Here is a 72,089-nt window from a genome sequence, read left to right as displayed (position 1 = left end):
ATTAATTAATTAAGGTTAATCTACTTAGATTATTTTATTGTTAGGATATTCTAGTACTTAGTTTTGGTTCACATCCTATATTTGTAGGATTTGAACTCAAGGCTAGTTTTCTGACTTGAAGACGTCTATGATATTTTACGGAGAGATGAGTAGTTCTTGCTTTAACTTCTTTAGTTTTTTTTAATCTTAGTGCATGATTATTTATTGTCGTTTATTGATTAGACAACAGTTAGTATTTGCCTTAACTCTATTTATATTATTTCTTGAGTTTGATACTTATGTTACTTGACCTTAGAGATGATTCATTTTACATCTATACAGTCTCATTGTTCTTCATGCTTGATTTTGTTATATATGTATGATATTGTCATACCATAGTGTAGGATGTTGGATATCCTGCTAAACCCTTCGTAGATGATTTGAATTGTACTTACCGTTAGGACGATTATACCGTAGAATAGGATATTGAGTATCCTACTAGACCCTTGTTATTATTTAGACCTATGCCTATACGCTAGTGGGTTAGACAAAGGTGTGACTACATAGTGTTATATCGAATGCGATTATATATTTTTTTTTCTTGTCGTTATGTTGTTATATCCTAACGATCATTATCTCCCATTCGTGGTTGAGAGTCTTTAGTGATCGTTGATATATACTCTGTCTGCCCACGAGACCATCTGTGGTAGAGAGTTCTCCTACAGACAGTGACTAGTTGCATACCTTGACTGCCCACGGGACCATCTGTGATAGAGCGTTCTCCTGCAGTTAGTGATAGGAGAGCTAGATAGATACCTCATTCTGTTCGCCCATGGGACCATCCGTGGTAGAGCGTTCTCTCGTGGATAGTGACCAGCCATAAGTTTTGATGTTGTCAAAGGTTCAAGTTAAGTCTTGTTGTGATATAACAAGTTGACTGAGTGTGCAGGCTGTTTACTCAAACCGGAAAGACCTAGTTGGAGGCTAGGCAGGAGAAATCTTAGCAGATTGTGGAACCCAGGTGCAAGTCCAAGTAGGTCGAGGAGACCCGAAGCTTGGCAGTACGATCGAGAGGTCTGGAGGACCGAAGATCAAGGAGAAAGTCCTGGCGGGCCGATCAAAGCTAAGTGAAAAGTTCAAATTAAATCTAGAGGGTCTAAGTTTGGCAGGTAGGTTGAGGTAAACAACTGGAGGACCGACAGTGAGGTCGGGTTCTTGTAGGGAACAACCTTAGGTCGCTGATCCAACTGAAGAAACCGGGAAGATTTCCAAGTTGAGATCGAGACAGTTCTACTGTCTTTTATATTACTCATGCATTATTATTATTGTTGTGCTAACATCTGTTTTGCAGGTTTATTGCCTAACACTGTTTTGTAGGTTCGATTGGATCGGTCGACCGAACCGCTGGATCGGTCGACCGAACAAGGCAAAATCAATACAGTATTCAGATCAGGTCAGAACAGATCAGAGTCCGATCAAACATTGATCTGTCGACCGAACAGTATGATCGATCGACCGAACCATGATGACTCAGCACCAGTTCATCAACACCGATCAGCAGCAAAGGAAAAGAAGCAGATTGGTCGACCGAACATAGGGATCTGTCGACCGAACCAATCAACATTAATGGTGCATTAATTGTTGATCTCGACAAATCACGACGAACAGGGAAGGAAGATGTTCGATCGACCGAAAGTTGGATCAGTCGACCGAACCCTTTATGACAGTAAATGAAAAAGATTGAGCCAGCGTCAGACTCCAGCCGGGAAAGAAGAGAGCGGGTTCAGTCGACCGAACAGTGGGATCGGTCGACCGAACGTCCAGTACACCTATAAAAGGAGACTCAAAGTCTGCGGCAAAAGAATACTTCTGATCATCTCAAAAGCTCTTCTTCGCGTACGGATTGTGCTACACATCTTCATCAGCTCAACAAGTCACTCTGTTCGGAAGTACCGACCAAGCTACAGCCTACGCATACTGTTGTCGGTATAATTTTTTGTATTGCGCTTAAAATTAAATAAGATAGTAGGGTTGTTACTATCTTATACTTCTTGTATCTGTACGATCTGCTTCTTTCTGAAGGTTTCGGAAAGAAGGGTTATAGTGATTGTCCATCGGTGTGGTCAAGGGCCGCGGGCCTTCGAGTAGGAGTCGAGCTAGGCTCCGAATAAAGTAAATGAACCTGTCTCCCTTTTTACTTTCCGCTGCACGATTCTGATTTAAAAGAAAAAGAAAAGTTTTAAAGAAAGCGATATTCACCCCCCCCTCTATCGCACTCATTCAATCTATCACTACCGATTTATTGGTTATAACTGGTGAAACAGGTTAGTGATAAGTTACGTTGTTGGTTATAGTTTGGGTCTAGGCGCTCGAACCAGTCCAGGTGCCCGGACCAATCTAGGTGCCCAGACCAGTCTAGGAATCCATAGTTGGATCAACTTTCACAGATAAAGCTTCATCGAGTTGTAGCCATGTTAGCGGTCCATGTACTCGGGGGTGGTTCAGGCGTCGGAGGTGGATAATCCAACGACCAAGTAGGATCGGATAGACCTCAGTTCAAGCGGTCGGGGGTGGTCGAGGTGCGCGGAAAGAGCTATAAAAGAAGCATCAACCAATAGCATCAAAACAACAATTGCTTCGACTTTGTACTCATACGTTGCTCCGAGAATCTCTCTACAACACCGAAAAGTTGCTCCGATAACCAACGCTCATGCTATTACTTTACTTGTTGTCAGTATATTTTACTTATTTATTTTGTACTTAAAATTTGTATAACCATTCAAGCTTATAGTGGTTGCCCAACGAAAATACTCACCTAGTGCAAACTTTGGAGTAGGAGTCGTCGAAGACTCCGAACTAAGTAAAACCAACTTGTGTTAGCGTTTAATTTTCTCTTTCAACTTTTCGTTGTGTTCTCTCAAGTTTTCAAAAAATGTGAAAAAGTACTCACACTATCCATCCCCTCTAGTACTTTATGATCATACAAAATTTTACCACCAAATTATAACTTCAGAAAGAATAAAGATGAATTCACTAAGAATAGAATTGAAAGAACACCTCCGCCATTGAGATTAACAAGCGAACAAATTTGATTCAGAGTATTTAACTTTTCATTTGTTATTGAAGAGTCATATGGTACAACATATGAATATGAAAGTACACATAAATGAACTAAACAGAGTATATTTTGAGATTTACCATATTGTTTTAGTCATTTGATTTATCCTAATCTCGATGTAGTATATATTGAGAAGAATATTTTGATAAATACAATGATGGATATAAATAAAAAAACTAAAAAAAAAATCTGAATGCAAGAAAAGATATGTACATGTAATTCCTTTGTAAAAGACCTATTCTTGATGTTGATGAAAGTAATAGGGGACCAAAGCCAAAGACAATTTATACATTGAATAAGGATCAAGGACGTGTTATTTATGAATGGTTGAAATCATTGAAATTTCTAGATGGTTATGTCTCTAATCTTGGAAGATGTGTTAATATGAAGGAATACAAATTGATTGGTTTGAAAAGTCATGAATGTCATATAATCATGCAAAGACTCATTCTTATTTCTTTTAAGGAACTCTTATCAAATTTTGTATGGGGTGTCATTATGAATTAAGCATTTCCTACATGATATTTGTTCAACAGTTTTGAGATATTCACACATAAAGATGTTAGAAAGGGACATTCCATTCATTTTGTGTTATCTGGAAAAGATATTTCCACCCTTATTTTTTTATTCTATGAAACATCTTTTGATTTACTTTCCATACGAGGCCAAAGTTGGAGGACCTATCTATTTTTTATGGATGTATCTATTTGAAAGGTAAAATTTTTATCTTCTATACTTCGACAATTTGAATGTATTAAAATTTACTAATTTATTATATATTAATATCTAATAAAATTTATTTTATTACCATCAAATTTCTATATTATTCGAAGAAAAAAGTGAAAAATAATGCATGAGTTGAAGCCTCTATTGTTAATGCATACATTGTAGTTGAAATAATAACTTTTGCATCATATTATTTTGAGCCTGATATTCAGAGCAAAAGGTGAAGAGTGAAAAGAAATGATGAGAGTCCTATTGATCCCAATATGAACTCATTCTTAATTTTTAACTACCTTATTCAACCAAGCTGTGGATCATGTAAGTAGAGATACTTAATTGGTTAAGAATGATAAGCAACTAGGTATATATTCTACTAAATTGTCTAGAAGTATCGTCATATTATGAGTTAGTATATATATATATATATATATATTATTTTTTATATTTCTTATATCGTAAATTTGTTGTGTTATAATTTTTTATGGTAGGATTTTACAAAACTTATATTCTGGACTGTCAACATAAGATTTTGAGTAGGATCGAAAAACACAATAGAAAGGGGGGGGGGGGGGGGGGGGTGAATATCACTCGTTTAAAAATCTTCTTTTATTTTGAAACACAAACAGAGAGATGCACAACGAAAATAATAAAGTACACATAACTCAGTCAGTTTTACATGGTTCATAGCCTAGCCGACTACTACTCCAAGGTCTGTGATCTTTGACCGCTTTGATGGGCAATCCGCTATATGATATAAAACCAAAACCGTATAATAAATGAAGATGGATAGTAACTCACTACTATCACTTTAAATAAATAGAAGTAATAAAATGATTACCGACAACAATTTAATGAAATTGAGTGTAGGTTGTCATAGAGTTTTGGCGTATCAACACTTGCACCGACGGAGCAGAGTAGTTGAGAGAGATTGATCAGAGTTGAGTGTAGAAAATTGATGTTGAATCTCCAACCTCGGGGCTTCTTTTATAGATTTTTATTCAACCAACCAAACCATTTTTTGGTCGACCGACTTTCCTATTTTCCCAGCTTCCCATCTAGGTTCACCATCTTCCTAGCTCGTATCTGTCATGAAATCAACTTTTATCAGTCAATTGAATAATTGTTTGGTCGACTAAACCTTGACAACTTCCTTTGCTATTTGATTTGATCCAATCTGATCCTCATATGCAAAATGTGTTCGGTCGATTGACTTCCTGATCATTCGATCGAAATCCGTAATTTCCTTTGTCGTGTGATCCGATCTTATTTGATCTATGGTTACCAAACTAAGTTTGGTCAACTGAATCCTTTATCGGTCAACCGAACCAACATTGCCATCTTCGACTGAATTTGAATTCAATCTGATATCTTATATGTGGATTGGTTGACTGAACCATAATGTTTGGTGGCGGTCGACCGAACCTTTTATTTACTTGAATTGTGTTTTTTGCAAAACAAGATTAGCACAATATAATAATAATAATAATAATAATAATAATAATTCTATAAAATAGAGTTAGGATTAGATAAATATGCATGCATTAATATGACAGTTAGGACTATCTAATCTCGACTTAGACACCTTGTTGGTTTTTTTAATCGGATCAACGTCTATGATTTTTAGCAATCAAAACATGCCTTCATTGCACTCTTCTTAGAAGCTTACCTTAAGTTACCTGCCAAACATATGGTCTTTAGACCTATTTGGACTTCATCTTTTGCTCAGTATCTGATCTACCCACCAGGACTTTCCTTACTTGATATCTGGTCCAACTGACCCATCAAGTGTACTGCTAGATCGGCTCATCTGGTCTTCTGCTGAGTGTCTGGTCCTTCTGATCCACTAAGACTCCTTGCCTAGTGTTTGGTCATCCTAACTCACTAGGGCATCCTAATGCCTAATATCTGATCTTTCAAACCCATTAGGGCTTTCCATGTTAGGGACCCGCATACTTAGTTTACCCATTAAATACATAATGTCTAACTTTGAACCCTTTGTCAAACATCAAAATATATGTTCGATTATTGGTGTTGTCTGTACCAATAATCTCTTCCTTTTTGATATTTAGTAACATAGTTTAAAGTTAGATTTCACAACATAATTTAACATGCTTTGACTTAAATATAAAGAAGTTAATTAATAATTTACTCTTAAGCAAATAATAAGTGATTACTCCATGCTTAGTTCATGCTTAAGAGTTCAGTTTGTGTATCATTAACTTAAGTTTATATCAAAGTTCACTTTAACCTCTCTCCCCCTTGATATACATCAAAAAGAAAATACTGAAGTTCCTTATCAGGACAGTGCGATAGTTGAGGCATGGGGTGTTATCATATGAGATTTTTGGATCAAAACTCGGCGTGTCCGAGTATGTCCTCCCCCATGTCTTGGCCACTTGCACTAATGATTAGTAACCACTCGTGATTTATCTCCTTCGTATTAGCCTAGGGACGGATTGGTGGAGACACTAGAGATACTAGGACTAACGAATCACCTTTTCCAAAAAAAATACTGAAAAAGAGAGCTATAACTTCCAAAAGATGATTATAAACGAGCATATAAAAGACATAGTGATGATGCATAACCAATGTATGTCAAAATACAGCATAATCATGTCAAACTACAAGGCAACCTAATAATCAGGCATACAGTGGCATAGAGTGAAAAAGTTCCTAGTACAAAACACAACACAATCAAGCCTAGATAAATGAGGATCTATGATCAATGGAGGAGGCAGTGTCGGCTAACCATGCTCGGCAGAGAGAAGATCGTCGGTGGGAGGTTATGGACGCTGGAAAAGATGGAGAGGGAGGTGGCGCTTGGCTGTCTACGACCCAGAGAGCGATGGCTGCCGGAGGTGTCGATCTTCCCGATGTACAAGGGAAGGGGAGGGTGGCTGTCGGTGTCACCTGCATGAGGTGGACTGAACGAAGGCGTACTATAGGGGCGGCGCTTGGCCGCTAGATGCGGTGTGTGATATGTGGTGACAAAGGTTGCATCGGCATCGAAAGTGGCATGAGGAGGAAGGAAAGGGGTGGCTGACCTTAGAGGCGGTCGGAGCCGGTCAGAGTTGGAGGCGGTCAGAGCCAAAGGTGATGCTCCAGGGATATGTTCCCATCAGAGGTGCTGGTGAGAGAGTGTGAAAGAGGGGTGACACGATAGTGTCGGAGATCACGAGGGGCGGCGACGACGTTGCCGGCATGAACGAATCTGAGGGAAAACAGGAGAGGCTCCATCAGTCTCTCCTCAGCGTCCGACGGTGGCGGCGTCCCATGGGAGAAAAGAGGGAGAAGCAACATGAGTGAAATCCTGACAGCATGAGGCCGGCAACACGGCGACGTCGACAACCTCAGCAACGTTGGCATGGAGGAGGGAGACGCGTGGTTCCTGTGGCGGAGGAAGCCAAAACTGAAGAAAGAACCCCCTCCTTTCTATTGATGAACATTGCTCTTCTAAAAACCAAAACCCTCAACATGTGAAATACCAAAATGCCCCTACCTCCTCTTTATTCCTTCTGACCCCATGTAATACATCCATATCACAAGCCTCCCCTTCAAGTCTAGTCGAAGGAGGCGCGAGTCCAACTGACTGGACAATCTATTACAACGGCTGAATCACTCTCGAGTAAGTAAGATCGCTAGGTTCATCATGTCATGTCAAACCCATATCTATGATGATGCCGACCGAGCAACGGAAGTGGTGTCGAGCAAGTGACAGTAGCGATGCCAATCAAACGGCGATAGCGATGATGAGTGAGCGATAAAAAGGGTACTGAACGAGTGTCGAATAAGTCAAGTACCGATAAAGAAACGAGCGAGACAAGTACTGACCGAATGGAGAGCACTTGGCAGAGTGGCAAGAAAAACAAGTGCCGACCGACGGTGAAAAATAGTGCTGAGTAGAAGCCAAGTAGGCGATCAAGTGAATGTCGAGTGATGTCGAGCGGGCGAATGTCGAGCAGGCAATCTGGCAAATGCCAAGAAAGAGAACGAATAGATGTGGAACCTGAGAATTAAGTGGGAGCATAGTCCGTGAAATCGAAGGCGAAAGGGAACGAAACCTGTGGGTTGAGCGGGTATAGAACACGAGAATTGAGCGAGAGCATAGCCCATGAAATCAAAGGCAAGCGGGAACGAAACCTGTCAGCCAACCGAGCATGGAGCCCGAGAACCGAGCGAAATCATAGCCCGTGAAATTGAAGGTAGACGAAAATGAAACCTGTGAGTTGAACGACCATGGAACCCGAGAACCAAGTGAGAGAGTAGCCCGTGAAATCAAAAGTGGAAGGGAACGAAACCCGTGAGTCGAGCGACCATGAAACCCGAGAACCGAGCAGGAGGGTAGCCCATGAAATCGAAGGCAAACGGGAACGAAACCCGTGAGATGAGCCCATGGGATACTCTGGTCTGAGACTAGTGATAATGCTCCGGTCCAAGATCGATAGCAATACTCCGGTCCGATATTGATAGAGATACTTTTATCTTAGACCAGTGGAGATAGCTCAACCTCGAATGGGGGAGGTGGAGGCTTCGATAAGTTGATTCGAGACTAGTAGATACTGCTCGACCCCGAACGAAGGAGATAGACTCTTTAATAAGCTGGTCCAAGACCAGTGGAGGTTGTTCGACCCCTAACGGGGGAGATGGAGGCTTCAATAAGCTAGTCTGAGACCAATGGAGACTGCTCGACCCAGAATGAGGGGATGGAGGCATCAATAAGCTGGTCCTAGACCAGTGGAGACTGCTCGACCCCGAACGAGAGAGATGGAGTCATCAATAAGCTGGTCCAAAACCAGTGGAGACTGCTCGACTTTGAACGGGGGAGATGGAGGTATCAATAAGCTGGTTTGAGACCAGTGGAGACTGCTCAACCCCGAATGAGGGAGATAGAGTCATCAATAAGCTGGTCCAAGACTAGTGGAGACTGCTCGACCCTGAATGGGGGAGATAGAGGCATCAATAAGCTGGTCCGAGACCAGTGGAGACTGCTCGACCCCGAACAGGGGAGAATGAGGCTTCAAAAAGCTGGCCTAAGACTAGTGAAGACTGCTCGACCCTGAACAGGGAAGATGGAGGCATCAATAAGTTGGTTTGAGGCTAGTGAAGATTGCTCGACCCCGAACGGGGGAGATGGAGGCTTCAATAAGCTGGTCTGAGACCAGTGGAGACTATTCGACCTCGAATGGGGGAGATGGAGTCTTCAATAAGATGGTCTGAGACCAATGGAGACTACTTGACCCTGAACGGGAGAGATGGAGGCTTTAATAAGTTGGTCCGAGACCAGTGGTGACTACTCGACCTCGAACTAGGGAGATGGAATCTTTAATAAGCTGGTTCGAGAACAGTGGAGACTGCTCGACCCTGAATTGGGGAGATGGAGGCTTCAATAAGCTGGCTTGAGACCAGTGGAGACTGCTCGACCCCGAATGGGGAAGATAGAGGCATCAATAAGCTGGTCTGAGACCAGTGGAAATTGCTCGACCCCGAACGAGGGAGATGGAGGCTTCAATAAGTTGGTTCGAGACCAGTGGAGACTGCTCTGTTGGGTGCTACTTGGAATTCTGTTCTGTTTCTCTTGTTCAAAAATTTGTACAAGAATAAAACTTTTCCTAGCAGCCCATGTGCTCTATAGAAGTTAAACTTAGATTGCAAACGAAACTTAATATTTTTAATCCAAGTTGTTCTTCAGAAGTTAAACTTGGATTGGAAATGGAACTTAACATTTTTACTCCAAGTTCAACCCATGTGTTCTTCAGAAGTTAAACCATATTACAGAAGTTGATTAAATATCTATTTCAAAGATTGGCTTCCAAGTTAAACATAGCGAGACACTCGGCCTTCTTAGGTATGAGATCATCCACCACTTTCTAGACAAATCCTTTCAAAGAAATTGAATATTTAAACTTCTTACAGTAACCTTAGGTTTAACTATAGAGACCACAATAGAAACACAAAATTGATAGCCTCTTGTATTGGTATTTCAGGATCCATACAAAGAACACAAACTAATTATGCAGCGAAAACAAATAATTAGTTATACCTTTCTTTGCAGCTAAAGATCTCTTGATCTTCTGTTGTATTTCTCTCCTCCTCTTGGACGTCGTGTGGGCGATGATCTATCAAGATGAAATCCACCCGAACCTTCTTCTTTGCCTACAAGTTTCGGCCACCCAAGGAATGCCAAAATAGGAAACTTCTTTCTCTTCTTCTTCCCCTCTAAGCAAACCGGCCATAAGAAGATGGAGCTTGATGTGCCGCCGACCTTAAGAGAAAAAAACAAAGGGAGAAGCAAAAGAAAGAAGGGCCGACCACCAAGGAAAAGAGAAGAGGTAAAGCTTAGGTTTCGGCCCTAAGGGAACAAGAGAAATATGGAGATGTATTATATGTTATTCGGTATTCCCATAAGGCACCCTCTACCTCTCTTTTATAATCCTTGGTCATGGCAAAAAGGAAAATTTTAATAATAATTAAAATCTCCATCTTTTAAATTTCCTATTGTGATGGCTACAAAAGGAAAGTTTAAATTAAATTTCTCTTCTAAATCATGATTACAAAAAAGGAAAGTTCTATCAAAATTAAAATCTCTCTTTTAAAACCAATATAGATGGCAACAAAAAAGGAAAGATTTTAAAATTTAAAACTATCTTTTAAAACCATGTGGATGACTTCAAAAAAGGAAAGATTTTAAAATTAAAATCTCTCTTTTAATCCTTTGTAGATTGCTATAAAAGGAAAGATTTTAAAAAAAAATAAAATCTCTCTTTTTATTTTTTTAGTGGCCGACCCCTTTTGGTCACCAAGCAAGGCTTGGCCGGCCACATCTTGGACACCAAGATGGGGTTGGCTGGCCCCTTGCTTGGGCACTAAGCAAGGATGTGGTCAACCCCTAGCTTGGGTAAGAAGATGGGCTTTGGGTGGATAAAAATGACTTTTAATAAGAGGCTACAATAGGGACCTAGAGGAGGAATTGGTTTTGGCTTCCTGATGGACTTGAGCTTCCTGTGTTCAACCCGAACACCCAACTCAAGTTCATCAATAATAACTCATACCACTAAAGAGTCATTATTGAACTACCGCACCAATCCCATATTACATTATGGGCTCATTCTTATTATGAGTGCATTAGTATCCCTGTGTTTAAGATAACAAATGTCCATTAATTAAATGTGTTACTGACAACTTAATAATATCTAGCTCCAAGAGTAGTATCATTCAACTTCATTATCATGTCGGACTAACTCCACCTACAGGGTTTACATGATAATCCTTATGAGCTCCTCAAGGGGACACCATCAACCTAGATAACTAGGACACAGTTTCCTTCTATAATCAACAACACACCATATATATAAATAATATTATTTTCTAACTTATCGGGTCTATTGATTTAACGAATAAATCTCACCCATTGATAAATTAAAGAAATAAATACTAAGTATATGTGTTTGTTATTATATCGGGATTAAGAGTACGCACATCCATAATAACAGAGGTTCTGTTCTTTTATGCAGTTAGTATAAAAAGAAACAACCTCAAATGGTCCTGCTCAATACACACATAGTGTACTAGTGTAATTTTATAGTCAAGATAAACTAATACCAAATTACACTACAACCATTCCAATGATTTATCCCAATCCATCTTGGTTGTGAGCTACTATTTATAATTTATAAGGAACTGATGACATGATCTTCTGTGTGACTCCACACATCATGTTATCTACAATATAAATTAAATGGACAACTGCATTTAACTAAATGCAGACATTTGAATGTGATTCTTATTACAAAATAAATGTTCATACAAAAAGCTAGGCTTTTAGTATATATCCTGACATGCTCGACTCTGAACGAGAGAGATGAAGGCTTCAATAAGCTAGTCCGAAACCAGTGGAGACTACTCAACCTCGAACGAGGGAGATAGAGGCTTCAATAAGATGGTCCAAGACCAGTGGAGACTGCCCAACCCTTAATGGGGGAGATGGAGGCTTCAATAAGATGGTCCGAGACTAGTGGAGACTTCTTGACGTCGAATGAGGGAGATAGAGGCATCAATAAGCAGGTCCGAGACTAGTGGAGACTACTCGACCCTGAATGAGAGAGATAGAGGCTTCAATAAGTTGGTTTGAGACAAATAGAAGTTGCTCAACCCTGAACGATGGAGGTGGAGGCTTCGATAATCTGGTATGAGATCAGTGGAGACTGCTCGACCCTGAACGGGGGAGATGGAGTCTTCAATAAGCTAGTCCGAGACTAGTGGAGACTGCTTGATCCTGAATGGGGGAGATGGAGGCATCAATAAGCTGGTCTGAGACCATTCGAGACTGTTCAACCCCGAACGGGGGAGGTGGAGGCTTCGATAAGCTGATCCGAGACTAGTAGAGACTACTCGACCCCAAACTGTTAGAATTTTAGGGATGTCCTAAGGCAATCACCTTATGATTTTTTTTCTATTTATTTGATAAGTATAAATTCACTATTTGAGTGCATATTATATGTTTGATTGTCTTAAACTTATTTACTAAATATCCATAATATAATTCATAGCATGAGAGAATTTGTGATTGGATCGCAACTAGTGATTATCTCTACATGTGCAATTAAGAATATATTGAAATTTCCCTAGTCGTCGAATTGATGCATTCGGATATCATCAATTCTGTAAGACTAGCACGAGTTATACTCCTTGGTTCGGCCAAGCAGCTATTTTCTCACTGGCTGGAGACATTGGGATGTCGAGAGTTAAATGTGGATGCTAGTTATGATAACTAGTTCATTGGAGTAACTCGCTGTAAGACTTCATATGATTCTCTACATATATATAGATATGTCTGTGAAGTTTTTACTATAACACAAGTACAAGTTTCCTTCGACTTGAGGTATACAAGTCATCTTGGTCATGGAGACTTATACTTTGATTACTTAAGCAAGCATCTCATTGAGGTGTGGACCCGAGATAATTGGGTATAAGTTGAAGTGCCCGAAGGTGTTTGGATAGCCCACAGAGGATTCACCGCTCCTTGTGAGGAGATGTATACCCTATGGTCATTCGTTAGGATTATTACTCAAAGGCTTTAGCCAAAGCATCACATATTAAGAGTGTGAGACTCTTGTACACATGTATGAGTAATTTGAATCCATAGAACGAGGAAGTATTACTTGGGCTAGGTGTGACGTAGTTAGCCTAGTGGGGACAAGACACATATACCATGCCCTGAACCAAGTGGATATAAGACGAGTGAAAGGAACGAGACACGACTCACTATAGCTACTGAAGGGTTTAGAATTAATTCTAAGATCAACTATAATTTTTTGACTAATTGGGGGATCATGATGTACTACTAGGTGTCACTCATGATCGTTCTATAATTAAGTAGTTAATTATGGAAGACCAAGATAAATCGGGAACCTATTGGGTCACACGCACTAACGAGTCTCTAAAAGACATAAAACAAGTTAAAGAATAGGATTCTTAGATCAAGAGATAAATATTTGGTTGGACCATACATAAGACAAATATGGAAATATTTGTCGTAATGGAAGTGCTAATGGACCACATCTCTTATGGAAGAGTTGGAACATATTTAGTTTAATCATGAATTAGTCATGAACTAACTTGGTTTAGTTGTGAACCAAACCAAGGGATTAATGGGCTAATTTTTTGTTATGGGATAATGGGTTAGATTTCGGCTTTCTATTCCAACTCATTAATGAGAGCTATATATTGATATAGTTGAGAGAAAATTATACACATGAGATCATTAATTGGCTTGTAAGGTTTTTAGAAAACCTTAACCCAATTTCTCTTCTCCTGTCCCTCTCCCTTCTCTCTTTACCGCCGCCAACAAGGGGAAGGTCTTCCCCTTGTTGTCGTGACCACCACAAGGAAGAAATCTCTTTCTTATGTGCTTCTCTTCCTCTTCCTCTTGATCTCTCTTCTTCGCTCGTGGCTAGTAACTTCCGAAGGAGAGGCTTGTACTCAAGGAGTTGTCTTGAGGAGCTCAGCGTGAATACAAATAGAGCTGAGGTTCGACAACGTCGCTACGGTTGATGCCCTTCTCATTACAAGTCATCCGTAAGGTACACCTAGCGTAAATTTACTTTCCATAAAAAAATTTAATTATACGATCATGTTTGACATGTTATATCCTTGTATGCGTGTAGTGCGTGCGATATAATAATTTAAGAATTATTATTGTTTTATTTTCCTCTACGTATGTTTACGAAACATGTTTTAGTAAACACCGCATCGAGCATATCCCAACAATGGTATTATAGCCTGATCGTGCTTCGACATGATCATAAAATTATTTTATGGTTCGTAATTTGTGTTGTAATTAATTTTGAAATTTTTCTAGAATTATTAAGATTTTTATATGTTTGGAAAGTTTCCTAAATTATTAGGAAATTCTATTTTTGGAAAGTTTCTGATATAATTTCAGAAAATTAAATTTAAAAATATTATGTTAATTTAGAAATTATCATTTCGGGAATTTTCTAAAATTTTAAGAAATATTCTATTTTAAAAAATTTCCTAATTTGTTATGTAATATCGAATATAGAAAGATTCTTAATTTTTTAAAAAAAAAATTAGATCTGAGATATTTTAAATTAAATTATAGAATTAATCTTTTCTGGAATTTTTAGATTAATTAAAATATTCTATTTTTTTGGAAAATTTCCTAAATTGTTAGGAAATACCAAATTTAGAAAGACTTAAAAAATCATAAAAAATCCAGATTTGAGATATTCTAAATTAAATTATAGAATTAATATTTTTTGGAATTTTTAGATTTATTAAAATATTCTATTTTTAGAAAGTTTTCTAAATTGTTAGGAAATACCAAATTTAGAAAGATTTAAAAAATCACAAAAAATCCATATTTGAATTATTCTGTAATAAATTAAGAAATATTAATTATTTATTTTCTAAATAGTTTGAAAATTAATTTAGAAATTTATTTCCTAAATAATTAAAGATTCTTGATTGATAGAAAGATTCTATATTAGATATGTTAATTAAATTTGAAAATTAATTTCCTAATTTGATTAGATAAATCTTGATTTATTAAAATTAGATTTATAACATATTTTTATTTTCAAAATAAAATTATAACATATGTAAATTTATGTCATGAACATACCATATTGTATGCCATGTAGATTCATTAATTATGACATGATTAGATTTTGTCATGCGTATGATGTGATTAGATCTTATCATATGTATAATGTGTCATGCTATGTCATGTGTGTGATGTGTCATGTAATCATTTATGCCATGTGTGAGGCGTGCTATATCATCATTTATGTCATGCGTGTAATGTCATGTAGATAGACTTTTGCATGATGTAGATGAGACCTAAATTCTTTACTCAATATTAAAACCTACACTTTTCATTAATATGGTAAGAACCAAAGTTTAAATTCTTGTTTGAGTTGTTGGAGAAAGTCAAGCTCAACTTGAAATTAAATATGTTCAAACCATAGAGATACAATCTCATGATTAACAGGTTGGTTTTAAACTTAAAGCGTTGATTTGTTGTGCCAAAACCATGATCAATGTGGATAGAGGTGAAGTTGGGTGATGTACATTTGATGTATACTTGTTAATGTGTTAACAACCTGATGTTTATGAGAAGATCAATTAGTTGCTAGCATAATGTGATAGCTGCATATAAGTGATATGTAATCAGTAAATATTTTATCTACCACTATAGCTAAGAATGACTTGTTAGTCAAGGTCAAGGTTATTCTTATTTATGGTGGATATCAACCTACTTGGAGAAAACCTACCATCTCCCAAATTCAAAATAAGGGTATTTGGATTTAATAAATAAGCGGGCTTTTATGTAAATTGTTTACATAAATAAAATCATGTCTCTTATACATTCTCATTTTTGTATTTCTAAGTTAATCATTTAATTATGACTTATGTTAATCTGTGTTTGATTTTAGACTCGAACTAACTGATTGGGCCGAACTTCTTGCACTGGTTCCAAAATTTGAGAATTATTCTTAAAGATGAGAAGCTAGCTTATGTCCTTGATTAACCTCTTCCCACGAGCCTTGATGCCGATGCAACTGCGTACCAACTGTTGGCCCTTCAGAAACATAAGGATGATTCTGTACTTGCTAGTTGCATCAAGCTAGCTGCTATGACTCCTGCATTACATAAACAGCATGAGCATTTGGATGCTTATGATATTGTCTATCATCTTCGTGAGATATTTGATGAGCATGCTAGATCCAAAAGGTTCGAGGTCTCCAAGCTTCTCTTTTGCTCAAAAGATGCAGGAGGGTTCGTCTGCAATATAATACGTATTAAAGATGAATGGCTTCATAGAGTGTTTAGCATCACTCGATTTTATAATGGATCATGAGTTAAGTATTAACTTAATTCTACATAGTTTACTGAAAAGTCATTCACAATTTGTGATGAACTATCGGATGAACAATTTAGAATCGACCATCCCCGAGATGATAAATATGCTCAAGATTGTGGAGCCTTCTGTTAAGGATGAATAGAAAACTGTGATGTTAGTAGACTCCTCCAAGAAAGATTCTAAGAGGAAGCTAAAACATCAGGCTAAAGGGAAGAGCAAAAAGGCCAAGACAGTAGAACCGGCACAAAAGGGCTCATGCCATCATTGCGGCAAGATGGGACACTGGCGAAGAAATTGCAAGATCTATCTTAAGTCCGTGAAGAAGATTAAGGCATCCGATGCCCCATCTTCTTCAAGTATTTTTGTTATTTATTGTCATACTATTTCCTCAGACACTTGGATATTAGATACTGGGTGTGACTCACATATATGTAATGACATATAGGGGCTAAGAAATAGCAAAAGACTCATCAAGGGAGAAACAAGTCTGCGAGTTAGGAATGGAGCAAAGGTTGCTGTAGTTGCCATCGAAACATACTTGTTAAAGCTTTCTAGTGGACTTATCTTAGAACTGGATAATTGTTATTTTGTTCCGTCATTAATAAAGAATAGTTATAACACCAAATATTTTGTTTGCTTTATGGAAGCTTCTTAGCCCACGACTTGTTAAATTTGTTAGACTTAAGAAATTTACTAAACTTCCTTACCATAACTGTAGCTTCATCTTCGTTGAGTGATGTGTCGAAATCATGTTAGTCCTTCTTGGCTTGCAAGGCTAGGTTTTGACTTGACCTTATTTCTTTTGAAACTCCTGCACATCAAGACTCATGTAATTTGAAAGTTGAGAATAACTCCTTTAGGGCACTAATTACCTCCAAGTCCTTAGAGATGTAGTATACATCTACTAAGAATGATCATTCTTCTGTTCTCGGAAAGGCATTGAATGCGTATTGGATTGAGTCTCGATTCTTACTAACTCTTTGAGGTTGTTGAGTTGGGTGATTAGTTCTTTGATCTTCGCATGAAGTTGTCACCTTCTTTCCCTTGTTCATCCGGAGGTTTGTTAGCTGTTTCTGGAGGATGTCCCATCTTGCTAGCTTGGCCTCCGAGATACTTTCATGGAGTTCCAGTAATTTCTCCCAGAGATCTTTAGCGGAGTTATAGGCGTTGATTCGATTGACTTCTTGTGGTGACAATACAGCTATCAGATGGAATTCTGCTTTGTCATTGGCCACAAAGTCAGTCTACTGCTTTTTGTTCCACGTTCCTCTTTGTGTTCTCCATTTTCATCCTTGGATATTTTAAAACCATTTTTTAACATTAAAAAAATATCAAAATTAGTTTTAAAATATACCTCCATTTTGCACTTCTAGAGCGCAAATTCTTCTTCGAACTTCGATGGATGGATGTTTGAACTGGCCATAATCTTATTGCTTCAGTCGGCGGCTAGTCCTTCTGAGACGGTTAGACTCTGATATAAATTGTAGGTCTCGGTATGACTGACAAGAGGAGGTGAATTGCCCTAAAATTATAAAAATACCCTTCTCGTTCTTTTGACTTTAATTAGACAAATACTTAACAAATAAAAATAAAAATGTGTAAAAAGAAATTTGAGGCTACCGAAATTTACTTGGTTTGTAATCGGGAAGGTTGCTAATCCAAGGTAATGTTAGGACTAGCAAAGTCTTCTTCTTTGAGCTAGGTCAGAGGTGGAGAAGCCTCGTACAACTTTTGAAAGCAAAAATATAAAAGACAAAATTAAAATTGAAGTACAGTAAGTGTTGTTCTTAAACTAAGAGGACCAGGGCTCCCCCAGCTATACGCCTTATTTGCTCGCAACGACTACTCAACGGAGCGATGATAACAATTCATCCTTGTCCATGAACCTGGACCAATCCGAGCGCTTAAAGTGCTGCTAACATGGACCTGGAAGTGATCCGCAGCAACGAGGTGCCTATTTGGCACCAAGTTCATCCGGGCGCTCGCAACCTCTTCGGGCGCTCGGAGTTCGGGCACTTGGACTTGGTCCAGGCACCTGGACAAGTCAACTTAGAGTTGACTTTGCCCAACTTCGACTCTGATCATTTGGGTGATTATCTGGCCATCCATAGTCAAGCTCACCCAAACCTAACTTTGACTTTCTCTCCTGGAGCACTCTTCTGCTATGACTTCTCATCCCTAGGAAGCACCGCACGCATCCTTCTCGTCCCCGGTGTACTCTTCCACAGCACCTCATCCCTTGAATGCACTAAGCCCGTCGACTCACTTCCCGTGTCATCCTTCTCGCTAGTTGTGTCTTTCGCTTGACTTCCTGTGTTCCTAAGTTCTTGCACACTTAGACACAATAATCAAATACAACATGACCTACCTTAACTTGGTTAACCACATCAAAACCAACCCATCTTACTTACAACTTCCTATAGTTTGGAGATGTCCTATCGCTGCCTGATTCCAAAACTCAAAAAGTTACATTAAGCAAGCAACTCACAAAAATCCAAAACACGAAAATAGGCTTCGTAACTTGTGACTCTGATACCAATAAATTGTCACACCCTAGAAATATATTTATCTGACGAAACAGACGGTACCCCCTTATGACAATGATAGATACAACATGATACAAATCAGCAAATCAGGAATAAATCAATAGCGAAAGATAAAGATAACCAACTACATAATAGAGAGATATACCAAATTCACTCCAATGAAAATTGAAATGACTGCATATACTGTGTGCTAGCACGACTAATACATAACAAATACCATAACCAAGATAGAATATCCAACAAGACCAAAATTCACACACAAGTCAATTATTATATGAAATGAGTCCGGAAAACCCAAAGTGCATGGAAATGCAAAACAAAATAAAAAACTCTTGACGTGACATGGGACAGGCAAACAGGAACTCCAAGCGACTCCATTTATCCTCTATTTGTTACTTGGATAAAGAACACAAATGGGATGATGAGTCCAAATGACCCCATGGATAATGAGAGATAGATAGTGCATGAGCTAAGTGTAAGAAGATACAAAGGGATACAGTCTCACAGGTAATATTAGGAAAATATTAGTATGAACATAATAAATGCAAAAACTATAACTAATCTACCAAGTATAGTATAATGAACAGTAAGAAATGGGGATCTGCAATGAAGCTACTTATAACCACATAAACAACATATAATGGCATGTAACATGTATGACAATGTCAAGCATTTGCAATATCCATATCTCAAACATATGCAAATATATCACAGGCATATGCAAAGCATATGCAATAAGTGTCTTCATCAAATGAAACACACATAACATGTATATGATGAATAGTCACTCCTACACATCACTCCAGCTACCATGACATCTGTTTGGCTGAGTGAGTAAGATTATGACAACTATACCAACTCCAACTACTACTACATCTGAGTGGACGGTTGGATATGATGCAAAAGTAGTTATCTAGCTACATAACAAGAGGTCACTCTTTGCACTCAACTCCACTACCACTACCTCGAATGACCTAGTGGGCACAACTTGACAAACTGCATGCAACTCTAACTACCACTACGCCTGAGTGGCTAAGTGAGCATATAATATGACTGATGACTCTTTCAATCATAGAGGGAGATTTAGTCGACAACATGCATATAATGCAATAATGTGCAAGATGTAACTAATCATAACCACATATATAGTCATCTCTATGCAACAATAACACAAGTATATTCAGAAGTATAAGCTGTAAATGGTACATATAAAAGCTAATAGGTGTCTACCAAATAATATGAATAGCCAAAGAGAAACCACCTAGGGTACACATCATACACGTTTGTACTACTATGAAATATGAATAGCCAAAGAATAATCACCTATAGTACACACCATAGACGTGTGTATAACTATGAAATATGGATAGCAAAAGATAAGACTATATGGATATCAAGTAGATCATCTCTAAGGTCAAGCTCATAAGTATCAAACTCAAGCTAAATAAGAATAGAGTCAATGTAATAAACTATCTATCTAACCATATTCATGCACTAAGGTCAATATACTAAAAAAGTCAAGGAATGAAAATACTGGCCTTTTTTTATGTCTATGTTGAATGTCCTCCAATCTGGGCTCCTGTCTCAAATCAGAAACCTGTAACAAATAACATAATCAAAATATAGATCTACAGTAGATCAGATAACAAAAAACCTAAATTTTAAACCGATTAGAAGAATCCCTATTTAATCAAACTACAGAATAAATCAGATATTTAATTCATCCCTAACCCATATGGTAAGGGTGGGGTGTTTAATGGAGTAAAACTTAACCCATCTACATGGTCAATCAACCCAAAGTAATCTAAATAACGTTCAATTAACCAAGCGAACGTATAAATCTAATTAGGTCAAGGAGTTCGTTATCCTACAACTCGTCCGGCGACTGTTCTCTGCTCCAACTGTGACTCACGACTTCTTCTCTAATGATACATCGACACGATAGGTGACATCAATAAGAGTCGTAGAGCCAGCTAGTCGCGTCTGACCGTGTCTAGCATGGTGGCTGCAGTGACCAAAGTAGAGGAACAACATCACGGACGGTGGCTAATGGGCGGTGACGTTCAGCTGCTTTGACTGGTCAAGCCGACTATGACCGGTGTTTGCATTGGTGACAACGAGGGTGCTAGAGTAGAGAGAAGGTGGTGCATTGTCGGTTGTGGTTGGTTGGAGGCGGAAACAACAATCGGGTCGGCCCGCAATAGCGATTGCTAGAGCTCCAACGTGGTTCGGATGAAGAGGGAAAGAGAGGGGTGATGCTCAAGGGAAACTGACGCTCCTGCAGTGATTGACGGCATTGACGTCGGCATTGCTAACCTAGTCTCTCGCCAAGGGAGGGAGACAGTGCTCGGGGAAATCAACGGTTTCTTGTTTGTGGCCAGTGAGGGACTGACGACAGCACTCACAATGACTGACGACGTCAGGCGATCGGTGGCGTGGTGGGGATGGCAATGTCGGGCGAATCAGGGTGGCGTGGCGACACCAGAGGGAGAGGGGCGTAGATCGAGAAAAATGAAGGGGCTCGGTTAGGGCACGAGAGAACAAAAAAGAAAGGAAATGAGTTTTGAAAAAAAAAAATTCTCATTCAAATAGGATGGTTAAATGTGTTTTTTTCTATTCTGTTCATCCCTATAATATATAAAAGGACTCATTTAAAATTCAAAAATGATGCTAAATTTTTTTTTAAAAAATCTGTAAAATTATTTCTTAATTAACACTTATTATTTATTATTATTTATTTACAGTATCTTACAACTAAACTTGGGTTAGGTTTGCTCCTTGAGGAGTTCGACCTCCTTTAATAGCGACTTAATTCAACCATTGGATTTTTCTAATTTGTGATTCAAGTAAGAAATTATGCTAAACAAATTAGATTATTCAGTGTTAAGCTTACCTTGGGGTTAGGTCATTTAAAAATAGATATAGATGCGTGACTTTTCTCAGATTCAGCTTCAGATTCGAACTCAACATCGAACTTGGTAACGTGATCTATTGTCGTTAGTGCAAGGAAGCTTGCTGCATATTAATGTTAGCAAATTTATTTGAATTGAGATTGTGTTTCATTACCTTTGTATTCATGGTTCCCTCGTCAAGTTCGACTAGCTTGTTCCAGAGGTCTTTTAAGGTGATAAAAGGGATGACATGGTTAAGACCCTTTTTGGTCAGACCACATTGCAGTGTCTAAGTTACCTTGGTGTTGGCTTCAATTTGCCTCTTTATTTTGGGAGTTTAGCTCTCATAACATTTTTTGTTGATTGGTAGGGTGAACTCAGTCTTGATTATGATCCATGAGTCTATATGGATCTTCAGAAAATATTTTATCCATCCCTTCCAGTAAATGAAATCATCTCCACTGAAATAGCCTTGTTGGAGGACCATCATGAAGAAATCTTGCACAGATAAAAACACAAAAAAATTTACCAAGACTTTGTCTTGGATTAGTAGTGCGAAAAAAATAAATATAAAAAAATAAATGAAAAAATTATTTGAACGGTGGTTGTACCAATTCAAAGTGATCCCATTGTGATACCAATTATTGGATCGAGAATGCTTAAGAGGGGGTGAATAGCATGTTTCGTACACGTTCAAAATTCGCTTGAAAAACCAAAGTCGTGTAGTGGAAAATAAATAGTAGAAAGTAAAGAACACTTTGATTTTACTTAGTTTGCAACCTCATAGCTATTACTCTAATGCCCGTAGTCAATTTTACTAATTTTGTTAGGTAACCACTATCAATCAATTTATTTTAAAAAATCAGATTCGGTAGCAATCTTATCGGCCCTCAAAATTGAGAATACAAAGAAACAAATAAGTAAAGTAAGCAAACAACTAACATTATCAAGATGCTAGGCTCGTTTGGGGTCGTAGAGGTGTCACGGTGTTGTTGAAGTGCACAACTTTTCGCAATACCAAAAGTGCACAACAACTCGATCGGTGGCAGCATGAAACTCAAAGTTCAAACACCGGTTCAAACTCCACCTCAAAGCTGATTCGGTTGGGCTTGACAACAACTCAGATTTGGTTGGCTCATGATTCAAACAGATTGGGTTCAGTCCTAAAGCAAAAACAGCGAGCACAGACCACAGTTCACCGGAACAGTGGGCTTCCACAGCAAAGCAAAGACAGCCAGCCTAGCCAAACCGGAGCTACTCTTCCGGTGAAGAAGCTCCCCTGCTCATGCTTTCTACGATGCAAAGGCTCCACTGGTCCATGGCGCTCTTTTGGAGAGGGAAACGGATGCAACCGACCACGGTAGATGATCCGGTGAGGCCAAAGTGGGGGCAAAAGGTGGCTGTATTTTACTGGAGTAGGAAGCCCAGAGGGAGTTGCTGCAGTTGTGTTCATAGTTGGAGGAAGCACGAATCAACTGAGCCTTACCTTAGCTGCACTCTACATTGGATCAAGCCTCCAATGGCCAGAGTTTGTGTCCCATCCGGCAGTGGCAATGGCAGTGGCTTGGCCGGACCATGAGCCACATGATGGTGTAGCTTCCGTTTGGTTTGCATTGCACGGAAATTGGATCAAGCGTCCACTAGCTGGAGGTTGTGTCCCCTCCGGCGGTGGCAGCGAATTGGCCAGAGCAAATGCCACATGAAGGTGTAGTGTCCGTTTGGTCTTCATTTCACAGATTGTGATGGGGAGGAGCTTGGTTGGGATTGTGCTACCATCTCTTGAGACCGGTGGATCTCTGGTGGTGAGCTATCGGATTCTTGGAGCCGCCTGCGAGGAGGATGGCTGAGACCAGTGGTCGGTGAGGAGGATCGGCTATGGACAGCTGGGATCACACCAAGGATGATTACATACATGGGTGGCAGTGATGTGTTGTTTTCCTATTCTTGTGTGAGAGACTAGTTGATGTTTGATCATGTTTGACAGTAATGTAGGTTGGTGTATCTGCGCATACATCACCCCATGTGATAGGTGTTTTACCTTGGGTAGAGCACTGAGTCACTAGACAGTAAGACGAGTACCCACATCAATTTGACAGTTGTTTGAACGTGATGTGATTGAGACTGACCTTATCATTGAACTGTATGTGTTTTTTTTATGATATTTTATTTATCTCTTCATCAAAAAAAAAGTGTAAAATTGAGCGTGAATCAGTTGTGTGAAGCCTCTGGTCGTGACATTCTTTTATAGCACCATCTGGTAACTTGGATCGACATAGGGCACCTCTAGCAACCCCTATCCGATCCTACTTTGATGCTGACTTGGTCAATCCAAGTGCCTGGATTCCTTCCAGGCACCTAGCCAGTTGGCATGGCAGCACCTGATTGAAGCTTTATCTGCATCATGTTTATCCTTACCCAGGCGCCTGGATATGATAAGGGCACCCGAACCTTCCGTCTCCTGGAACTGATTAGAGTGTCAGGACCTCCTTTTTCCTGCTAGCTCCCATTGTTAGCTTCCTACATCAAAGTGTTAGGATAAATATAATAAGATTATGATTGATAGCTCTTCTAGTTGTCTATGAAACCTTAGGTTCCTCCTTTTTCCTGCTAGCTCCCATTGTTAGCTTCCTACATCAAAGTGTTAGGATAAATATAATAAGATTATGATTGATAGCTCTTCTAGTTGTCTATGAAACCTTAGGTTGGACTAACATCTACTACTCTCTTTTCGAGAGCGCATTCTCACCACTCTACTCAGGAGAGTTTACTTGATGCTAAACTTTGGTCTATCTGACCTATTTGGACTTTTGCTCGATGTTCTAGATCTGCTAAGTCTTCCAGTCTAATTCCTCCAACCAGGACTTATTGGCTTAGTCCCTCTGACAAGAAGTTACTTGCCTAGTCTCTCCAACGGCCAGGACTGTAGGATCAAAAATAATTTAGATATCTCCACAATAGTACGATATTATCTACTTTAGGCCTAAGCCCGCATGATTTTATTCTTAGGTTCTACCCAAAAGGTCTCATACCAATAGAGATATATTTTTTCTTATAAACCCATGATCTTTTCCATGTGTTTTCAATGTGGGACTATGTTTGCAACCTTGCAACTCTAATAATCCCCCCTCAAACAAAGGATTATAGGATCCCCTCAAGTATCGGGTCACTCTTGACCTGCTTAGGATCTTCCCTCGAGTATCGGGTCATTCTTGACCTGCTCAGGGCCTCCTCTACTTCATTCAAGGTTTCACCCATATGATTCAATCTTAGATCATGATTCTGACTCGTGCTTCTTCAGGCAGTTAGTTCGGTGAAGAGCGACCTTGCTTTGATACCAATTCTAGGATCGAAAAAAATTTAGATATCCCCACAATAGTATGATATTGTCCACTTTGAGCCTAAGCCCTCATGGTTTTGCTCTTGGACTCCACCCAAAAGGCCTCATGCTAATGAAAATATTTTTTTTCTTATAAATTCATGGTCTTTCCCATGTGTTTTGAATGTGAGACTATGTTTATAATCTTGCAACCCTAACAAGGACTTCCCTTGTTTAGCTTTAACTATGACTTCTCTTATTTAGTCTCAACTAAGACTTTCCTGCAAACTTGATGAACGTGTTAAAATATACAGGATTTAATTTTGGCATTTTATCAACATGGTGCTTCTTGCACCAATATATATATTAATCTGCTTTTTACTGAACCACCTAGGTAAGTTTCCAAAATTACCAAATCACATAGGGTAGTTTCAAAATTATCAAATCATATAACCATTTCCCGTTACCCCTATTAGTCGACTAATTTTTTTTATCAGTCGAATCAATTTTACTTTGTGTCAAAATGTCAAAATTTTGAGTAAATCAATTGACTAATTTACTTTTTTTTAATCAAAGTCAATTTTAGGTAAAATCGGTTGATGAACCAAATAATTTCAGATTGACATGAAACTATTTCCTATGTGTTTGGCTATCTCTTCTAATTATATCCATGCCCTCAAACGTCAATTTGACTTAATATATTGAGAGCAATAATTTTTTAAACACGAATGCGTTTGAAAATTTTAATTTATGCTAAAAAATTATTGCTCTCAATATATTGGGTCAAATTGGTATTTGAGGGCATTGATATAATAAGAAGAGATAGACAAATATATATGAACTAGTTTCATGTCAATCCAAGGACATTTGGTCCATCAACCGATTTTGACCAAAACTAGCTGATGGATTAAATGACATCAAATTGATATGAAACTAGATCTTATATGTTTGACTAGTTCTCTTGATTATATTTATGTTCTCAAACATCAATTTGATCAAATATATTGAGAGCAAATATTTTTTAAACATGAATTAATTTTTTCAAATATATTCGTATTCAAAAATCATTGTTTTCAATATATTGAGTCAACTTGACTTGTGAGGGTATGAATATAATCAGGAAAGGTAGACGAACACATATGAAATAGTTTCATATCAATCTAAGGTCATTTGGTCCATCAGTCGATTTTGGACAAAATCGGCTGATGGACTAAATGACCTCGGATTGACATGAAACTACTAGTTCTTATGTGTTCGTTTACCTCTCTTGATTATATCCATGCCCTCAAATACCAATTTGATCCGATATATTGAAAGCAATAAATTTTTGGACATGAATTAAATTTTTTCAAACACATTCATGTTCAAAAAATAACTGCTCTCAATATATTGAGTCAAGATATTTGAGGGCATGAATATAATTTGAAGAACTAGCTAAATACATAGAAACTAGTTTAATGTCAATCCGAGGTCATTTGGTCTATCAATCGATTTTGTCTAAAATTAGCTGATGAACTAAATGACCTCTGATTGACATGAAACTAGCTCCTATGTATTCATCTATTTCTCTTGATATCCATGCCCTTAAATATCAATTTGACCTAATATACTGAGTGCAGTAATTTTTTGAACACGGATATATTTTAAAAAAGTTTAAACATCAAAATTTTGAGCAAATCAGTCACTGATTTACTTCTTTTTTTTATCAAAGTTGGTTTTAGGTAAAATTGGTTGATGGACCAAACAACCTCGGATTGACATAAAACTAGTTCCTATGTGTTTAGCTAGTTCTCTTGATTATAATCATATTCTCAAACGTCAATTTGACATACTATATTAACAGCAATGATTTTTTTTTATCACGGGTGTGTTCAAAAAATTCAATTCATGTTAAAAAAAAAATACTATTCTCAATATATTAGATCAGATTGGTATTTGAGAACATGGATATAACTAGAAGTAATAGATGAACACATAAAAACTAGTTCTATATCAATTCGAGGTCATTGGTCCATCAACCGATTTTGTCCAAAATCGGCTGATAGACCAAATGACCTCGGATTGACTTGAAACTAGTTTCTATATGTTCGTCTACCTCTCCTAATTATATTCATGCTCTCAAACATCAATTTAACTTAATATATTAAGAGCAATAATTTTTTTAATATGAATATATTTAAAAATTTTAATTCATATTTAAAAAATCATTGTTGTCAATATATATTGAGTTAAATTTGTATGTGAGGGAATGGATACAATCAAGAGAGGTAGACGAATACATATGAAGTAGTTTCGTGTCAATCCGAGGTCATTTGTTTTATCATCTAGTTTTGAGTAAAATCGAATGATGGATCAAATGACCTTAGATTAACATGAAATTAGTTTTTATGTGTTTGTCCACTTCTCCTAATTATATTCATGTCCTTAAATACTAATTTGACCCAATATATTGAGAGTAATGATTGTTTGAATACAAATTAAAATTTTCAAATATTTTCATGTTCAAAGCATCATTGCTCTCAATACATTGGGTAAAATTAACATTTGAGGGTATGAATATAATCAGGAGAGATGGACGAACACATATAAACTAGTTTCATGTTAATTCGAAGTCATTTGGTCCATCAGCTGATTTTGGATAAAATTGACTGATGGAACAAATGATCTCAGATTAACATAAAACTAGTGTCTATGTGTTCATCTATCTATTCTAATTATATCAATGCTCTCAAATACAAATTTGATCTAATACATTGTGAGAAATGATTTTTTAAATATGACTTAAATTTTTTAAACACATTATTGTTCAAAAAATTACTGCTCTTAATATATTGAGTCAAATTAATATTTCAGAGTATAAATATAATCAGGAGAGGTATCTGAACACATAGAAATTAATTTTATATCAATCCGATATCATTTGGTCTATCAATATCTAAAATTAACTTTGATAAAAAAAAAATCAGTTGACTGATTTACTTAAAATTTTAACATTTTGACATAGAGTAAAATTAATTCGATTGATTAAAAAATAATGATAGAGATAAAATAGAAAATGGGTGCAGATTTAGAAATTTTGAAATTATCATATGTGATTTCATAATTTTAAAAATTTACCTATATAATTAACATGAAACTAGTTCCTATGTGTTTGACTACCTCTTCTAATTATATCCTTGCCCTCAAACATCAATTTGACTTGATATATTAAGAGCAATAATTTTTTAAATACGAATATATTTGAAAATTTTAATTCATGTTCAAAAAATTATTGCTCTCAATATATTATGTCAAATTGATATTTGAGGGCATTAATATAATAAGAAGAGATAGATGAACATATATGAACTAGTTTCATGTCAATCCAAGAACATTTGATCCATCAACCGATTTTGACCAAAACTAGCTGATGGATCAAATGACATCAAATTGATATGAAACTAGATCTTATATGTTTGGCTAGTTCTCTTGATTATATCTATATTCTCAAACATCAATTTGATCAAATATATTGAGAGCAAAGATTTTTTTAAACATGAATTAAAATTTTCAAATATGTTCGTATTAAAAAATCATTGCTTTCAATATATTGAGTCAACTTAACGTTTGAGGGCATCAATATAATCAGGAAAGGTAGATGAACACATATGAAATAGTCTCATATCAATCTAAGGTCATTTGGTTCATCAGTCGATTTTGGACAAAATCGGGTGATGGACTAAATGATTTCGGATTGACATGAAACTAGTTCTTATGTGTTCGTCTACCTCTCTTGATCATATCCGTGTCCTCAAATACCAATTTGATGTGATATATTGAGAACAATGAATTTTAGGACATGAATTGAATTTTTTAAACACGTTCATGTTCAAAAAGTAACTTCTCTCAATATATTGAGTCAAGACATTTGAGGACATGGATATAATTAGAAGAGATAGCTGAATACATAGAAACTAGTTTAATGTCAATCCGAGGTCATTTGGTCTATCAGTCGATTTTTTCCAAAATCAGCTGATGGACTAAATGACCTCGGATTGACATGAAACTAGCTCTTATGTATTCATTTACTTCTCTTGATATCTATGCCCTCAAATATCAATTTGACTTAATATGTTGAGTGCAGTAATTTTTTGAACACGGATATATTTTTAAAAAAAATTAAATGTCAAAATTTTGAGCAAATCAGTCACTTATTTACTTTTTTTTTATCAAAGTCAGTTTTAAGTAAAATTGGTTGATGGACCAAACAACCTCGGATTGACATAAAACTAGTTCCTATATGTTTAGCTAGTTCTGTTGATTATATTCATATTCTCAAATGTCAATTTGACATAATATATTAAGAGCGATTATTTTTTTTTATCACCGATATGTTCAAAAAATTTAATTTATGTTAAAAAAAATCATTGCTCTCAATATATTAGATCAAATTAGTATTTGAGAGCATGGATATAATTATAAGTAATAGATGAACACATAAAAACTAGTTCTATGTCAATTCGAGGTCATTTGGTCCATCAACCGATTTTGTCCAAAATCGGCTGATAGACAAATGACCTCGGATTGACTTGAAACTAGTTCCTATATGTTCGTCTACCTCTTCTAATTATATTCATGCTCTCAAACATCAATTTAACTCAATATATTGAGAGCAATGATTTTTTGAATACGAATATGTTTGAAAATTTTAATTCATATTTAAAAAATCATTATTTCAATGTATATTGAGTTAAATTTGTATTTGAGGGAATAGATACAATTAAGAGAGGTAGACGAACACATATGAAGTAGTTTCGTGTCAATCTGAGGTCATTTGGTTTATCATCTAGTTTTGAGTAAAATCGAATGATAGACCAAACGACCTCGGATTAACATGAAACTAGTTCTTATATGTTTGTCCACTTCTCCTAATTATATTTATACCCTCAAATACCAATTTGACCCAATATATTGAGAGTAATGATCATAGACACTAGTTTCATGTTAATCCGAGGTCATTTGGTCCATCAGTTGATTTGGGTAAAATTGGGTGATGGACCAAATGATCTCAGATTAATATGAAACTAGTTTCTATGTGTTCATCTATCTCTTCTTATATCAATGCTCTCAAATACAAACTTGATCTAATATACTGAGAGCAATAATTTTTTGAATACGACTTAAATTTTTTAAATACATTATTCTTCAGAAAATCAATGCTCTTAATATATTGAGTCAAATTGATGTTTGAGAGTATGAATATAATCAAGAGAGGTATTTAAACACATAGGAACTGATTTTATATCAACCCGATATCGTTTGACCTATCAATCGATTTTACCTAAAATTAATTTTGATAAAAATAAATAAATCAGTTGACTGATTTACTTAAAATTTTGACATTTTGACACAGAGTAAAATTAATTCGACTGATAGAGATAAAATAGAAAATGGGTACAGATTTAGAAATTTTGAAACTATCATATGTGATTTAATAATTTTAAAATTTTACCTATATAATTATGTAAAAAAACCATATATTAATTGTATTTTAGAATTATGAGAAAAAGATTATTTATTTTTAAAATTAATCGAGTAAAATTTGAGCACGTTAATTATTAAAAAAAAAGGAATCAATAAATGAGGGATGAGGGGGAAAATTCGACTTTTCTTCTTAAAATTAAAAAGCAATAAAAATGATCGGGGGTTACGGTGTAATGGTATGGTGTTTTCATAATTAATTATACCTATATTTACACGGATCGATTCTTAAGTTATACGGTGCATTGCTAAATTAATTATTTTTAAGTGAAAAGACAATCCTAAAAGTCTAGAATAGAAGGCTGGTCACTTGTTCAGTTATTTTCAGTATTAAGTGATCGGAAGAGTAGGTATTTAGCTTAAAACATAAAAAATGTCTTGATCGAGAGACATCTGTGTCATTGATTTACACGGAACTGTCCAATTGACAGGGCAAATCGAGCGGCTTTGGTAATCGCCTTAAATGAATTTCTTGATAGAATCGCTAAATGATTTTTTTTTTTTTTTTTTTTTTGGATAGAATCGTTGCCACGTCGCCTTCGAAAGAGAAGTCTCGCCTACCTCTCTGTTTTTGGATTCAGAGGATGGACAAAAATAACACCTGCATTCCCATTTTTTAATCGAATTATTAAAGGCTGACTTTTTTTATTGCAAAAATTAAAGGGATTTTTTTTCCCCGACAATTTGCCCCCTTCAAGTTTAGTTTTACCTAACAAATGCATCCAAATATTAGAATTCTCAAAAAACACATCTCACTTTAATTTTACCCCGGACAGTCCTCTCTCTCCTTATACATGCAGCAATCTTCTGGCTTTTCCTTGTCCCGGGTTATCATACAATGATCGACTATTCAGATGGTTACTCAGTCATTGGTGGTTTAATTTCTAACTATAGTAAATTTATAAAAAAAAAATCACACAGAAGACCTAATAAAAAATACTAAGTTTTTAATTTATCATGACGTGTCTATGAGTACTTTTTAATTTATCTTAATAGTCAATAGAAAAAAAATTTAAAATTAAATTAATCATCTATAAAATTAATTGAATTTAATTTTTTTTCTCTCTCTTAACTTTGCAATATTTTTTTTTTCTAAATCATTTCTTTTACAATATATTTTCTCTATTTTCTTATGTTTATTTTCCAATTCAATGTTATCTAATTTAATATAATTTCTTCTCTTCACTTGTTTAATGTTTAGGTTTCCGAATATCAACATAATAGTGGTGCTGGCTTTTAAAAACTAGCACCATAATATTATGAAGATTTTAAATTGTTTTGAACATTACTAAGAGGGATTTAAAAGAGTAAACAAGGACTTATATATTTAGAGTCATATTCACCTAATAAATTCATAGGAGTAAGAATAAGTCTAATCAGAGTTCTATAGGTTCATATTGACTGAAACCCATCAATAAATCTAGGGAACTCGGATTTATGAAATTTTATAATAATATAGAAGTGTGGAGTATTTAGAAGGGATATATGGTAAGAAATCCTAGTCCTCAGTCTCCTACACGAAGTTATAGGCCCATATCAATTAGTACAAAACCTGAAACTTTGCAAATCATTTGAGCAATATTAGAAATCCTTTACGATGATAATGGAGGGTGTATTTAGACTCATGAGCACTACAAAAAACCTACATGAATTGGAATGAGCTTGATCGGAGCTCTCTAAGTTCATTAATGAGGTGTATAGCTTCTCGCGTTTCATCGATGATGATATTGTAGCGGATAAAACTCGGTGCAAAATCTCCCTAATGCTAACAAGAGGATTTACTTAATATCTACCTCAAGAAGAAGTGACTAATCCAAGTATCCACACACAACGCACTCTCCACTATGAAAACAACTCCTCGGAAATAATCCGAAGGTAGAAAAACCTCTTACAACTCAAGAACAAGAAAATATAACTCGAAACAAGGAACCAAATGTAAATACAAATTGAAACATGACTAACACTTTGAACCTTGAATCCCTCAAGATTTTCTTACTTTTAATGTCTCTTGAAGCTGAGAAGTGTAGTAACACCTCAACCCTAAGCTTCTAAGAATTGGCGAAAAGATAAAGTGGAGAGATCTGCTGAAACAGTGCTCGAAAAACCCTTTTCTAGGGTTACCATTGGCTCCTTAATCGATTAAACATCCTTTTAATCGATTACCACATCAACAACCTGCATAAATGGCTATACTTTCAACCTTAATAGACTACCCTAGTTGATTAGGCATTGTTGAATCGATTATCCAGATCGATCCAGCAACATTCTGTTCAGTTGAGAGAAATAGCTTAAGCGATCAACCTGATCGCTTAAGCTTCGAACAGAAACATTCTGTTTGAACCAAAAGGCACAGTAAGCGATTACCTTAATAACTTACAGTCCTAATCGATTACACCAATCGATTACGCATGCTTTCTCGCAATTTCAAGCTTAAGCAATTAGCCTAATCGCTAAAGCTGTGGTAATCAATTAGCCTAATCGATTACCAAACCCTAACTACCAAACCTAAGTCTAGGGTTCCCTTATCCAACATCCAGTCAACCTTGACCTACTGGGACTCCTTATTGCCTAGCATCTGGTCAATCTTGACCTACTGGGACTTCTTCACCAAGTGTCCAGTCAATCTTTTGACCCACTTGGATTTTTCTCCTTGTGCTAAATGTCTGGTCAACTTTGACCTACTTGGATTTACCATCTCCTTGTGCCAAGTGTCTCGTTAACCTTGACCCACTTGGACTTACCAATCACAAGGTGTCCGATCAACCTTGACCACCCACCTGGACTTCCACATACCTGGCTTCACTCACTAGGATTTTCCTTCTGCCTAGCTTCACTCACTAGCGGGTTCACCTGGCTTCACTAACTAGGATTTCTCATCTGCCTAGCTTCACTCACTAGGGTTTTTTACCTGACTTCACTTACCAGGATTTTCCAATTGACTAGCTTCACTCACTAGAACTTTCCATATCACTGGCTTCACTCACTAGGACTTTCACCACCAAGTGTCCGGTCAACATTGACCCACTTGGATTTTCATCTTCTGCCAACCTTCCTATTGAACTTCCTAATCAATTATCTGATCAACCTTGACCTACTTGACTCTCCTTCACATCAAACTGGTCAAACCTTGACTCAGTCTCCTCAAACGGACAATTGTACTTGCAATCTCCATATATTATCAAACATAAAACTCAACTATCTTAACTCAAGCTTAGTCAACCTGGTCAATCTTGACTTAGGAAAATTACACCAAAAATCTTTCCCTTTTTAATATTTGACAATACATTTAAGTTAGGTTTATCTCATAGCCTCAACTTCTTCTTCATGTCAAATCATGAATGAAGGTTTTCTTCATTCTCTCCCTTTCCTCGAGGGCAAACTCCCCCTTTAGGTAATGACGGCCTAACTTAAACCCTACATTCTCCCCCTTTGGCACACATCAAAAACTCTCCCCCTGAAGAGTTATCCATTCGTTGTTCACAACCTCTTATGTTGTTCACAACACTACAATGAAGGTCTTATACCCTTCATTATCTCCAATGCTCACTCTTGAGCATTCACAATTGCGAATGTTTTACAACCTTCCTTGGTTTCAAAAATTATTTTCATGTCTTTAAGGAGTAGTTCTCCCTCAAAACATGCTCCAAACTTCTATCATTACACCAACAATGACTTGGAATTTCTAAACCTTTAGGAAACTCAAACTTTGAAGTTTTTGAGGTTCAAATATCAATATTGAATGCAAACCTCATTCTACACTTCAACTTAGACTTTCCTAACCATTCCCTTCCTATTTTTATCAAGAAAACTACCCTTAAATGATCATAAATAAATTTATTAGGGTTTAGGATGGTAACATGACTTATTCAACTTAAATAAACTTGTTTAAGTTGAAAAACAGGCTCTTAAGGGCTTAAAGAAGGCTCTTAATCGCTTGAGACTAGCCATAATCGACTGAAGTTGGGATTCAATCGATTCCCAGGTGTTAATCGATTGTTGTAATCGATTAAGACCTTTAGTCGATTACTCTAATCGATTCTGTGAGCCTCTGTACTCACGGAACTCACCTTTATCAATTGTCATAATTAGGGATGGCAATTAGTCGGATTCGGGTCGGATTCTATATCTTCCGTACCCATACCCATCGGGTATAGAATCTCCAATGGGTATACCCATACCCATTAAAGAATCGGATATCTTCTATAGTTATAATTTTTTTCTTTCTATCCAACTGTTATCATTCAATAAAAATATATTAAAATTAACATCCTATTAAAAATATTTATATAATTTTAAAAAATAGATTAAACATATATATACTCTCCTTTTAATATCAATAAAAATAATAAATTGATTTTGGAAAAAGAAAATTTTCTTTAATATATGTATATATATTATTTAATCGGGTATTCGGGTCGGGTATCGGGTGTTGGTAGTCCCTCCATACCCTCCTCCATTCGGGTCGGATATCGAATCCTCCATCGGGTTCGGATGAAATTGTCATCCCTAGTCATAATCGATTATGGTGGGGTAATCGACTGCCCTAGTCGATTAAAATTTCTGATTTATGAAATGAAATTCTGTCCGAATGTTAGAAATGCCCCAATAAATCTATAAAATTCTAAAAATCGTGAAAATTCTTGTAGGCATTATTTAAGACATACACTTTCATGAAAAAATAGTTTTCTAAGAAAATACATATTATTTTCAAATATTGACATAAAATTAAAAATTCTTGAAAACTTCAAAGTTTCTCTCAAGTTTGTGTCTAACTCTTCAATAGTGATCACTATCAAAAGATAGACTTCACCAAGGTTTTCCAAAGGTATTTTGAAATGATTTTCAAAACTAATTTTCAACCATGTTCCTTGAGCTAGATGCACATGACTTGTATATTAACTTTCCCAATAATTGGATAACACATAACTATGTATTTTGATAAAACTAAAACTCAAAATGATGCACTAAATCAACATCTTGAGTCTTGTTCATCATCCTAACATCTCACCTATATCTAATATGCACTAAAACACATACAAGTCAACTTATAGTTCTTGTAAGATGTAAATTTTGATTTTTCCCTAAACTAAGGGATCATGCATATCTATCTAGAAATTTTGAAGATTATGATCATCTACCTAGGATGTCACTTGTTGATAAGTTCCTTTATCACACTTGTTGGTAAATGTCATTATCCTTGATTACATGCAATTTAAAATAATGCATGATGATTTATGACATACATCAAAAAGAATAATTTTCAAAAGAAAAATCCTTTTAGCTACATGATATATGTATGACATGATATGGTATTTTTATTTTATTTTTATAATAAAAATGAATGTAAAATATGATATCATGACATATGAAGAACAAACAATCATGGTAATTTAGCATATATAATATACCTAGATTATCTATCTAAGTATTTCTAATTATTTACTAAATTAAAAATTACTCCTAGATTATTCTTATCTTATTAAAAAAATGTCAAACTCCCAACTTGTTTTCTTTGACTTTCCTATTTGTTCCAATTTTAATTAAGCTCAAATCTTCAAATTTTGACACACTTCACTCTTTCAAAGAATAAACACTTAGACCTTCTCATTTTCAAGGAGTACAACTACCTTAAAAATGTCCTCCAAGTGTCAACTTCATCAAGGTTGGGTTAACTACCCTTCCAATTTGAGTTGACACTCTCTAGACCTATCTAGGGTGTAAAGAGCATGCTCCTAGGAACTCGAAGTGGATTGGTGCTCCTTGGGTATTCTAAGTACTCACTAGGAATGACTTCCCTTGATACCTTCCTAATGACCTTTGTAGGCTTCTTAAGCCTTGGTCACACTGGACTCACTTAGGTCAACTCTAGGGATAGCTTCTCTTGTGACCTTCTTGGTGACTTTCTTTGACTTCTTAGAAGTCTTAGTCACATTAATCTTTTCAAGGCTAGTTCTAGGAATGGCCTCCCTTATAACCTTAGCTTTGTTGGTTGAAACTTGGAATATCGTACCGGTTCCCCTCTACAAAAATTTTTTACAAGTCCTGAACCATTCCTAACAACCTATTGTGTTCTTTAGAAATTAAATTTGGAACCGCAAAGGGAACTTAACATTATTGATTCTAAATTCAACTTATCTGTTCTTAGTGGTTTGGACTTAGATCACAAACAATGCTTAACATTATTGATCCAAATCCACCCATGTTACAAATTCAATTAAATATTAATTTCAGAGATTAGCTTCCAGGTTAAACATGGCGAGGCACTAGACCTTCTTGGGTATGGGAGCATCCACCACTTCCTAGACAAAGCCTTTTAATGAAATTCAATATTTAATTTCCTTATAATAACCCTAGGTTTAACCAAAAAGAACAATCGAATCACAAGTTCGAAAAAACAAAGATACACAAACTAGAATCACAAATTTGAAACCTAGAAACGTTAGCCTCTTGTGTTTGGTATTTCAAGATCTAAATAAAAGGATGAACTAGTTATGATGCGGAAACTAATAACTAGTTATACCTTTTATAGCTTATAGACCTCATGATCTTCTGCCGTATTCCTCTTCTTATCTCGGACGTCGTGTGGGCGACGATCTACCGAGACGAGAATCCACCCAAGCTTCCTTCTTCTCCTTGCAAGTTTCGGCCACCAAGAAACTTCTTGAGACGAAGAACTTTGGCCACCAACCAAGCTCCAAGAGATACAAAGAAACAAAGTCTCCTTTCTCTACTTCTTCTCCAAGCAAAATCCGGCCACTAAGGACTCCCCAAGAGTTGATGCCGCCGGCCACCAAAGAAGAAGAAAAGGAGATGAAGAAGGATGAGGGCCGGCCACCACCAAGGAGGAGAGGAATAATAGAAGTTTTGTTATGAGGTGAGGCACCTCTACCATCTCTTTTATATTCCTTGGTCTTGGCAAATAAGGAAAATTTCAATAAAAACTTCCTTATTTTCCTTGCCAATGAAAGGAAAATTTAATTAATTAAAAAAAATTCCTTTTAAACCTTTAAATGGCCGGCCACATCATGTCTTCCAAACAAGGAAAGTTTTAAACACAAAATTAAAACTTCCTAATTTGTTTTCGGAAATTTTTAAAATAAAAATTTCTCTTTAAAAATTCCCTTCATGGTTGGTTATAAAAGGAAACTTTTATAAATTAAAATCTCTCTATTAAAACATGTGGATGATTACAATAAGGAAAGTTTTCTCCAAAATTAAAATCTTTCTTTCAATCTACAAATAAGGAAAGATATCAAATTTTTCTCTTAATCTTTTGTAGAAAGCTATAAAAGGAAATATTTAAATTTTAAAACCATGAGGATGGTTACAAAAGAGGAAAATTTTATCAAAAATTAAAATCTTCCTTTTAACTACAAATAAGGAAAGATATCAAACCTTTCTCTTAATCTTTTGTAGAAAGCTATAAAAGGAAAGATTTAAATTTTAAAACTCTCTTTTAAAACCATGAGGATGGTTACAAAAAAAAGTTTTATCAAAAATTAAAATCTTCCTTTTAACTACAAATAAGGAAAGATATCAAACCTTTCTCTTAATCTTTTATAGAAAGCTATAAAAGGAAAGATTTAAATTTTAAACTCTCTTTTAAAACCATGGCTTCCACATAAGGAACGATTTTAAAATAAACTCCTTTTATTTTTTATGTGGCCGACCACCTAAGCTTGGGCTCTAAGCTAGGGTCGGCCACCACTTGGTCCATCCAAGGCTTACCTTGGTCGGCCCTTACTTGGGCTCTAAGCTTGGCTTAGTCGACCACCGAAGGATGGGTAAGAAGGTGGGTATAGGTGGGTATAAGACTTTATAACTAAGAGGCTACGACAGGGACCGAGAGGAGGAATTGGTTTTGGTCTCCCGATGAACTTGAGCTTCCCGTGTTCGCCCCGAACACCCAACTCGAGTTCATCAATAATATTTCATTCCACTAAAGAGTTATTATTGAACTACCGCACCAATCCCATATTACTATATGAGCTCCTTCTTATCATAAGTGTGTTAGTCTCCCTGTGTTTAAGATATAGAATGTCCACTAATTAAATGAGTTACTGATAACTCACTTAATTAATATCTAGCTCCAAGAGTAGTACCACTCAACTTCATCGTCATGTCGGACTAAGTCCACCTGCAGGGTTTACATGACAATCCTTATGAGCTCCTCTTGGGGACATCATCAACCTAGATTTCTAGGACACAGTTTCCTTCTATAATCAACAACACATACTATAAATAATATTATTTCCTAACTTATCGGGCCTATTGATTTATCGAACTAAATTGCACCCTTTACTAAATTAAAGAAATAAATACTAAATATATGCGCTTGTTATTATATCAGGATTAAGAGCACACACTTCTATAATAACAAAGGTCTTGTTCTTTTATGCAGTTAGTATAAAAAGAACTTACCTTAAATGGTCCTGCTCAATACACTCAGAGTGTACTAGTGTAATTTTATAGTCAAGATAAACTAATACCAAATTACACTACGATTATTCCAATGGTTTGTTCCTATCCATCTTAGTCGTGAGCTACTATTTATAATTTATAAGGAATTGATAACATGATCTTCTGTGTGTGACACCACACACCATGTTATCTACAATATAAATTAATTGAACAACTACACTTAGCATATAAATGTAGACATTTGACCAATGTGATTCTTATATGCTTATACAAAAAGCTAGACTTTTAGTATACACTCTAACAAGCTTGACCCTAGACATAGGATTAGATCCATAGCTATATGGAACCCTATGATAGGAAGGGACGTCCTTCTTGGCTTTGGATTTGTATCCCAAACATCTATGGTTATTGGATGACTCTCGCATTCCTAAACCTAGGTTTTTATTTTTGGACCATTGTTCTTAATTTGTGATTTTTCTAAGGGTTCTCTATAATTTATCAAGTCTTGACCTCAAGACTTGATTTTCCTTCCATAAGTCCTCAAATTTTGATTCTTCTTTAAATCCTTGGGTTTTGTTTTTCTTAGGCATGTATCTAAGATCCTTAGAGTTATTGCCTAATTTATTATCTACCTTCCTAGCCTTAGGTAAGGTAGTCTTAGCATGATACGCTACATATTTTTCCTTAATTCTATCGTACTTCCTATTTTCATGATACATGGCATTAAAATGATACAAACTAGATCTAGCATGTTTTTTTATCATGAGTCAAAGGAATTGGTTCAATAAATGATACCTTAAGTTTCCCCTTAGAAGCTCCCCCTTGCCTTGAGCTCCTCTTTTGACTTTGGTCAGATTCTGTCCCTTTGGACATTGGTTCCGATAATATCCATTTTGTTTGCATAAAAAATATACAATGTACTCCTTGCCCTTGCGTGTCATGGGGTCGACATTCTTAGGCTTCTCATTTCCCTTTGGTACCACTTGGCCCTTCTTCTTGGCCAATTTGGAACACTTGCTTTTATAGTGCCCATGTTCCTTACACTCAAAGTAAATGATATGATTTTTATTATTAATAATTGAAATTTCTATACCTTTGCTTGTAGGAGTGACACATATTCCTCCATTTGATTTTAATTGACTTGTAGAGGTGGCACAATCTTCTTCTCAATTTGACCCGGAAGTAGAAGGTTCTTCTTGCTCCGGTATCAATGAATGACACTCCCCCTCAATCCTAGAGGTGGAGGCCTCTTCATCTTCATCCTCTTGCACATGAAACAAAGAGTATGCTCCCTCTTTGCTTTCTTCGTTGCACTCTATTGAGGATGAAGCTTCTTGATCTTCTTCTTCCGATGTTGAGCATCTTTTAACTTCGGACTCCCCTTCTTCTTGATCCAAAGAGTTACCCTCTTTTGATTTGTCTTAATTTGGTGTAGTGGAGGGGGCCTCATGAATCTTTGTCAACTTGCTCCAAAGCTCCTTGGCATCTTCAAATTCTCCTATCTTGTTCAAGATGTTACTAGGCAATAAATTGACTAAAAGTTTGGTCACTTTATCATTGGCATCACATCTTTAGATTTGCTCTTGACTCCATTTTCTCCATTTGATGCTCTTACACTTGTCATTTGTTAGATCTTGAAATCCCTCCATTAGAGCAAACCATTACTCTATCTCTATCATGAAGAAGTTTTTGGTTCTTGATTTCTAAGAATCGAAGCTCATTGATGTGAATGGTGGAGGCACCCTTGTGTCAAATCTGAGTCCATCTCGAAATTCCATTTTGAAGTTGAGCTCCTCTTGATGAAGTCTTTGACTTGTTGAAATTTGGATTTAACTTCTTTTTCCTCTAGCTCGTTGCCCTTTCGACGATGAGTCCGGTGAAGAGCGGCCTTGCTCTGACACCACTTGTTGGGACACTTCGGAGCCAGAGGGGGGGGTGAATAGCTTCTGGCATTTCATCGATGATGATGTTGCAATGGATAAAACTCGACGCAAAAGCTCTCCAATGCTAACAAGAGAATTTACTTGGTATCCACATCAAGAAGAGATAACTAATCTAAGGATCCACACTCAATGCACTCTCCACTATGAAAACAACTCCTTCTTGGAAATAATCCGGAGGTGGAGAAATCTCTTATAACTCAAGAATAAGAAAATACAACTCGAAACAAGGAATCAAATGTAAATACAAATTGAAACACGACTAACACTTTGAACCTTGACTCGCTCGAGCTTTTCTTTCTTTGAATACCTCTTGAAGATTGGAAGTATAGCGACACCTTATCCCTATGCTTCCAAAATTGGCGAAAAGATGGAGTGGAGAGATATGCTAAAATAGTGCTTGAAAAACCCTTTTCAAGGGTTACCGTTGTCGCCTTAATTGATTAAGCATCCTCTTAATCGATTACCATGTCAGCAACCTGAATAAACGACTATATTTTCAACTTTAATCGACTACCCTAGTCGATTAGGCTGAATTGATTATCCAGATCAATTCAGAAACATTCTGTTTAGTCACAAGAAATAGCTTAAGCGATTAACTTGATCGCTTAAGCTTCGAACAGAAACATTCTGTTCGAACCAAAAGGCACCGTAAGTGATTACCTTAATCGTTTATGGTGACCTAATCGATTACACCAATCGATTATGCATGCTTTCTCGTGATTTCAAGCTTAAGCAATTAGCCTAATCGCTTAAGCTGTGGTAATCGATTTGTTGGATTGATACGCATGTGAGAGGGGAGGTGAATCACGTGTTTTTTTAAAACTCATCTTTTTTATTTTTAAGAACTCAGTACGTAACGGAAAACTATGAGAAAAGATGGAAATAGAAAAGCAAGTAAAATAACACGCGTTCAATTTTACTTGGTTTGGAGCCTTTGGCGACTTCTACTCTAAGACCTAGGTCCCGCGGACCTATCGATGGGAAATCTACTAAAACACCTTTTTCGGTACCTCCGAAAAAAGGAATCGACTACAAAAGGACAGAACAAGTGCAACACCCTGCACTTATCCTATTGCAAATACTTAAATACACAAATTATAGCTCCTTACCCAACACCTTTGAAGATTGTCAGCTTAGGCTCAGTGTCGGTTGATTCCTCGGCAATAGTCGGCGCAACAGCGTCGTAGCAGAGTCACGGCAGTAGGTAGGAGTAATCGAACTTCAATCGGATGCGTAGAAGCTTATATGTGAGTTATTGTAGAAGCCTTGGGCGAGCAATCTTAAATAGAGCATGGAAGGCACCTTCTATAGGCATTGAAGGCGCCTCCAATGGGTCAAATTTGATCTCGAGTTTTTCTGGAGCTTATCGCCGAAGAGGTCAATTTTTATCCCGTGGAAGGTGCCTTCCATAGCCATGGAAGGTACCTTCGATGAACAGTATGAAGGTGCCTTCGGACACTGTTCATCCCAAGGCAAATTAGCTCCTTTATCCTATAAAACAATGTTAGTCCAATAAATCAAATAACAACCTATAAGACAAATATTAGCACAACAATAATGAGCAGTAGTAATTAGTTCCTGTTCTCTCAAGACCAGGAACTACTCAAGGTCTCATATTAGATATCCGAAATGGACCTAACCTAGATCGACGCCTACTGTCCCCTCAACTGGGACGCATCCTTACTTAGTCACTCTCCTCCAGTGACTTACCTTTACTTACTAGTTTGCCAGTTGTCTGATCTGCAGACCCAACTGGACTTCCTACCAGATATCCGGTCAGTCCGTCGACCTATCTAGACTTCGCACCAGCTATCCGGTCGGCCCATTGACCTAACTGGACTTCGCACCAACTATCCAGTTCACCTGTTGACCTAGCTTAACTTCTCACCAAATATCTTATCGTCCCGTCGACCTATCTGGACTTCTTACCAGATATCTGGTTGGTCCGTCCACCTATCTGGTTAACTTCTGCATACTTGGTAAGGTGATTAGATCAAAATTATATCAAACTTAACTTAATTATCATTCATCAAAACCTGAGTTTGACCATTAGTGCAAACTGCACCAACATAAATTGCCTAATCGATTACCGAACCCTAACTACCAAACCTAAGTCTAGGGTTCCCTTACCCAACATCCGATCAATGTTGACCTGTTGGGACTCCTCATTGCCTACCATCTGATCAATCTTGACCTACTGGGACTTCTTCACCAAGTGTGCAGTCAATCTTTTAACTCACTTGGACTTTTCTCCTTATGTCAAATGTCTGGTCAACCTTGACCCACTTGGACTTACCATCTCCTTGTGCCAAGTGTCCGGTCAACCTTGACCCATTTGGACTTACCAATCATCAGGTGTCCAGTCAACCTTGACCCACCTTGACTTCCACATATCTAGCTTCACTCACCAGGATTTTCCTTCTGCCTAGCTTCACTCACTAGGGTTTTCACCTGGCTTCACTCACTAGGATTTTTCATCTGCTTAGCTTCACTCACTAGGGCTTTCACCTGGCTTCACTTACCAGGATTTCTTATCTGCCTAGCTTCACTCACTAGAACTTTCCATCTATTTGGTTTCACTCACCAGGACTTTCACTCACCAGGACTTTCACCACCAAGTGTCCGATCAACACTGACCCACTTAGATTTTTATCTTTTATCAACCTTCCTATTGGATTTCCTAGTCAAGTATTCGGTCAACCTTGACCTACTTGACTCTTCTTCATATCAAATTGGTCAAACCTTGACTCAATCTCTCCAAACGGACAATTGCACCTACAATCTCCATATATTGTCAAACATCAAAACTCAACCATCAAGACTCAAGCTACTCAAGCTTAGTCAACCTGGTCAATCTTGACCTAGGGAAATTGCACCAACATAACCTACTTGACTCTTGTACACATTAAACTAATCAATTCTTGATCAAAAGGGAATTGCACCAACAATCTCCCCAAACAGACAATTGCACTAGTAATCTCTGAAACACATATCATCAAATATCTAGTCAGCCGTAACCTATTTGACTCCTTTCTCTCATATTGTCAAACATTGAAACCTAAGCTCAGCACTAGCCAATTCGAGCTTAGTCAACTTGGTCAACATTGACCTAAGAAAATTGCACCAACACTATCCACTTGAGGGTGTCTTTCATGTGCTCTAAGGCACCTTTGCGCAGCTCCGAGGTACCTCTGCGCAGCTCTAAGGCACCTCTAGCGCCCTCTATGGCACCTCCCCTCCACGAGAACTTTATCCTCAATGTTCATCCGTAGAGGGCACCTCCTTTGGATCCAAGGCACCTCTATGCAGCTTTTAGGTGCCTCCCCACAACTCCGAGGTGCCTCAGACATTGTTCATCTGATGTTACTTTTGCATTTTGACCCCTGTAAAAAGTATTAGTCCAAATAACAAACTATACTCTACAAAAAAAAAAGTTAACAAAATTAAATATAATGGATTATTAATTAGATCATATTTTTCAAAGACCAACAGTTAATCATGATCTCAATTTAGACATCCAAAATGGACCTAAACTGGACCAACACCTAAAGTCCCTAATTGGGACTTGTTCTCACTATATCATTCTCCTCTATTACCTCACTTACCAAGTAGAATCGTTTGGCTCTCCTTTGACCCACTAGGTTTTTCTGTAGTTGTCAGGTCCACTGACCTAATTGGATTTCGACCACCTGTCAAGTCCCACAGACCCAGTCAGACTTTTTTCCATATATTGGATCACTTTTTAACCTATCAGGACTTCCTACTAGCTATCAGGTATAATAGACCTAGCTAAAATTTATCCTGGTGTTAGGTCCTCCAGACCCATCAAGTCATGCACATTTGGTAACAAGGTTAGATAACACAACATTTAACTTTAATCCATTTGTCATTCATCAAAACCTAAGTTCGATCATTGATGTTTACTGTACTAATAATCTCTCCCTTTTTGATGTAATGACACCCTAGTTAAAGCTAGACAAAATTGCAAGAAAAATTATGAGCAAGAAAACAATATGATCATGACTTCACATAATATAATTTAACTTTTTGTTTTATTCTCTTAATCATTTTGGATTAAGATTTTCAAGGAATTCTTACTTTTTTTCTTACTTAAACCGTAACACTTTTCCTTTGACATTCATAAAAAATGGAGATGTAAATAGACCATACCATAAGTCTAAAACATGTAAATAAAGCAAGTAAATTTAGAAAATAATAAATATTTTTAGGTCTATTTTAGGAAGAGTTGCAATTGTTTTTAAAACATTTTGCAAGTATGCTTCATAAACTTTTAAACAAAGATCCTTACAAAATATTTTTTAAGTATTTTCAAAAGAAGTTTTTCAAAGTAATTTTCAATAGACTTTTCAAGGTGATTTTCAAAATAGTTTTCAAAAGATCTTTCAAATTAATTTTAAAAATAATTTTTAGGAAAATTTTCAAAGTAATATTCAAGATATTTTTTAAAACATCTTTAAAAATAATTAATTTTGAAAATAATATTTTCTAAAGAAATTTTCAGGCCATTTTTAAATATTTTCAAAGTAATTTTAAAAATAATCTTTAAAGTAATTTAAAAGTTTTTGTAAAATATTTTTTAAGTAACTTCAAAGTATTTATTACTTTTCAAAACATTTTTTAAAAATTATTGCATGCATTTTTCACACATAAGAAATTTGCAAGTAATTTTTAAATAATTTTTAAAATAGATTTTGCAAAATAATTTTTAAAGCACGTATTGAAGAAATTTGGTCAACACATGTTTCAAAAGAAAAATCAAGTATTTTTTTCAAAAACATTTTTCAACTATTTCGAGCAAATACTTTTCCCATATATTCTCCTCCTTAAATTGATACTCCCCTTTAAATTGACACCAACTTGACACCTCTAGTTACTCTTATTAGCTAGAAGGACTTTACTTTTACCTAACTGTCTAATAGATTTAGTGTTGGAAATACTGATTTTTAAAAATATATTATTTTGAAAAATTAGTATGTTCTATTTTCTCATTTGAATTGTTAATTAAATTGGATTAAAATAAACTTATTTAAATTAACTTTTAATTAATTATTTCTGAAAACTAATATCGGATTAAGTTGATTAAATTTAATTAGTCTATGTTTTAATTTGGTTTAACTTTAATTATAGTTAAATTAAGTTAAATTATTAATTAAAGCTAAATTTGAATTAAAGTTAGATTAAGATTAATTAAGTTGAAGTTAGTATAAAGTTAAGGTTTAATTAGAGTTAATCTATTAAGAAAAGTAAATTAAATCATGTTTAATTAAGATATAAGTTTAAATTAGATTAAGTTTTTGTTGAAAAATTATTCGTGCAATTGTTTCCCGAGTCAAGATTGACCAATTTGACTAAACTCGAATAGTTTCAAGTTTGAATTTCGATGTTTGGATAATATATTATGGACAACATGTTTGAACAATATGTTGTGAGACATATGAGAGAGAAACAAGTAGGTCATGGAGGACCGAGTCCCGGTTTGATGCCGACGATGCTGAGAGTTTGACAGCCGCATTTGAGTTTCCTCTTGATTATCAAGTCTTTCTTCCCTCTCCTTCCGATCGGCCAAATTCTCCACCGCCCGGCTGCATTTGTTTCTTTAGGGATCAGTTTATCATCGATCTGCGGTTTCCCATTCATCCCTTTTTCCCCGCCGTTTTTAAATACTTCCGCATCTCCCTTCACCAATTAGTGTCGAACTCCTTTCGGCTACTGTGCAGGGTCGTCATTCTTTTTCGCCTGCACACTTACCCCCCGGAACTTTTATTATTTTTATTATCCGAAGTTGTCCGAGTTGGGGACTTTCCTTTTCCAAGCCCGAGGGGACTTGGTTTTCTTTGACAAGATGTCGATCTCCAACAAACATTGGAGGGAATATTTCTTTTCTGTATGCCTTCCCGAGCGGCCAGACCTCCCGACCCACTGACAACTCGAAGTGGCGCAACCTCCCTTGAAACAATACAAGAGTCGATCGGACTATCTCAACGCTGCTTCCATGCTGGCCGGTTAGAAGTATGACATCCACAAATTGATGTTGGAGGGTGTTCTCTACATCTTTGGCCTGAGTCCGATCCGCACCCGGCTTCCGTCTAGCCTAGGTATGCAACTTCTTCAATCTTTATTTTAATTCTAACTGATTTTTCTTCCTCTTTTGCAGCCGAAGTCATGCTACACGCACGTCTGGCCGGCAAGGTGAAGCTTGCAGATGCCGCCATTAATACGGCTGCTGTGGAAGAATTAGAGAGTCGCAACCTGCATCCAGTCGGCTCATAAGAAGAGCCTCAAGATGAGAGCGAGGTGGCTCCAGCCTTGGCGAGCGCGGGGGCGGCTAGTGGATCACGCCCTACCTCCGAACAGCAACCGGTCATTCAAGTCGAGGGGGCTTTCAGCTCAGCCTCCTCAGCCGAGCCACTGATCAGGCACAAGAGATGCCGAGTAGAGTCTTCATCACGCTCCTCCACTTCGGGGGTGCGGTCTACTGAACGGGTCGAGACGTCGACCCTCTCTCCCATCCAAGAGTTCGAAGCTCCTAAGTCGTGAGATCGGACTCCTTCCCTCTTCGATTTGCCACAAGGAACCATCTGCGCCGCTACTGGCCTTCCTGCCACCAAAATCGAAGGCCAAAAGTCTGGCATTCGTCCGGCGTCCTCCTCCCAGCCGTCCGAACGAGCTACTTTTGCACAATCATCCCCGAGTGGCCAAAGCCATATTACGACGATTATTCACCTACCGATCGAAGAGTGGCGTGAGTCGGCAGGCGCTGTATCCCAAGCCCCTGAGCACCAAATCATCATCCAAGGGTTGCTCGCCCAAATATGGGCGGACGCCCAAGCCCGTGCGGTGGTAATACCTCCTGGGGCACTTGCGGACAGTCACACCCAGATGTCTACTAGGGTAAGTGTTAATATTCTTTTTAATCAATTTTCGCTCGGCACTCATATTCTCTTTGTTGCTTGCAGTACTGGATGGAGAATCTGGCTATGTGCCAAAGGCTCACATTTTTGGAGGAAGAAGTGAAGAAGATGAAGGCGTCGAGCAGTCAATCCTCCACCACTCAAGAGCAGACGAACGTCGAGGTGGCTAAACTGCGGGACGGTCTGGAGAAGAGCACCAAACTGCTCGAGGCCGAACGAGACAAGAGTTCAGGGCAGGCCACTCTACTAGCTCGACTCAACAAGCAGGTCAGCACCTTCGACAACAAGATTGAGTCGCTCAATGCGAGGAATCTTCCGGCCATCGAAGACCTCGAACTGAAGAATAAGGAGGCCCGAGCTCTCGCCCAGAAACTCACGGAAGCTGAGGATTTCCTGGTCGCCGAGCGGAACAGCCGGTCAGCTGAAGAAGCTGCCATTCGCAGCCAACTCACCGCCAAAGATAATGTGCTGGCCACCGCGAAGGAAGAGCTGGAGGTCTCCCAAGCAGCTTTGAAGAATTACCAAGATGCCGACGCTGGCCGGTTTGAGGTGATGAAGAAGAATTATATCCGCTCGGATGCTTTCAACGATAAAGTTGCTGACCGGGCACTCCGCCTATTCGACTTGGTAATCGACGGGATGATCGAACAGCTTAGAGAGGGTGGCTATCTGTAGGCAACTCTGACCAGCAATATCATCAGCCAAGACAAACTTACCGCGTCGCTACCTGACGATGCCTTAGACTACCTTGAGTGAGGTCGAGAGCTCTTGTAAAATTTTTGAAGTTTTAATAAATGCTTGTCCTTGTATGTGTTTTTTCAATCATCTTTTGAGCATTGCCAGAACTCATGGCCTCGTGACTCCTCTGATCGTCCACGATGAGTCTATCAACCGATCAATCCTATTTGTCTTCAGAGTTCCATTATGATTCTGCGACCTTCCGATCGGCCATGGGAGTATTTTGAAAAATAATCTCCAACGGTCACTTTATTCAGAAGACTTCGAGCTTTTGAGTAGCCAGGGTTCACAGTCGACTATTCATCTACACTTGCCCGCTCACCGAGCCAAGGGTTTAAGGTCACTTCTCGACCGTTGAGGAAGATTAGGCAAACACTGGGGTTTAGGGTCGCCGCTCGACCGTTGATGTGGTCCCGAGTTTAAGGTCGTTGCTCGAACGTTGATGAAGAATAGGTGAAGACTTGGGTTTAAGGTCGTCGCTCGACCGTTGACATAGACTCGGGTTTAAGGTTGCCTCTTGACCATCGACGTAGACAAGGGTTTAAGGTCGCCGCTCGACCGTCGATGGAGACAAGGGTTTAAGGTCACCACTCGACCGTCGATAGAGACAAGAGTTTATGGTCGCCGCTCGACCGTTGACGTAGATAGGGGTTTAAGGTCATCGCTCGACTGTTGAGGTATACAAGGGTTTAAGGTCGCTGCTCGACCGTCGTTGGAGACAATGGTTTAAGATCACCGCTCGACCGTCGATGGAGACAAGAGTTTAAGGTCGTCGTTCGACCGTTGACGGAGACTAAAGTTTAAGGTCGTTTCTCGACCATTGACGGAGACTAGAGTTTAAGGTCGCCGCTCGACCGTTGACGGAGACTAGAGTCTAAGGTCGCCGCTCGACCATCAATGGAGACTCAAGTTTAAGGTTGTTGCTCGACTATTGACGTAGACAGGGATTTAAGGTCGTCGCTCAACCGTTGACGTAGACAAGGATTTAAGGTCGCCGCTCGACTGTTGACGTAGACAAAGGTTTAAGGTCACTGCTTGACCATTGATGGAGACAAGGGTTTAAGGTCGCCGCTCAACCGTTAATGGAGACAAAAGTTTAAGGTCGTCGTTCGACTATTGATGGAGACTTAATCAAGAGGCCTTCGCTTTTTATTCATATTTTGCCCTGCATTCGGGAAACATACAAAAATACATAGTATTCACTCGGACACCTCTCATCCTACCCTGTAGGGTTGGAGATGATTCGCTCTCCATGGCCTCTCAAGCTGTCTTCCCTCTTCATCCTCCAGGTAGTAGGCGCCCGAACAGAGCTTTTGGACGATCTTGAAAGGTCCTGCCCATGGGGCTTCGAGTTTGGTGACGTCACCGACCGGCTTCACTTTCTTCCAAATGAGATCGTCGACTTGGAAGGACCTCGGGATCACCCTCCGGTTATAGTTCTGTTTCATCCGTTGCCGGTACGCCATGAGCCGAACAGCTACTTTTTCTCGTGTTTCACCCACCATCTGGTCTATCCTGGGCAACGGATAGAATTCCTTCAAGCACACCTTGTTCAAATCGCAAAAGTCGATACAGACCCACCATTTATTGTCTGACTTGGAGACCAACACCACATTGGCTAGCCAGCTCGGAAATTGAACTTTCCTAATATGGCCTGCCTCCAGCAACTTCTCTATCTCCGCCCAGATGATCAAATTTTGCTCCGCGCTGAAGTCCCTCTTTCTTTGCTTCATCAATCGAGCGTCCGGTCGAACATGAAGCTCGTGCTGAGACGTACTCGGGGAGATACCGAGAAGCTCGTGTGTCGACCAAGCAAACACATCATGATTTTGTCTAAGGCAAGCGACCAACTCTGCCTTCTTCTCCACCTCTAGGTCGGCGACGATGAAAGTGGTTGCTTCCGGTCGGTTGGGGTGGATCTGAACCTCCTCCTTTTCTTCGGACACTAGTGTGGGAGGCTTTTCAGTGATTGTGTTCACCTCCAAGCACGGATTCTTCCAAGCGCTTCTCGCTTCGGTCTTGACCATCTCGACGTAGCATCACCGAACGGCCAGCTGATCGCCTTTGACCTCGCCCACCCAGTCGTCCACCGGGAACTTGATCTTTTGGCAGTAGGTAGACACTACCACTAGGAACTCTTTGAGGACCAGTCGGCCCAGGATGACATTGTAGGCCGATGGTACGTCCACCACGATGAAGTTGGTAGTCCTGGTTCTCCTCAGTGGCTCTTTCCCGAGCAAGATGACCAATCGGGCCTGTTCGAGAGGCAATACCTCATTGCTTGTGAAGCCGTAGAGTGGGGTCGTCATGGGCAGCAACTCATTCCGATCAATTTGTAACTGATCGAATGCTTTCTTGAAGATGATGTTCACCAAACTCCCTGTATCAACAAAAGTTCGGTGAATAGTGTAATTAGCAATTACCGCCCGGATGATCAACGCGTCGTCGTGGGGGATCTCTACTCCCTCCAAGTCGCTGGGGCCGAAGATGATCTCGAACCCTTCGGCCTTCTCCCTGCTGCATCTCACTGTGTGGATCTCCAGCCGCCGAGTGTACGACTTCCTGGCTCGGTTGGAGTCACTGTCGGTCGGCCCTTCAGCGATCATTCCTTTTTCTCCTCGGGATGTGTTGCTTCTGTTTTCTTCTTCTCGAGCGGAGGGTCTATTTCGCTCGGCTGGGACTCGGGAGGGATTAGTGTCATCCCTCTGCTGATGTTGATGGTGCCGGTCGGGAGCCCTCCTTTCGTCCTCCTGCCGCCCAGTAGAAGGAGATCGGCGGCGGTATCCTCTTGGAGCTGGTCGGTTGACGATTGGTGTTAGACGGCGGTAATCATGCGTGTTGTGGGTCGCCAACTGATGGAAAGAACATAACATTGCCGTCCACACTTTGCCTTTTGCCACCTTCTGCTTACCAGAAGTCACATGCTACACGGTATGTGTCCTGGTCTCCTGGTGCGGCTGCGCTCCTTCGGCCCTAAGCCCTTTGGGTGGCTGATGGCTGCTTGGTGGTCGGGGCTCGGTCGGCGTCGAGGGTTCGATCGGTGCCTCTTTTCTTCTTTCCGTTTGGGCTTCTTCCATATTTATATATTCGTTGGTCTTCTTAAGCATGTGGTCAAAGTCCCTGGGCGGCTTCCTGATGAGCGATCAGAAGAAGTCTCCCTCAACGAGCCCTTGAGTGAAGGCGTTCATCATTGTCTCGGATGAGACCGAGAAGATGTCCATGGCTACTTGATTGAAACGATGTATGTAGGCTCAGAGCGTTTCTTTTGATCCTTGCTTCAGGGAGAAGAGGCCGACGCTCGTCTTTTGATAGCGTCAACTGCTGGCGAAATGGTGTGAGAATGCAGCTCAGAAGTCTTTGAAGTTGCGTATAGATTCGTCCGACAATTGTTTGAACCAATTCTGCGCCGATCCAGAGAGGGTAGTGAGGAAGACTCGACACTTCACTCCATCTGTATACTGGTGTAACGTTGCTTCATTATCGAACCTATCCAGATGATCATCTAGATCGGTTGATCTGTTGTATGTCCCGATCGCCAGTGGGCTATAGTGTTTGGGCAAAGGGTCTTGTAAGATCTCCTCGGAGAACTATCGATTGATTTGTTAGGGCGACGTGTTGCTTCGGGGTGTCGTGCCTTTTCGTGCATCCCGAACAGGAGCATCATCCAAAGACGATCCCCGTTCTTGATTCACCTGGGCTATTTCTGAGGGGGTTTGGAACAAGGTGTGATGAAAGGGGATCGGCGCGGGTGGTGCTTTCCCTTGTGTCCCGGTCGGCCTTCTATTCTACCCCGCTCGTCTCCCATTCGTCGATGTTGCAGGCTGTGGCACTTGCCGATCGGCTAACGCCTGTAGTTGTTGTTACTCAATCATTTTTGTCGCTCGGGCTTGCACGAGCATGTCGAGCTCTTCCTGGGTGAGCGTCACGGTTGTGAGTCATCCAGCATCCTCCATCTTCTCGGCTCAGATACAGGTTACGTTCCCACAGACGACGTCAAATATGATCCTGTCCGAAAGTCGAAGAGATGGAAAGTCTGGGATGTAGCACTCCCGCTGACCTCATGTGGACTCCGCTCCGACCTGCAACACATCTGACGTCAGTGCCGAGTCAGGGAAGGGGTCCCCGGCGTTGGCCCTCCGACGCTCAACTAAGTCACCGACAATGAAATATAAGGCGGAGCAACAAGAAGACTGTAGCACAAACAATGAATATCGCATACCTCCGCCGATGCTTGGACCCCTCCTTTATATAGAGCTCCGGTAGCGCGCATGCACGCTTCCTAAAGCGAGCACGCTTCTCAAAGTTTTCCCTGAAAAAACTTGTCAATAAAGCATCTCTGACACAGTATCATAACGGGTTGAGCATATCTTTGAAGTGACAGTGGAAGCTTTCACCGTACGATCTTTTGGCTGCACATGCCTGGTGTCGGCTGTCCATGCTAGGTCGAGCGGGTTGGCCGCTCAGCCGGGATCTCGCGCCTCTGGTGCCCCATCCGGTCGGCCAGAACCTCACTACTCCTATGCGTGTCTGCTCGACCGAAGTTCCCCTCTGCCACTGCCACTGCCACTGCCGAGACCTGCTGCTAAGCTGAGCGGGGTAGCCGCTCGGCCGAAGTTGAACTCTGCCCATATCAAGCTTTGTTGTCTGGCCGAGCGGGGTAGCTGCTCGGCCCGGCTTCTACACCTCGTCTCCTCCTCCATTCGGCGTCCAATATTCCTTCAAGCGTCGGTCGTTTGACTCCTCCCCGTATCGAATGAGGCGGCGGATCGGGCCCTTCTTCCCCGGTCGTGGCATGCTTCGCCCGATCGGCCGATGCTATCCGCGTGTTGACCGTCTTAACTTTGACCTCTACCGTGGTCGCTGGATGGGGCCTCTCATCATCACCCTGCATCAATATAGTTGCCAGCTATTCTAACTAGGTCCATTAAAATTATAAAATTAAATAGTTACAATCCTAAAAAAATCAACATTTTCAAAAAATATGTGCATATGTACATAAAACTCCGTCTGCATGGCAATCTCACTTGCACAGCACGACACGGAAAGAAACACGTAAATTTTTCCTGATGAATGATCAAGACTCTCTAATTTGGCGGATGGATGTATTGGTTCAGCGATGATAATTTTTTTTAATTAGAGAATATGATAAATGAAGAGGATATGTTTTTTTAAGGTGGCTATTAATCATTTGTGTAGTGATTAAGATATAAAAAAAAAAAAGGTATACTCAAATAAGTTAAATTTTAATCTATAATCTAATATGATAATACACTATGTTCCTAAAGAAGCTTACGACAGATGTTCTCAATAAATTTATTTTAATAAATAATAAATTAAAAATATTGAATTGGTGGAACATAACGCCTTTCGATTTAACCCGGATCTCTCATTAAGAAACACGCGAATTGACCCGACGCCAGCCCGTTCTCACTCCGCCTTCTATAAAACGGACACCCGCAAGTCGACTCTTCAAACTACAAAGTCCCACAGTCACCTCACATGGCCAACTCCAGCTGCGACCGCAGCCACCACATTGTCCTCGTTCACGGCGCCTGCCACGGCGCCTGGTCCTGGTACAAGCTCATCTCCCTTCTCCGCTCCGCCGGCCACCGAGTCACCGCGCTTGATCTCGCTGCTTCCGGCGTCGACGAGCGCCGCTTCTCCGACCTCAGGAACTTCGCCGACTACAACCAGCCCCTGATCGACCTCCTGGCCGCGCTGCCCCAGGGCGAGCGCATCGTCCTCGTCGGCCACAGCCTCGGCGGTCTCAACATCGCCTTCGCCATGGACAGGTTCCCACACAAGGTCGCCGTCGGCGTCTTCGTCACTGCCGTGTTGCCCGACATCGCTCATCCTCCCTCGTTCGTCTATACCAAGGTGAGCAAGCTAAACGAGTCTTGATTTTTCAAAATCTACCTTTGAGCGTACGTACGTTTTGATTGAATTCTGTTCTTGTGAAGGTCCATCTGGAAGATCCGACCTTGCCGTTTTGGTTGGATACCCAATTCGGCACGGTAGGGGACAAGGAGAACGGCCCTCTGTCGATGTTGTTCGGCCCCAAGTTCTTGTCCCTCCTTTACAATCGCTCACCGCCGGAGGTATGGCTCTGCTCATAGGCAGAGAAACATCATCAATCGTTGTAGAAATCGATGAGTAACTGTCTTTATTGATAAATCTAAAAAAAATTATAAAAATTAATGAGTACAAAAGTTGATTATAAAAAATTCTAAATCCTAAATTAAAAAAAAATAAAAGACTAGATTATCCTCAAAATTATAAATAAATAATTCTAATTATATATAATTTAGCAATCATCACATTCACCTCTCTACTTCTTCTAACAAAATCGCATCTTGGTGAAGGATTTTGCCTTGGCCATGACGCTTGTGAGGCCGTCTTCCCTGTTCGCGAAGGAACTGGAGTCGTCGTCGCCGCTCTCGGCGTCGGGGTATGGCTCGGTGGCTAAGGTGTTCGTCGTGTGCGAGAAGGACGAGGGGCTGCAGGCGAGCTTCCAGCGGTGGATGATCGAGAACTACCCGGTGAACGAGGTGAGGGTGATCGAGGAGGCCGACCACATGGCGATGATGTCGACGCCGGAGAAGCTGAGCCAGTTCATCTCGGAGATCGCCGACAAGTACGCTAGCTTCATAAATGAATAATACCATAAAAGCAGGTGTTGCAATTTAAAATAATAAATAAAAGCACCTTTTACTGTTTTTGTTTTATTATATATATAAAAAATAAAGTGTGTGATTTGTAAAAGTATTTGTAATAAAAATAATTTGTAAGCTGTAAAAGTATTTGTAATAAAAACAAAGACAAAAGTATACAACTTTTATCCTCTTTTTACTTTAAGAGGGTGAAAATGAAAAGTGAAGAAATTTGTTTGGTAACCAAAGAGCGTAGCCAGTTTTCGGAAATGTCCAAATCACAAAAGCATTTTAGAAATGTCCAAATCACATACTTCTCATGGATTAAATTCACATTTTATCCTTCCGAGGTAATTGAAAAAGACATTTCTGAACCGCAAAGTGTTTTCTCGAAGAAAGTGACGTATGTTCAAAGCAAAGGTGACAGCCTGCAAATGGTGCGGGTAAATTTTCGACGGACGGTGCAAGTAATTTTTCGGAACGGTGATTCTCTGTTAACGTGAAAAGGTCGAACAAAGAAGAGGGGATAAAGGTCGGGCTGGTGGAAAATATTTTCTGACAAATGGTGCAGTTTCTTGTTATAGAAAGCAAATTGTTATTTCAGTGGAGTATCATTATCTTCTAACGTAGTAGGTGATTCTACGCAGAAAATAAAAGGTGATTAGAAAAAACCTAACAATTGTAGCTTTGGCATATGCTCTTCTCTTGATAAACAGTACAGTCTATAGCTTGGACGTCTTCATGGGCTAACTAGTCCCGATCACATGGCTATCTCATAATCACGTAGTTGAAAGCGACAAAAATAATTCCAGGCAATGATTTGACAATTCTATGTTATATTATTAGAGAAGAGTTGAAGGGAGGCGTAAGCAAGTGTACGTAGCACGTGGTTTAAAAAAATAAAGTAGTTTTTAAATACTTTGATCCAGCCTTCCAGAGATGCAATAAACATGGCGATGGTAACATCTCAAATTACCTTTTTCATTATTGTAGGTCGGAAAAGCTTCGTTATATTGTCTAATGATTATTTTTGTCATTGTAGAAAAATCAATCACATAAGAGTGATAGTTGATATTGTGGTATGAATGAAGTTTTATGCTCCGATCAATCTTGTGAACAATATATAAGTGTTATTTTATTAATGTGTAAATGAATTAATATGATGTATAGATATCCATTATATATTTCGTAAAAAGTGAAATTCATCATCCTAGCCACCCCCTCTCCACGACTGCCCCACACTATTGGGATGAAGTGAATCAGGAAATCAAAGCTAGTCATTAAATGAGAGGTAATTCCTCGATCTTTGACGGAATTCAACCCTTTCTCAATTCTTGAAAATTTTATAAGTTTAAACTTACCCAGTAATCTTGAAAATTTTTTGTTATTAAATTTTTTTTCCCTTTCCTTTACTCAGTCTATTTTTCTACACTTGATATGCTTATTATTTTTGATGAATGTTAAAGGGGGAGGGTTAGATGGATTTAGTAAAAATCAAATGATACTTCAAAATCAGACTAACTTAAACCATGTCATGTGTTTATTTATTTTTTGCTTATTTTTTACTAACTTAACCCAAGTTGTCATTGCATCAAAAATGGGGAGATTGTTGGTGCGGTTAGCACTAACGGTCTAACTCAGATTTTGATGAATGACAAAGTAAGTTAAGTTAGTTTTGTTGTAATCTAACACTTTGACTGAGTGTGCAGGAGAAACCTAGCTAGATCAACGGGCCGACCAAATAGCAGGTGTGAAGTCCAGATAGGTCGACGAGTTGACCGGATATTTGACACGAAGCCCGCTTTGATACCAATTGTAGGATCGAAAAAGCAACGAATAAGAATGCTCGAACGGTAGTTATACCGATTCAGACTGATATCAATTGTAGGATCGAAAAGCGCTAGAGGGGGGTGAATAGCGCTCATGGCTAATTCGTTCATTTCGAGTAAACTCAAAGTAAATACGCAGCGGAGATAAAAGAAAGACAAACAAAACACAAACGTCAAGGATTTACTTGGTTTTGAGCCTGTGGCGACTCCTACTCCAAGACCCGCACATAAGAGTGCTTTCGATGGTTAATCACTAATCAATCCAAAATAATACAAAACGATTACAATTGCAGTACAAGTAACTTTTAAGTAAAATAATACCGACAACTTTGTATGAGGAAATCTCTAGAAGAATCATCGTTGGAGCTTTCGGGCATCGTGGAAGCATTTTCTGAGCAACTTGAAGAAGTGAAAGTCGTTTGTTGCGTTGTCCCCAACCCCTTTCATTATCCTTTCATTATGGAAATAGCCACGAGCGCTATTCACCCCCCCCCCCCTCTAACGTTTTACGATCCTACAATTGGTATCAGAGCGAGATCACTCTTCACTGGACTAACCGCCGGAAGAAGCACGAACCAGAGTCATGATCCAAGATTAAACCATGTGGGTGAAACTTTGAACAAAGTAGGGGAAGCCCTGAGCAGGTCAAGAGTGACTTGATGCTTAAGGCCTCCCCTCGAGCATCAGGTCACTCTTGACCTGCTCAAGGCCTCTCCTCAAACATCAAGTCACTCTTGACTTGCTTAGGACTTCTCCTACTTTGTTCAAGGTTTCAGCCATATGATTTAATCTTGGATCATACCTCTAGCTCGTGCTTCTTCCGGCGGTTAGTCCGGTGAAGAGCGATCTTGCTCTGATACCAATTGTAGGATCGTAAAGTGCTAGAGAAGGGGGTGAATAATGTTCGTGGCTATTTCATTCATTTTAAGTAAATACGCAACGGAATAACGAATGAAAAGAAAACACAGCAATGCTAACAAGTCCAATATTTTACTTGGTTTGGAGCCTATAACGACTCCTACTCCAAGGCTTGCACGTAAGAGTACTTTCGATGGGCAATCACTAATCAATCCGAAACAATACAAAATGGTTACAGTTGTAGTACAAGTAACTTTTAAATAAAACAATATCAACAACTTCGTATGAGAAAATCTCTAGAAGAATCATCGTCGGAACTTTTGGGCGCCGTGGAAGCATTTTCTGAGCAGCTCAAAGAAGCAAAAGTCATTCGTTGTATTGTTCTGAAGCTCCTGGTCAAAGCTACTTTTATAGGTTGTTTCGGGCGTCTGGACCATGTGGCTCCGCCACTCCGCGAGCTCCACATCATCTTAGAAATAACTTTTGAGTTCTGAGCGCTTGGACCGACTCCGGGCGCCCTGACCAGCTCGGGGTGCCACCAGTTCTGACTGAAATTTGACAGCCTCTGACTGTTTGATTATGACTTTGAGTTTCGTCGAAACTCTAGGTCGAACCGGCGCCTACTATTCCCTCTTCGGAGAACGCATCCTCACCTACTCCTCTCAAGAGAATTAACCTGTTGTCAGATCGGTCCTCCAAACCAACTGGAGTTTCGACTAGGGTTACCACCCCCTAAGGTTTTCCTCAGCCTAGAGTTACCACCCCCTAAGACTTAGGGTTACCACTCCCTAGGGTTTTCCTCCGCCTATGGTTACCACCCCCTAAGGTTTTCCACCTGCCTAGAATCCACTAGGACTTTTACCTAAGACAACTTGGGACTTTCCTGCAAGCTCAATGAATCTTGTTATATAATAAGACAACTTAACTTTGAACTCTTTGACATAATCAAAACACAAGTTTGATCGTCGGATGCTTTCCGCACCAACAGAAGGTGCGTCCAATGAGGCAAGTTCAATCCCGAACAGCTCGACACTTATCCGTTGCAAAGTCAAAAATTTATCCTTTAGAAGGCGCCTTCCATAGCCATTGAAGCCGCCTTCTATGAACAGTACGAAGGCGCCTTCCATCTTCATTGAAGGAGCCTTCTGACACTGTTCATCTAAAGGTAATTTTGCCCTGCAAAATAATATTAGTCCAAAATACCCTACAAAATAAATGTTAGCACAATAATAATGAGCAGTATGAATTAGTTTATGTCCTCCCAGGACCAGGAACTAGTCAAGGTCTCAGCTTAGGGATCCCAAATGGACCTAAATTTGACCGATGCCTACTGTCTCTTTAATCAGAATGCGTCCTCACTTGGTCACTCTCCTCCAGTGACTTACCTTAACTTACCAGTTTGCCAGACATCTGATCAGCCTGTCGACCTATCTGGACTTCTTGCCAGTTATCCGGTCAGCCCATTAACCTAACTGGACTTCCTTCCAGATATCCGATCAGCTTGTTGGCCTATCTGGTCTTCATATCAGCTATCCGGTCGGCCCGTCGACTTAATTGAATTTCTTGCCAGATATCTGGACTTCATACCAGCTATCCGATCAGCCCATTGATCTTGCTAGGTTTCATGCCAGATCTCCGGTTGTCCTGTCGACATATCTGGACTTCGTACTACACACTTAATCATGTGGTTAGATCACAACAGAACCTAACTTAACTTGTCATTTATCAAAACTTGGGTTAGACCGTTAGTGTAAACTGCACCAACATCATCTATGGTGATGGAGGGAGAGAATGCGGGATATTGCTTAAGGAATGTTTCTCGAGGAAGAGCAACATTCAATAATCAACTATATCTCATTCACCTCTATTCAATAATATTATCACTAAATATTGAGAAAATAATAAAGACTATGTTGATAAATTTTGATTTTATCCTAAAATTGGGGAACCTAGGAGTAATGACTCCAACTCATTCTTAGAGACAAACGGTGCAACTTATAAAATGAGTAAAGAATGAACAAAAGTACTTAATGATTTCTATATTATATCGCAAAGGGTATAATAGGGTATTACAGGATACTCTTAATATCTAACTGTGAAGGCTGGTCGCTTCAATGAAACACTTATGAATCCTAAGTTTTGTCCATAGCCAAAACAGACATGATAAAGAATTGGTAAAAGTCTAGGGCCTATTATGTGAATATAATTGTCTTGGTTTACACCAACTACTGAACAATTCAAGACATAGTTTATTGGGCAACCAAGTAAATACAATCTTATTCCACTACGGAAAGCTCAAAGCCACAAGCTACCTCTCTTGATGTTATAGTTTTCCGACGAAACTCTTGTTTGAGACTTGAAACTTATCCATAATTTCCATTCATGTGGGAGATTGTTGGAAAATTAGTTTTGGTGATCAATAAATTTAATAGGGATAAGACGGCTACTTCGTGAGTAATCCGTCGTAAATCAATTTCTCGAGTGAATGAAAAATTAATGTCTAATGAAGGGTTGGTCTGATATGATCAGATGAAAGTTTTACCCACACACGAATTGGATTTATGGATGAGATTACATAAACACTAACTCGAGTATGCAGAACTATTAAGGGATGTGAAATTATAATTAATTTTATTAATTAATTAATTAATTAATTAAAAAATTAATCATGATTGTAATATTAATTAATAGATTAAGTAAATAATTAATCAGAGTAATCAATTGAATTAATTCATAGTAATAGATAAGGTTTAAATGAAAATGCACACCCCATGTCTTTCACATTTTCACTTTTTTACCTTTTGAAAGAAACTTTTATCTCTTGAAAGTAACTCTTCATCTCTATAAAAGAACCCTTTTTTCTTCCACTCAATTTACTCAATTCTCAAGTTGTGAATTTTTCTCTTGAGTTCTCTTCTCTCTCCTCTCTTAAAAGTTTCAAGGCTTTGAAAGTTTGACAACGCTCGAAATTTGGAGTGCTCTTATTTCAAGGGGTAAGTCGTTGTATCTTGGGAGATGATTACCAATAAACCGTAAGCACTTAGGCGGAGCAATATCGTCTTTAAGAAAAAAAGATCTAACCTTCACTTCGATCTTAATACTCTTATCTGTAGGGATAAGCTTACCTAAAGGTGATGTGTCGATATTCGAAGAGATAACTCGACGATCGACGAGATTAAATTGGTAATGACGATACCAAGAAGGATACGTCTATTACCCGAAATGGTGTCTCGATAACTAAAATGATGTGTTGAGAGTATAAATGAGACAAAGTCCGTGTCATCTTACGCTCTATCGATTTAAGTCATCGACTCATCAACTCATCGTCGAGATAACTAATCAACCCAATTATTAAATAAACACTACATAGCTATCTCTATATAGAAATTCCAATAGAAATAAAATCACCTTTTACTATATTTGTTTTTTGTTTTTCGTTTTTTTTTTTTGTGAAAATGACTATTATTTATATATCTATATATATTGAAAATGATTAATAGAGTAAGTTGAAGAAAAAACAAAGAAAAGTTGTGAGTTTGGTGATCATACAGCAAACGCCTTGAGTGTTTGGTTAAGTTATCATGCATGTGACTCGTTTTGATATGTCGCACGTAAGCACCATAATTTTTTTATTTTATTATTATTTATTTATTTTTTAAACTGTCAATCGAATTCTACTTTTTAAAATTTAAGAGTCAGATTATAATATTAAATAAAATAAAATAAAAAAATTTAAAAAACTCATAGGATGTGCAACATAAGGAATGTACAGATAAATTCGGAACTGCAAGTAGCTCCTTATACAATAGTTTTAGATTTTTTATTTTATTAGAGAAAAATACCTTAGACCTAAAATTTGAATCGTAGGTGCTTAAGGGACTACGTGAGCACTTTGTCGTTGCCTGGGTGAGAAATAGCTTCTTTGACTTCTATAGACAAAGCCAAATCTTGCCCAAACAATTTCTTTACTCTTCACATTCTAATCTCAATTGTCTTCTTTAATAGCTTTTGAATAAATGAAAGAGGACAAAGAGATTCTTTGACATTTTGTTGAAAGAGAGAAATGTCTTCTTTGGTTTCTATAGAGAAATATCTTCGTCTTCTTGAGCTTTCTTAGATCAATCAAAGAGACGAGCTGCAAAGAAATTCTTTGATATTATGCAGCTGTTTACTTCGAGATATGGATTGAGGAAGAAAAGGAATTGTGGAAAAAAATATCTTATCAAAAGAAAGAGAGAAAAAGACCATGCAGGGTCCACAGCTGTCATCGTGAGCACGAAAAAAAACAAAAAAAAAAATATGCGGGGAGGAAAGAAAGATATGTTTCGTCATTTGGGCGGATAAAATATTCAGATTCGTTATATTAACGATCTTTTTTTATATCAGTCTGATGAGTATAAAGAGGGATATATATAGGTATATAGACATCATATATATGGTAGAATAAATTTAAGGTCTTCAGTTTTTGAGAATTAATTTTTGATCATTACGTCAGATATATCATGTATTCATCGTCTGTGCTACATCATAGGGGTGGATAAAAAAATATTCAAAGAATATTCATAGATGGGTGAATTTTAAAATTCGTCTATCTATTATTTTGAGTTGAAAGGATGAGTAATTAATTTTTTTTTATGAAATAATTTCTAAAAGAAAACTTTACCTAGCTTTTTAATATTTTCATCCATCCTAATAAACAGGAGTAAGAGTTTATACTTTGCGATTACTTGATTGAATATAATGTTGTATAAGGCATCGTGAAAACATGTCTATTAACTGCTACAACATATGACAATTAACAATACATTTATAACACTTATATATTGGATCCAAGTTTTCGATGTATACAATATATTTACATCAATTATATACTTGACTTACACCAACTTGTACAATAATTTTACAAAACATTTACACAAGCTTGACAAAAATTTGTTAGTAAAAATTGACATCATTTTTCAAAACATTTACATCAGTTTTTTAGTAATCCAATATTTACTAGTAAAAATGTTATGATCAATATGAAAATTAAATTCTCTCATCTCAGCTTATCTAAAATTTGTTGCTTTTTTGTACATTAAACTCTCAGCGTACTGCATTTTAAAATGCATAATCTAATTAAAAAATAATTTTTTTGGACTATTAATAATATAATTACAAATAGGAATAGGAATATGGCGATGTATAAAAAATAGATAAACATATACTAACGATTTTACTTATGTTGGACTCGAGATTGTAGATACATCAAACTCTCTTAATATTAACGATTGTAGTCATGGATATCACATATCGTAGTAAGATTGGTCCATATTCTTAAAAAAGTTCACTTGCATTAGGATGAAGTTTGTATGCATTACACACTAAAAGCCGATATATATAGAATTCTTCAACATGACAGGTACTTACAAAACAATGAAACTTAGAAGTATACAATTTTGAGCCTCCAAGGGAGTTATAATGCATATATTGAGCTTCTTATAGGTATATAATCAGTAGATATCAGTGATCATCTATGTTATTTAATAGACAGAATATATATCTGGTTGACTTGTCATTGTCAATGTTTGATGATAAACTAAATGCCTCAAATGGCATCATTCCAAACAAATCCTATATATAGAGACAAACATTATAAAAGGAATATATGGAGAAAAAAATTTGGTAGTAGCAGCTAATGTTATACTTACAGCAAAACCCACAACACAAAATATAGATGGTCAATATAGTATGTCCGATGTTTTGGCTCCTCTGCAATGATTGTAAAATATGTATTTATACAATCGTCATCTGTGAGTACGATCCAATAAAAAAAAGTCAAGAAAGATTCCATATTCAATGTAATTATTCCATTGGATCATATTGACTTTGTCGTAGCCCTACATAAATAAAAAATAAAATATGTCCATAAATTACGTTTTACAACACTAACACCTATTGTTAAAATTGCTACAATTGTAATAGCTACGGAAATTATATGTGTTATAACAACTTCTGATTATACATGGTTGAATTTTTTTCCAACATTATGAAATGTATGTTTGATAATACAATAAGAAGATAATTCTAATGTAATTTATCTTTGTATTCACAATACAATTATTAAAATTATCTATCATGTATTTGCATATTACAATAAGTATATAACTCAAGGACCACTTGACTCACTTTAGCTAACTTAGTTTCAATAATACCTCTGTCATCACATCATCTTTATTTTTCTTAAAATATAACTTCGCTTGTTGAACAAATATATAGACAAAAGTTTTCTCCATGAATAATTAAAAGTCATATAAGAATAAAAGACAAAATAATTAATCAATCTAAATTGTACCTTCATGATTTTGAATTTCTGTTTGACAAGCGTATGCAATAGTTTAGATGATGAAGATGTGGCAGCTACTTCTGCAGATGAGATAGGGGGTTCTTGAACTTTAACAGAATGCCCAATAATTTCCTCTCCTTTGCCCTTGGTCATCTTTATCTCATGCTCATCTTGGAAACTTATATTTTTAATTCTCTTGGCTACGGGCACTCCCTCAATTTCTTTTGTAGGTAGAAGTGTGATTAGACGTGACCCTGGGACAGGTTCAGCTTGGACCTGACCTGGGCCTGTAACCGGGTCAACTAGACGATTGCCCGTTGACTCGGGTCACCGAGCCGAACCAGAACTGGCCCGACAAGATGTCGGGCCAGTTCCGGTTCCAAGGCCCCAAAATCGGCGGACCGCCGATTAATCGCCGGTTCAATCCACCGATTTTTTTGTTTTTTTAAATGATTGTTGGAAATTGTTAGGGTGTATACTGAAAGCCTAAGCTTTTGTAAACATTTATTTCGAATAAAGAATCACATTTGGTCAAATCATCTACATTTGTTGTAGTTGTTCAATTAATTTATATTGTAGATAACATAGTATGTGGTGTCACATACAGAAGATGATGTTATCAATACCTTATAAATTATAAACAGTAGCTCATGACCAAAATGGAAAGGAACAAACCATTGGAAGGTCATAGTGTAATTAGGAATTAGTTTATCTTGACTATATAATTACACTAGTACACTTAGAGTGTATTGAGTAGGACCATTTGAGGTCGTTTCTTTTATACTGACTTTATAAAGGAACAAATACCTCAGTTATTATGAAAGTGTGTGCTCTTAATCCTGATACAATAACAAGCACATATATTTGATATTTATTTCTTTAATTTATCAATGGGTGAGATTTAGTTCGATGAATCAATAAGCTCGATAAGTTGGGAAATGATATTACTTATAGTGTGTGTTGTTAATTATAGAAAGAAACTGTGTCCTAGTAATCTAGGTTGATAATGTCCTCAAGATGAGCTCATAAAAATTGTCATGTTAAACCCTGCAGGTGGACTTAGTCCGACATGGCGATAAGGTTGAGTGGTACTATTCTTGGATTAAGATATTGATTAAATGAGTTGTCAGTAACTCACTTAATTAGTGGGCATTCGACATCTTAAACACAGGGAGACTAATACACTCATAATAAGAAGGAGCCCAAAAAAAAATGTAATTTGGGATTGGTGCGGTAGTTCAATAATAGTTTTCTAGTTGAATGAATTATTATTGATAAAATTAAGTTGTGTGTTCGGGGCGAACACGGGATGCTTAATTTTATCGGGAGACCAAAACCAATTCCTCCTCTCGGTCCCTATCGTAGCCTCTTATTTATAGAGTACTATACCCACCTATACCCACCTTCATACCCATGAGAAGGGGGCCGGCCAAGCTAGCTTGTGGTTCAAGCTAGGGCCGGCCAAGCCTTGGTTCATGGGTGGTCGGCCCTAGCTTGAACCCAAGTTTAGGTGGCCGGCCCCCATTAAATTAAAAAGAATTTTAATTTTAATTTTTATTATGTGGAAGATATAATTTATTACAGAGAATTAAAATTAAAATATCTCTCTTTAAAATATCTACAAAAGATTAAAAGAAAGAGATTAGATCTCTTTCCTTATTTGTAGATTGGAAAGATATTTTATTTTTTCTCTTTGAAAAATTATTCACATGTTGAAAATTAAAATTATAGAAATTTCTTTTTATCAACCATGAAGGGATTTTAAAAGGAAATTTTATTTTTTAAAAAATTTCCAAAGACAAATAAGGAAGTTTTAATTGTTGATTAAAATTATCCTATTTGCTCTACATGAAGTGGCCGGCCACATACAATTAATTAGGAAAATTTATTTAATTTTTCTTAATTAATTGTTGTCAAGGAAAGTTAAGGAAATTTTATTATAAATAAATTCCCTTATTTGCCAAAGCCAAGGAATATAAAAGAAGGGGTAGGGGTGCCTTCATGGGTGACAACTTCTATTGTTCTCCTCCTCTTTTCCTTGGTGTTGTGGCCGGCCATCATCCTCTCCCTCTCTTCCTCTTGTGGTGGCCAAATCCTTCATCTCCCTTGGAGCTCTTGTGGTGGCCGGATACTACTTGGAGAAGAAGAAGAAGGAGGAGAGAAAGCTTGCATCTCTTGGAGCTTGGTTGGTGTTTTTTTTTCTTCATCCTTGGTAAAGCTTCTTTATTGTGGCCGAACCTAGCTAGGAGGAGAAGAAGGTGGTTGGTGTTTTCTCATCTCGGAAGATCGTTGCCCACACAACGTCCGAGGTTAGAAGAGGAATACGGTAGAAGATCAAGAGGTCTTTCTAGAAGGTATAACTAGTAATTTTTCCTTTCCGCATCATACTAGTTATTTATGGAAATAATACCAAATACAAGAGGCTTACGATTCTAGGATTTCGAATATGTTTTTCGATGTTTTGTTTTTTTTTTGTTTTCCTTGTGATTTGATTGTTCCTTTCGGTTAACCTAAAGTTATTTTAGGAAATTAAATATTAGCTTTCCATAAAAGATTTTGTCTAGTCGGTGGTGGTTGCTCCCATATCCAAGAAGGTCATGTGCCTCGCCACGTCAGTACTGGAAACTAATTATGGAAATTAATATTTAATGGAATTAATAACTTAAGGTGACTTGGGTCGAACGTGTTAAGTTCCGCAGGAGATCCAAGTCAAAACCTAAAAGAACAAATAGATTAAGTTTTGGATCAAACGTGTTAAGTTCCACTGGCGATCCAAAATTTAATTTAAAAGAACACATGGTAGCTAGGAAAAGGTTCAGGCCTTTGTACAAAATTTTTGTACAGTGGAACCTCTAGGTTTTCCGAGTAGCAACCAACAGAAATGTCGGTTAATCGGTGGTTCCTAGCCGTTGGAACTGTCGGTTAACCAGAAGTTCATAGACATTAAGGGGGTGGAGGGTTTTCGGGTATTTTTTTTAACGATTAAGATCATTTGACCATTTTTTGATCAATGACTATGATTTAATATTTGTTATTATCCAAACTCTATAAATATGTAGTTCATTTCATCATTTTCACACACATCTTCTCTGGTATCATTTTCAATTTCGCATTCTCTACACGTTTTCGACTCTAAGTCTCCATTTCTATGTACTTTCATTTTTAATTTTTAACTACAATGGAAGCAGGTCGTGGAGGTTCATCATCTCAATCTCAGAGGGGAAAGGAAATAGTGAATCCGCACGAGGACCCCAACATTCAATCCACCGATGATGAGATTGAGCACCTTCTGATTTTGACACCCAAAACACAAGGAAGTACCAATGCAATTATTTCTAAGTTTCGAGAACTTCCTCTTCTAAAATATTCTATTTTCACTAAACATTTTGAGAATGTCACTCTTCCATTAGGAGAATTGCGTGCAAAATGTAAGCACTATAATGCTTTCTACAAATTCTAAGTTGACGGTGGCTATGGGTAGTTGAAATGACATGTAGAAACGAAGCACCCGACGAAATATGGACTCGACCATTCTCAAACACAATTATCTAGATTTTCTTCAACTAGCGATAGTATTGATTCTGATTTATTTTTATATTCTGACAATAAATTAAGAGAATTATTAGCTAAATTTATTTCCCTAAAATATCTTTCTTTTAGTTTTGGATCTAAATGCACATTTGAAGATTTTTGTAAAAAAATCTCTTAATCCATATGCTAAATGTGTTCCTAGGACTACACTTACTCGTACAATTAAAAAATTAGTAAAACAAGAAAAAAAAGAATTTAATTAATGTATTTAATAAATTAAATAATAAAAAAAAATTATGTTTCAATATTTGGAGTGATCGTTGGCAAATACATTCGTATATGGATGTGATTTGTCATTGTATCAATAACTCTTGAAATCTTCAAAAAAAAAATATTGTTAGGCTATAAAATTTTCAATGAATCGTATATTGCTCATAATATCGCACAATTATTATGTTTAATTTTAGAAGAATATGGATCAACTCATAATTTTTTCCAATATCATTAGATAATGCTAGTTTCGATACCGCTTGTATAGAAGAACTAAAATTTGTTTGTCAACCTGTTATTTGTAGTTTATTTTTTCATATTCGTTGTGTATTCTATGTCTTAAATTTATGTGTTCAAGATGGATTAAAAATTTTAAAAAATCATATTAAACCAATTAGAACTGCAATTTCTTATTTATAGATGCATCCATCTATAATGAAATCATAGGGAAAATTTTGTAAAACTAGTGGAATGAGACCTAAAAAATTTTCACATGATGTACCAATACATTGAAATTCAACATATCAATTATTACAAGATTCATTTTAATATAAAGAATTATTATGCCTATTTTTTACACAAAATACTAATACTAATATATATTAATTTTTATAACAATTGAATATTCACTACAAGAAAAACTCTCATAGACATCGGTGGAACAACAACGATTTTAAGCAAAAACCGATGTCTTTGAGTATTTTACACCAGTTTTTCCAAAAACCGATGTCTATGAGCGCTGATTTTAGCTCATAGACATCGGTTTTTTAGCCGATGTCTATGAGCGCCTTTTTTTCGTTAATAGACACCAATTTTAACAGCGGTTTTTAAAACCCGGTGTCTATGATAAATAAAATAATTTAATTTTTTCACTCATACTTAGCCAAAATTTACAACACTTCACTATTCCATCTAAACCTAAACTTATATCGCGCCGTCCACCCATACTTAGCCCTAAACCTATATCGTTGCTAAGGCACCACCACTTTCCTCCGGCCATCTCTCTCAGCCCCTCATCTCCCTCTTCTCCTTCTAGCGTACATGCCTCTCCCGATCAGGATCAAAACCACCTGCTTCGGTCCTAAGCAAAACCGCAGCATAAATGACCCCCTTCGAAGAGCACACCGGCCTTCTCGTCGGTGACTCTGCACGATCCCACTGCACATGTGGAAAGGGTTCTTGGGATTCTTCACAATCACGATCATCCCGGGCAGGAAAAGGGGAAGCTCGGGGAGCTTCGGCTTCGCCCGCGCCAGCAACACCGCGATGCTCTCCTCGCCGCCCGCCCTTGCCTTTGCCTCGGAAGGAGAGGGGTTCCGCTGGATGAAGTCTTTAAGGCCCTTTTCGCCGCCTGGGAAGCCTCCGGTGAGGCCCAAGAGCTCCTTTTCGAAAGTGCCTTCGTCCACGCCGACGGCAGAAGGCGAGGCAGGAGCAGGTGGGGAGGCGAGAGGAGGCGAAGGCGGTTGTTCCATGGTGGTCTGCTGGAGCTTGTGGCGGATGCCTCGCTCACCGTTGCAGAGGCCGCGGCCACTAGTAAGATTAACACAAATGCATGAACATGATGTTGTTGTTTTCAGTACTCGTAAGATTAACACTAGATAAGTGAACGAGGGTTATTATTATTTTTTTATTTCCTCGGGCACGGCACCACGGCTCGTCTCCTCCCTCGCCGCAAACCCTAGCTCGTCCCGGAGGGTCAAATCTCCCCTAATTGTTATTGAATCATCTGATTTATCTCATCTCGATGTATGCTGATCAGATATCATCGGGGAGCAAGAGATCTATCAAAGAGCGTCTGCACGGCGATCTCGGGGGAGATTTCAGCCGTTCGAACGTAGTTTCGGCTAAAAGGTACACTTTAAGTCTTTAACTTTCTTACGAATAACGAGCAGGTAGTCCTTTCTATTTTTTTTTCCTTTTGTTTGTGAAATATATAATCTGTAGATTGTTGCTGTGTCTATCGTCTACGAATCTGAAATTTTCGACCTTTCTCTTAAGGCTAGCTCAATTGGAATTGGGACTAAAGTTCTCAAAGTTAATATTTATTTTTGAAACTACTAGTAAAATTTCTAGATACATTCAGTATATGCCCTAAAATTTGGTATGTCATAATTTAAATATTGTTTTGATTGAGTTGAATTGTTATGCTGCCATATAAGTTGTATGGCATTTTTTTTTTCCTTTGGCATGGTCTGGCAACATCACGTACTCCCAACATATTGATAAACTAATGAAGAAATGGATGATATGTGAATTTCCAAGTCTTATTTGGAGATACATACTTGGTGACCAGGTAAATACTCACAATTAGATATTGGTATGACCAGTAGTAATGAAGCATCACTTTTCTGGCTAGATTGGTTTGACCGAATTCTTTCCACGATGGCATTAGAAATTTAAGATATGCAGTTATGAGGTCAACTCAGCTTTCCTAAGCTTTTCTGAGGTTAGCTAAAGTTGCAGTACTAACAAAGCCTTGCATCTTTACTAGTGGGAAAGAAATTGCTCCACTAAGTCCTTATTGTGTGTCTGACAAGAAATTCAAATTGTTTTGACACATTTCAGAGATCTACATAAGCAATAATATTTTGTTGCAAGACATAATACCTCAAACAATGAACGATTGGTAATAGAAACACTAGTAATATTAACACAAATGCATGAACATGGTGTTGCTGTTTTCAGTACTGATTGTAATACTGAGTCATCTGCAATCCTTTTTACAGAAGCAACTAGCATTTACAATTGGCCAAGTTATTTTCTCATCAGAATTTGTTAATTTCTAAATTTTATGTGTTACACGATTCTCACTTATTTAATCTATGGAATGTTGACAGTGCCATATACTGTGTTAGGTAGCGCAAACACTATAATTGCACTTGCTGGTAACAAAGCTGACCTGTTGGAATCTAGACAGGTTTCTACTGAGGCAAGTTTATTCCATCATCACTGCTATTTCATATCATATTGTAACACATTTTGCTAATAATATGTTTTGAGGCCTTGTTCTTTGAGGTGAGCTACTGCCATCTTATCTAAAGTTGAACCTGTAGCAGTAAAGGAAATATGCTGCTGATTAGGAGGAAAGAAGTTAACCTAAAATCATATATTTGATAGTTTGTATTTTGCAACTTTAAGCTTATCTCCATATTAATTGGTTTTTCTGCTGCTGTATATACTAAATAAATCAAGCTTGAGAGTCAAGAGTGGCCAGCAGGATTATATCAAATGATTATTCTGCTTAGATTCACTAGTTCTGTTGTTTAACTTGAAAAACCTCAAGATAGTCAAATCACCTAGGTGGTAATTCAGACCATGAATTTGTCTCATTTTCATTCAATTGCCTTCTGATCAACATAGATCGTTATTGGTCCTTTATCATCTCTTTATTTGGTCATTTATTGTTTCCAACTGTTTGAAAAAAAAACACTCGCCTCTTGCTCATCTCTGGGCTTATAAGTTGATCTATTGAATTCTCAAGTGGCTTATGCAAAGAGGCTTCCGTATTTTATACTCGTCTGTTCCGTGATTGGCCTACATTTTTGCTACTTGTTTGTGACTAAACCAAGTTCATTTCCACCTACTCTAATTGAGGAAGTGGTCATTATAAATACATGGTAGACTAGTCAAAGTTGTAACTTTACTTTTTAGCCAAGAAAATGGGCATCCCATGATTGCCAAATTGACTGTTTAATATATTTTTAGTTTCGTCTGAATTTATCTTGAGTGGTGAAAATTCACAACCGGCAGGAGGTTACTATGGTGTTCATTAAATCCTAGTTTTCCCTGGCCATAATGGAGCAAGTCCACTATTTGTCTTTTCCTACTCGTTCTTCAGACTAACGCATTTTTGGTTTTAGCTAACACAGTGGATATCATTGTTCCCATGTCTTTGTGGTGTTAAAATTATAGTAGTTGGATTTTTGTGCTCGGGTCACCTCTTTGAAAATCCTAGTTTCATCATGGAACGTCGCATCAGGATTAGTATATTATCCATGTCAGTTGTTGGCTGATGATATTGAGTTTCAACAGTATACGTATGTCATTAAGTAGGTGCCAAGATGGAAATATGGATATATGCATTACCATTTTGTTTTATAAGGTGCATAACTAA

The 72,089-nt window shown here is 37.9% G+C and overlaps 1 protein-coding gene and 1 pseudogene across 1 annotated transcript; one reads left to right on the top strand and one right to left on the bottom strand.

The window, feature by feature from the left end:
* Positions 1 to 53,957: 53,957 nt before the first annotated feature.
* On the top strand, positions 53,958 to 55,230 carry LOC122013431 (salicylic acid-binding protein 2-like). The gene is made up of 3 exons (XM_042569709.1): positions 53,958 to 54,389; positions 54,473 to 54,610; positions 54,875 to 55,230. The coding sequence occupies exons 1-3, from the start codon at positions 54,012 to 54,014 to the stop codon at positions 55,169 to 55,171; spliced, it is 813 nt and encodes a 270-aa protein (XP_042425643.1). The 5' UTR covers positions 53,958 to 54,011; the 3' UTR covers positions 55,172 to 55,230.
* Positions 55,231 to 69,056: 13,826 nt separating this feature from the next.
* Positions 69,057 to 70,316, bottom strand: LOC122013722 (annotated as a pseudogene).
* Between the last annotated feature and the right edge of the window lie 1,773 nt (positions 70,317 to 72,089).

This window comes from Zingiber officinale, chromosome 8B (assembly GCF_018446385.1).
Source record: "Zingiber officinale cultivar Zhangliang chromosome 8B, Zo_v1.1, whole genome shotgun sequence".
In the NCBI taxonomy this organism is placed as follows: Eukaryota; Viridiplantae; Streptophyta; class Magnoliopsida; order Zingiberales; family Zingiberaceae; genus Zingiber; species Zingiber officinale.
This window is presented reverse-complemented; position numbering and strand designations above follow the sequence as displayed.

Bases quoted from the DNA above. Each gene is read 5' to 3' on its own strand.
- LOC122013431 (XM_042569709.1), top strand. From the start codon at position 54,012: ATGGCCAACTCCAGCTGCGACCGCAGCCACCACATTGTCCTCGTTCAC. The intron at 54,390-54,472 runs GTGAGCAAGCTA...GTTCTTGTGAAG, and splicing joins CCTCGTTCGTCTATACCAAG to GTCCATCTGGAAGATCCGAC. The intron at 54,611-54,874 runs GTATGGCTCTGC...ATCTTGGTGAAG, and splicing joins ACAATCGCTCACCGCCGGAG to GATTTTGCCTTGGCCATGAC.